Below are 71899 nucleotides of genomic sequence, written 5' to 3'. Positions count from 1 at the left end.
GAATTCGTTTAGTAAACGGATTCAACTAAATATATTTTAAACTTAAACCCTGATTTTCAAAAGAATGGCGCCATCACCATCTTCATCTTCAACCTCAAGCTCTCCAAATTTGAATTTCTGAACTTGCTCGTTTCTCAACCAAACGTGATGGTGTAAACATGAATTTTGTTCCAAATTTCCTCACGAATCCAGATATGTAACTAATATCTATTTATATTAACTACAACTATCTAATTTCTCAGAAAACACGAAGAACATATGAACCCTAAATTTAAAATTAAATGACAAACAAGATGAATAAATGAATGATGATAGAGGGTTTTCAATCCTCTGATGATGCTGAACAAGATAGAATCGAGCTTTATCACAAAGAGTGCTTAAATTAAAGAGGTGGAGTTCAAAAACTTACCTCTGAAAATGAAGGTCGTGAGGATGATGGAGAGCACCTGGGCTTGTGAGAATGATCCTAAAAGCTTCCTTGAGACTCAGTGATGCTAACTGGATGCTTATTGTGGCCTGAATCCTTCTGAATTGCTCTACTCGACTCCTTCGATTTGAGCTTCAAGTGAACATGGAGGATGATGAATCTTCAGTTACAGATGAGCTGCAACCATGTGAACAGCTTCACTATGCCCTAAGGAACGTGTCTGGATGCTTGGCTTTGCTTGAAACCTTCTGAATTGCTCTATGGACCTCCAACTGCAACGACTCCAAAGTGAAAGCAACAATGGTGTTCCTCCACCTACAGAAGTGATCCAGGTGCTTGGATCACCTCAAATGAGCCCCCTTGAGATGTTAGAATGCTTATTTTCCAAAGAGAAGCTCTGGTTTGAAGAAAACGATTCTTCTTGCCAAAGAACTTTGAAAAACCATAAGCATGAGAAGAGAAAGAGAAAGCAAGGAATAAAGTTGCTTTGGTGTGTTTGATACTGAGGTATTCACTTGTATTTATAGGCAAAAATGTTCAGAGCAATTGGAGATAGTAAGCTTGCTTAATGAGGGAGTTTTGGTTTCTTGGCCATGAAGAAATTCAAAGAATCTCCAAGATGCAATGATGGTGTTTTCGAGCTAATGTCCCCAACCATTGATCTTGTATGATCTGAGGGAACATTTATGGTGCAGAGGAGAGTTCTAATTGGCTTAGAGCAAGATTCCTTGATGATTCACCATTTGCCATAAATTCAAAAATGCAATCATTACATAATCACATGTTTTTGTTTTGGAATAATCTCTTCAAATATTTGTGTAATGATGCAAATGATATTCTCTTATCCTTGTAATGTTTCTGAGTTTTAGAGGTATCAATTAGTGTAAGCACTTGCACAAAATTGCCAATTTCAAACTTATGCATGACCTATAATTTTACTTCAAATGCCTAACTTTGATCAAGCATAACTCCTAGCTCAAAATGAATTTGGAGAAGGTTGAGCATAATTTGGAAAGACCTAAACATCTACTTCAAATCATTAGTTTAGTGTTTCTTCAGAATCATTTGGTAAAATTGTGAAAAATGAGCCTAAAGTTGGATGAAAACTAGGTTAAAACACTTAGAAAAATTTCTAAGTTTTTATGACCTAAAGCTTCAAAATTCCAAATCTCTTAAATGGTTGATCTTTTGAAAAAAGTTCCTATTTAAGATGTTGTTTTATTTTGCAAGATCTACAACTTTCATGTTGGAAGTTTTTTGAGTTGTGTAGGTGAAATTTTGAGTTCCCACAATGCCCTCAAAAACCCTAATTCCCGACTTTTTGCTCCTTGGTGAATCTCTTTGAATTTCTTTGGTCAAATGACTTTAATAACCATATATTGATGATATTGATCTTTAAAAGTCATGGTTTGACCAAAAATCATAAAAGTCAAGGGTGCTCCTATACAGTTGACTTTTTCCTGATAAAGTGAGATTTTGGATTTTTGTGTGGAATCAAGATCTTCTTCTCAAATGGGTGATGTAGATGGATTATATTGAGGTAGTAGAAGTCTTTGAACCATGTCTTAAGTTTTGGATCCATGTTCTGATTAAAAGTCAACTTCCTTGATGAATTAGGTCAAAAAACCCTAATTGTCGACCAGGTGAAATTGATGACTGTGAATCTTGAATTGGAGTGTAATGCCCAATGGATATTGTTATATGAGATATTTGAAGATGATTGATGCCTTTGAGTGATACCCTGGAGTTTTCTAGGGTTTCCCAAATGTGATCCCTGATTTTAGTCCTTGATGGGGCTCAAAACCCTAGACTGGGTATCAGATGAACAAGTGACTGCTCTGGGTATTTGTTCTGATCTGATGAAAAGCCTGAAGATATGACATCTCAGTGGGGTCAAAAATTAGGGTATGACACTAACCTTTATGATTCTAAACTGTTTTTCATTTTGAACTTGGTTACAGTAGTCAACAAACACAAAATGTGACTCATCCTTGTGTTTTAGAAACTTAACCCATGTCTATCTGCTATAGTCATCAATAATTATCGATCCATACTTCTTGCCTCTGATTCATGCAGTTTCACTAGACTAAATAAATAAATATGCAGAAGTTCTAATGGCCTAAAGGAAGAGACAACATTCTTTTATTTAAAAGAGGGTTTTAAAAACTTTCCCTTCTGACACACTTCATACAGAGCTCTGAGTTGTACTTCAGATTTGGAAGTTCTCTAACCAAATTGAGTTTGTTAAGCTTAAATATTTTCCTCAAGATAACATGTCCCAATCTTCTATGCCAAACCCATTGCTCATTGTTAACAGACAGAAGAAAAGTTACTTTCTGAGTTTTAAGATCAGAAAGATCAATTTTATAAATGTTATTCTTTCTCTTTCCAGTAAATAGGATTAATCCATCTTTTTTACTTACAACTTTGCAGGATTTTTGATTAAAGATTATGTCATAACCGTTGTCACTTAATTGACTTATGGACAACAAGTTATGTACTAATCCTTCAACTAATAAAACATTAGTTATGGAGGGAGAGTTGTCGTTACCAATGGTTTTTCATTTTTGCCGTGAAGGACATCTGCAACATACATTATTTTCTCCTTAGGTACCCATATCTTTTTGGGTCCTCTTTGGTTAAAGTTTTTAAAGTTCTCTTTGAACTTTGGTTTAGCATGAAAATTTTCAGAGTAAGATGTATATTTGATATCATGTGTGTGACCAAAGCTAAATTGTTTGTGCAGTGGTTTATATGTGATATTCATTTTATCAACAGGTTAAGGTTGGTATGTTTCTTTCCCTTCGGGAGTTTCATATCCAATTCCTCTTCTGTTGTTTCCACTTACACCATAGATCATTGAAGACATTTTGCTTTTGTTTATGCTCTTAGTAATAAATTTTTGAAAGCTAGAGTCATATTCCTTAAGAATATTTTTTGAACTAGAAGCAATATCTGAATCAGAAACTTTTTGAGCTTTATGAAATTCCTCTTTTAGTTTGACATAATTTTCTTTAAGATCAGAGTTTTCTGCTTTAAGTTGACTTTGAGTTGACTGTAATTTTTAAGAAGTTCTGACAAACTTTCTACAAGTTCAGCTCTAGTAAGTTCAGAGAATACCTCTTTAGATTCTGATTCAGTGTCAGAATCATCTGTTGTGGTAGCCATAAAAGCTAAGTTGGCATGTTCATCTTCTGAGCTGAATTCATTTTCAGAGGATTCTGAATCATCCCAGGTGCCCATTAAACCTTTCTTGTTTTCAAACTTTTTCTTTGGCCTTTCTTTTAGCAACTTAGGACAATCATTTCTGTAGTGTCCTGGTTATTTACATTCATAGCAGACGACACTTATTTTGCTTAACTTCTTACGTCTAGAGGATTCTGCTTTATCTTCTGATCTTTTGTAATTTCTGAACTTCTTTTGTCTGTGCTTTCACATCCGGTTGTTCCTTCTTGAGAGAAGAGATAACTCATCTTCTTCTGAAGTTGAGTCCTCAGACCTTTCTTCTTTAACCTGAAAAGCGTTAGTTTCATAATTTTTAGTAGATTTAAGAGCTAAAGACTTACCTGTCTTTTGGGGATCATGTTTGTCAAGTTCTATCTCGTGACTTCTTAGTGCATTAATGAGTTCTTCTAAAGATACATTGTTCAAATATTTTGAAACTTTGAGTGCAGAAACCATAGGTGCCCATCTTCTGGGTAAGCTTCTGATGATCTTATTAACATGGTCTACTTTGGTGTATCCTTTGTTCAGAACTCTTAGGCCAGCAGTCAGAGTTTGAAATCTTGAGAACATTGTTTCAATGGACTCATTTTCTTCCATTTTGAAAGCTTCGTACTTCTGGATGAGAGCCAAAGCTTTTGTCTCTTTTACTTGAGCATTGCATTCATGATTCATTTTGAGAGACTCAAACATATCATGTGCAGTAACTCTATTTGTGATTTTTTGTGGTGATTTTTGAAATCTGCCTTCTGTTGTTTGGTCATGATCTTTCTATCAATCTTATTTCCTTTTTAATCTACTGGATGCGTGTAGCCATCTAAGACCACATCCCATAAGTCAGCATCTTGACCTAGAAAGAAAATTTCTAGCCTATCTTTCCAATATTTAAAATCTTCTCCATCAAAGACCGGAGGTTTTGTGTAATTGTTGTTGCTTTAATCAATTGCCATAGTGTTTTCCTTCTGAATCTTTTTCTGACACGGTTAAGTGTTTGCACCCAGAACCAAGTGCTCTGATACCAATTGAAGGTTTGGAAAACACTTTAAGGGGGGTTGAATAAGTTTTCTTTTTCTTTTTCGTAACAACAATAAACAAAATACATTTATTTGTATCCTGGTTCGTTTGCAACTCAAACTATTCCAATCCACCCACCAAGGTGATTTCGCCTCTCTCAATCGAGGACTTAATCCACTATAATCAAAATTGATTACAAATGCACAACCAACTGTCGTGACTAACAATACAATGCACAAGCCAACTGCAAGTGACTAACACCTCTAAGACTAACTAGTCCTAGCCCTCTTGAGAAATTTGACCCAATTGGTCTCTCAAGAAATAATTACAAGTTAACTTCTAATAATAGTGATTCAGGTTGCTTCTAATAAGCTTTAATCACAACTGTGATTTTTCACTAAGTTTTTAGTACAAGGAGTATGAACTCAATATATTAAATTGAAAATATTTTTCTTCAGCATAAGAGTTCACATAAGTGTTCTTCTTTGTATATGAGCTCGTCATCTTTCTTTTCAAAGATTCTTCTATATATAGCTTCAAGAATTTGTCCGTTGTATTGATTTTGGAGAAGGCATTAAATGTTGCGTGTCTTCTTTTGTTTTTGTTGTGTGTTTGTCTTTTGATTTTGTTTCTCCAATGAACTGCATGTGCTTTTTGTTTCTTCAATCTTTCTTGAAAATTGTTCCATATGAGTGCTTCAACCGTCTGTTAATCATTATGTTTTTAACGATATTCTATCTTGTATTAGAACTTTGAATTGTGACTTTCTTCATAACTTCTATCAGAATTTGTTTACAGCGGTTGGTGCATTCAGAGGTTACTTCATTAGAACTTCAGCGACTTTTCCTTTCAGCGTTTGTTCAGCTTTACACAAAGTTCATGTTCTGATGGTACTTGTATTAGAACATCTTCTGAAATGAGAAACATATAATTAGAGTACCCCATTTACTTATACAAAATTTATTTAATTGTTATCATCAAAACACTAAGATATGATTAGAACTAAACTATGTTCTAACACACTAAACAAGCAAAGTAAATGAATTGTCATGAAAAAGAAAATCTTGTTCAAAGAAACATTATTACAAAGCCTCCATGACATTAAAATTAGAAAGATTGAATCAAAAGATTACTAATTCATTCCCCATTCTCCTCATTATCATTGACAATCTCTCCTCCAACAACCACCTTCTTTGGCTTCATTTTTGTCTGGGGAAACTGAATACTCAAACATAACATGTCCAACTAGTCAGAAGCAATCTTGAGGCTTTCATCAACAACATTGTCATGTTCTTTCTTCAGCATCACCAGCTTCCCCTTGTGGGACTCAAACTCCTCAGCACGGGCTTCCTTCTCTTTTTTCAGAGCTCCCTCATTTTCAATGACCTGGGAAGACAACATAATCAAAGAAGTCCTTGTTTCTTTTAGAGCCTTTTTTTTACCCTATACACACGCTTGTAGAGTTGTCACCTTAACATCATTTTATAAGAAGTGTCATAGGTATATCCACTGAAGGATAGAAAAACACTTAGAAAGGGGGGGGTTTGAATAAGTGTAGCTTTAAAAACTCTTAAGATAAAAACAATTTGCACAATGATTTTTATCCTGGTTCGTTGTTAACTAAACTACTCCAGTCCACCCCCTTAGAGTGATTTACCTCACCTGAGGATTTAATCCACTAATCAATCTTGATTACAATGGTTTTCCACTTAGATACCCTCTAAGTCTTCTAGAGTATTCTGATCACAACTTGATCACTCTAGGAAATTAATGCTTAGATACCCTCTAAGACTTCTAGAGTATTCTGATCACAACTTGATCACTCTAGGAAATCAATGCTTAGATACCCTCTAAGACTTCTAGAGAATCCGATCAAAACTTGATCTTCTCTAGTTCCTTTACAAATGAATGTAAACAAATTCTTACAAGAGTATTACAATGCTTCTTAATAAGTTATAATCACAACTGTGATATTTCTCTTAAGTTCTAAGCTTAATCTCACTAAGATATTACAACAGTAATGTGAGGTTGAAGATGAAGTTTGAGAGCTTTTCAAATTGACACCATTTCTGTATTTTGTGTAAAAGTGTTGTATTCAGCTTCTCATCAGAACTTCTATTTATAGGCGTTTTGAGAAGATGACCGTTGGGAGAATTTAATGCGTTGCGTGATCTGTACAACATTGCATTTAATGTTTCACTCTTTTGTCAACTACTTCGAGCCTTTCTTTTCCTACTTTAACTAACTTTGCCTTTAATAGCTTCTAACGTTCCTTTTGTCAGTCAGCGTAGCCTTCCATCTTGTACTTGCTTCTGATCTGATCTTTGTAGATACAACATTTGAATATCAGAGTCATTCAGCTTGGTGCAGAGCATCTTCTTGTCTTCTGACTTTGAAGTGCTTCTAGCGTGATACCATAAGAACTTCAGTGCTTCTGCTTCTGATCTCAAGTTCTTCTGATGCTTCAATAGACCATGTTCTGATTCATCTTGACCATCTTCTAATGTCTTGCGAGAGCATGTTCTGATGTTGCATACTGAACCTTCTGAGTCAGTGCTTCTTGCGCTGAATTTGTGGATACTCTTCATATATTTCCTGAAATGGAAAATGCATAGGATTAGAGTACCACATTGTCTTATACAAAATTCATATACATTGTTATCATCAAAACTAAGAATATTGATCAAAACAATTATTGTTCTAACATCCACCTCCTATGAAGACCAAGCAAGCTTTCCACTTCCTTCTAAAGCTCAAGCAGTCTTCCTTGAAGCTAAGTATATTCATTTGTGATGACTTCACACTTACCCTTACATTGCTCTATCTCTTTGGAAGGGTTGACCAAGGAAAATGCTTATCCATGACTAAAAACATCAAAAGTTATTAAGGAATCACCCTGAAACAAATGGCAAGAAATCATAGCCACTAGCTCTAACTTAGTTGTGTTAGAGAGGCTATGAATAAATGCAAGGTCTTGTTCAGAGATGCATTCATGTGTTTCCTAGGAAGTGCGAGGTACCCAGGATGGGAGAGTGGTGGGGAACTTGGAAGAAGCAAAAAAAGGTCTGGTGTTGGGGAAGGTGATCCTCATGGAGGCAGGACCATACAATTTATACCTTTTGTCTAGACCTTCTTCCGACCTTGATTGTTGTTATCCTTAACCGTAGAAGCAAATCATTCGTTGGACTTCTTGATCCATAATTTAGACAATGATAAGTTCCAAAATTATTTAAATATATATGACCTTAATAACTTATTTTACAAGTAAACAAATGAAAAACCCCTTATTTATTGATGAAAATTTTTAAAACACATGTTTGATAATTTTAACTATAAATTGATTAAAAACAGGTAAAGAGGATCAAGAAGCCATCAAAGCAAGACAAGAGACAGAGCTAAAGCACATTCCCAATAAAAGAAGGCTCGATAAGCCAAGATCATAGACACTCTTAGAGAGCAAAGGTGCAACCTTGATAATCTAAGAAACACAAGCACGCTTAACGAGCAAAGGTGGTTCATGACTTCAGGGTTAAGTTACTTCAAGGTGATGGAAGGGTTTGGTGGCTAAGGTAGTGCAGAAGGTGTTCTTAGCGAGTATATGTGTCAAGGCTAGTTGTACGTGAGCTAGCATTAATTAATATAGAAGAAATTAGGTATGTTAAGCAAGCATGGGTAGTGCGATTAGTGATCCTACCATTCACAACCCTATATATAGTAGGTGTCGAGCAATCATATATGGATATTGGAAGTCGCTGGAATCGAGGTGGTTCCTTAGAGAAACTAGGTTCTCGCCATAAATCACAAAAGGAGAGAGTATGAGAGGAAGATTGAGGGTGGAAGCGCTATCTAAGGAATCATCAATAGATGTTGTTTAACTTCTTTCTTCTATGACTTAATTGTAAAGCTACGATCAGTAAGCGTAGCTAATTTTATCTTTTGTTAGGGTTAAATGTAGTTGTCCTATTACTTTTGTGTTGATCCCGACCATGAAATTCTATGTAATTTTTCTTATGTTTTAATATTGATGGATTCTTCGTTCTTAATGTTTTTTTTGGATTAGCTACCTAAAATATGTTTTTATAGTATGACTTAATATTCGAAATGTGTTGATCATTCCTATATCCAAGTTTTTCATATATTGGATGCTAAAGTCTAGACATATATTTAGGTTTAATATTCACATTTATTGTTGAAACTTAATGCTGATGTATTGATTAATTAGCTAAGAGATCATCTATTAGGTAATATGGAAGATCTCATGTCGTTGACTCAGACAGAAGTTGCGATGAGAACTTCGAGAGGTAATATTAATAAATAATTACAATTGAATATTACTGGTCAAGGATACTACATAAGAATAGGTCAATGAAATTTAACCCCAATAAAGTTTTCTCACTGTTAAAACATTGAATGTTTAATTTTGTTTTCTATTATTTTACGTCTTAAGTATTCACAAAATAACCAGCCATTTGATAAACCAAACCTAAAGTAATATAAACTATTGAAGGGTCTTGGAAACACAAATAGTTCTTATGGAGGCGACAATTATACACTAACTTTTGTTCTACAACATACGACGACTGGTCCTACTCAAGGTAAGTCGGTTGCATCTGAGCAGCAACCAAATCCACAATGTCAACAAGAAATTTTTCCATTATAGCTTCCACCTAAGTTAGATTAGAAATAGGAGGAGTTTGAAGCACGTCAGTTACCCCAATGGATTTCTTCTTCCTAGAGCGATTCTTGATGAACGTCGTATTATCTACATGGAAGAACACAGAGAAGATCAGTAAGATAGTATAAGAACAACAAAAATAAAGGTAAGAATAAAAGTTATCTTCTTACCAAAGACTTCCATCCTAACCTGAGCGGTGGCTACATCCTCAACCTTCCGAGTATCAATAAACCGCCAACTTCTTATAGAAAATGATAAGTCATAAAGGTAGGATTCCTTATCATAACTCAAGAAATCCCATCAGGAAATCAAATATCCTTTCATCGAGTGCTTCTCTAAGGTCAAAGAGTCATAAGGAATAATATAAGTATTTGAATATCAACTGAAGTGGTTATGGAACCAACATTTCTAGATCAAATTCTTATAATTAGCAGGCTCCATATTAAGATGTTGTGTGGGGAAGATTTATGGACTCTACAAAACATTGAATAAGCTTTTGTGGTCAAGGGAGTGACCATAAAGTAATGATCCTTAAAAAAATTTCCAACTTTCAAGATAGATGTGGAATACTTTGTTTATTTGACGTAGCGAGACCATACCCGATCCTTGTTCCCATTTAACCAAAGTATAATAAATAGTGAAGATGTTGAAGAAGAGGTTCGCAGAAGGTTCCTGATCCTAATATTCATAGGCCTAAGCCATTAGATGTAGCTGAGAAGGGAAATTCTTAAATACCATAGTAACCCTTCCTCAAATTTGTAAGAGGCAAATCAAGTTTCCGCCTAGAGAACAAACACTTGTAGAAGGGAACATAACACTCTTAAAAAGAGCTGCATATCCTTTTGTCAACTTCAACATGGGAAACTGGCCATTTGGAAGATGGAATCACATTCGTGCACGCCTCTTCCATCCTGACAACAATGTCATAGTAGGAAACTGTTCTGGACCGACCCAATCAATATAATTGGGCCAATCCAGCCTTCGGCCCAAGACACTTTAGACCACGCGTGACAAGTGTTGCACCCCAAAATTTGCCCTCTTTATTTGAGCTATAAGTTAATAATGACGTTTATTTCGTCATTCAAAAATTGAAGAAAAATAATAAAGAGTTCTTGAAATGTTAAGAGGGTAAAGTGCGAAAAATGGTTAAAACGGTGAAAGTACGAGAAAATTCATAAATACTATTTGAAAGGTGATATGAGCTAAGTTCCCGCGTTGTCCCCACTGTTTCGACGAGATCTACAACTTTCGTGTTCAGTTTGGGAGCCAATTCTTTGAGGAAGGTCTTCAAATTGGCAAATTACTTGAGGTTTTGCAGTGAAAAATAGTGCTGAATGTAGGGTTTTGCGCCTCGGAAAATTCATATCTCCTAATCCGCTCGCCGGATTCGCTTGAAAATTTAACTGGAGCTCCGTGGCATCATTACCAAGATTTCATATGTTCGGACCGAAGGCCAAATATGCATAGAAAATTCCCAGAATTTTAAGGATCGTCGCGTTGTTTCGGTAAAAAGTGTGTTTTCGGGTATGTCGCGCCGAGTTCGAAAATTCGTAACTTCTTCGATTTTTATCGTATGAAGTCCATTCCGGCGGCATTCTCTCAGAAATTTTGTTAGCTCCGATTCTTTGTCACACATGCCTGTTCAGATTCTGAGCCGAAGATGGAGTTTTATCGAGTTCTTTGAGCGGTACTCACAAAATTTCGTATAGTCGCGCCAGATGAATCGACGTTTCTCGTCATTCAAACAGGCGTATTTTCTTCATCGCTTATCGGATTGAGGTGATTCTCACGGCGACGGGTCACAAATTTGGTCATCTTCATAATGGTATCGGTTTTGTTCCGGAATTCAGAGCCGAACCGAGTTTCCTTAAAAACGAGCCAAAATGAGACGCACCGAGGGCAATTTGGACATTTCGCGTTGACAATATATAAACATTTTGCTCTTCACAAATCAAAAGGAGGACTCTCATAATTTCAATTCACCAATTCTTCACAAACACATTCTCTCAATTCTCTCTCAATTCTCATAGATCAAAACCACATATCACATAAAACTTTCATCAAAAATTCATCAATCTTCATCAAGATCAAGAACATGGATTGAAGAATCAAGATCGAGGTTCGAATTCCTCTTCCTCTCTCCTTATAGAGTGTCGCGCCTCTCTCTCTCTCCCTCACTCCGAATTTCGTTTTCGTGTTCGCGTCGCGTTCGTGTCGTGTTCGCGTTCGTATCGTGTTCGTGTTCGCGCTTCGGTTAGATCTTCATTCGGTAAGCTTTCGGATCTTGAATTAAGTGCTTAATTGTTGATTATTATGTGAATTCGGATCTAGATCTACTTTTCGTTCTTGATTAATTGATGATTGATGATGATTGATCGATGAATTTGCGTATTTTTTGCTCGAATTGATCGTGTTCATGTGAATTGTGGCTAGATATAATGTTTGATGCATATAATTGATATCCGTTGATGATGAATTGTGTTACTCATGGTTGAATCCATTGATTTGTTAGTGATTTTGTGTGTATAATTGTTGTTGATAATTTGTGTTGCTTGCGGTGTACTCAATGTGTTCGTATAAATGCATGTGCCATTTTCTCGATTGATATTTGCTTTGTTTGACGCGTCGCACTTGGCATAATTGTTGACATATGGATTGTTTGATGTGGGAATGCATGTATACCATGATATTTGATGTTTGTTTGTGATTAATCTCGAATCGGTACGTTTTGGATTGAGTGCGAACGGCTCCAAGATTTCAAAGGTGTGCAAAATTCTGTTTTTATACACCAGGAACCGGGTTGTCCCAGGCGGGAACCGGTTCCCACTCCATCCAAAATGGTCATTCTCTGTGTTTTTGTACCAGGAACCGGGTTGTCCCAAGGTGGGAACCGGTTCCCAGCTTCATGAATTTTTTACTCTCTGGTTTTTTGTATGGGGAACCGGGTTGTCCCTAGGTGGGAACCGGTTCCCAGCTTGCTAATTTGGCCTTTCTCTGTGTTTTTGTACCAGGAACCGGGTTGTCCCTAGGTGGGAACTGGTTCCCAGTTTCTGCCTCTGGTTTTTTGTATGGGTAACCGGGTTGTCCCTAGGTGGGAACCGGTTCCTGAGTGCAATTTTTGTGTTTTTTCCTTTTAACTTCTATCTTGCATAACTTTTCACTCGTAGCTCCGATTTGCACGTTCTTTATATTGTCGGAAAGCTTATGAGACGTACTATTTTGCTAGATGCTTGGTTTTCATTAATTTGTAGATTGTCTATGTTTGATTTCTTTTTGACTTTTCATTGTTCATTTCATGTTTACCTTACTTGTCGATTTCCTTTTGGTTTATAGCAATAAGGCAATTCCGATTGCGATGTTTGTTATCTCTAACTTGTGTGTTAGTGTGCGAGGCTTTTGGATAGTCGCCGATCGATGCTCATTGCTTGAGTGTTCCGCTTTACTTGCGGACCACGATTTCATCCGTTCCCTTTGTGTTCTCATCCTGGAGAAACATGTCTATTACTCTATATCTGCTTGTGTGGTTTGCTTGTTCCTCTTGCAGGTGTATTGTGATTATGCTCGACGCGCATGTCGACCTTTGTGTGCTTTCATGGCTAATCGGTGTGCTGACCATTTGCTTTTGCTTTGCTAGCTCGCTTGCGGGATTCTACTTTCTTCGCTTTGCTTCACTTAGTTTACGGATCATCATCCGTTTGGTATTGATCCCGTTTCATTTTATTTCTCTCGCACTTTACCGCTTTCTCGCATCATCCTATAACATGAGAAGTAGGACCTAGACATTCATCTGGCCAAGCCCTCGAAAGAGGCTCTGTTTTTGTTGGTGTGTTTACATTTGTGCTTTGCGGCAGGGATTCACGGTATAATAAGTCCTATATGGCACTCCGTTAAGTCCTCATGGAAGGCATGCGGAAAGGGTTAGCAATCAACCCCCGCCTAGTCTCATCGAGTCTGTTCAGCATGCGCACGCTACGCGTTGCTAGCTTCTGAACCTGCACAAGATCTTGTTATCGAGTATGTCAGGAAAAGGGTTCATGTAGCCGGACCCCCGCCTTTCCTATAGCTCGCGTCGCTCGACGTTGATGCTCGGTGTACGCACGCACCGTTTTCCTTTACGATCCGTGACGGCTTGGTTGCTGAGAGGGGTCCGCCCTCTTGTCTATGGCCCGATAATTTTCGCGAGGTCTAATGCTTGGTTGACTTGGGTTGAGTTGCTCCCCTTGGCTATGGCGGGACCGCTTTTCTACCATTCGGTCAGTACCGTTGGTTTGTTTGCTTTACGAGTGGATGCTCGTTTGTGTGCCCATTGTTTGCTTCCCCTTTTCCCTTGTAGGTTGATAGGTTAGCTTAGACTTGTACCCTTTGTATGATAACATTAGGTAGCAAGCTTTCCCCCCTTAGCTTAGGTCTTCCTCATGCATTCTTTAAAACACAAACCACACTCTTTGATTTTCTTTTCTTAAGAACTTGTTATTTCCGCTCCATTCCCAGCATAAGTCTCCAAAGGTCGAGCAGCGGAGTGTGAATGTAACTCGTTCACCTAAAAAAACAAAACAAACAGAAATTAGTTAGCCGAGCTACGGTAGATCTGATTCTGCAAAACAGATACGTAGGCAGCGGGGTAGGGCCCGTGCGAGCACAATCCTTTCTTTTCCCTACATTCTGCATTCATTTTAGTCCAGATTAGCATAGATTTGTTACACACCCATAGATTTAGACACATGCGTGGATACCATCGAGTACGATGGGCGCGAGGGGTGCTAATACCTTCCCCTCGCGTAACCGACTCCCTTACCCTTTTTCTCTGGTCGTGAGACCGTTGTTTTGTTTTGTGGTTTGCTGGCATTCCCTTCCTTTTCAGGATAAATATGTTAGTGGCGACTCTGTTAATTTTCGCGGTAGCGACAGCTGGGGACGTCTCGACCTGTTGCTGGTCCGGACCTAGCGAGTCGATCCTAGCGCTTGTGTGTTTATCATTGGGTGTTTTTATTGCTTTGCATATTTGTCTGTTTGCATTGCATTCTATGTGCGATTTTACTTTTCTGCATCCTATTCTGGACTGTCTGGATTTTTATCTGTGGGTGGGTGTTTCAAGAGGTAAAAGGCCCAATACCCAGGCTATGAGTGATACCATAGGAACTAGGACTAGAGTGGCCGTGACGGACAGAAGGCGTATGCCTGATTGATCTGATCACGTATCCACGGGCAGAGCTTGGTGGAATGAGGCAATATCGTATGATAACGCCTACATTCGATCCTTTGTTGGCTTTTTTGACCTACCTTGGCCTAGATTCACCCGTGAGTGGGGAGGGAATCAATCATTGCTTAACAGGTACATTGTTGGTGACTTCAGTTCTTGCTCGAGGGTTACCGCTGTTCTTGTTCGAGGGTTATTGTTGGTTCCTGTTCGTGGGGTACTATGGTTCTCGTTCGAGTGATGATCTATGTTCTATGGATGTTGGTTCCGTGGGTTGACATTCTATGTACCGTATGGTATACCATCTGGGGGCCGAACCTTTGGCTCTGTATTACGTGTGTTACCGGCAGTCCAGAATGCCTGGTGGGCGGCAACAAGCCCCACCACTTTGCATCATAGCATATTTATTTCCAAAAGAAACGCAAAAAACAAAATGTATAATAATAAGCATTTGCATGTCATATTTTCAGGGATATTCAGGAGTTCACCCAAGTTGAAGATGGACATTCCTACTGATACTGTCAAAGAACGCACGAAGCATACCAGAGCTTACAATATTCCGGGTATTGATGTTTCGGGGTTGATTGGTTTGAGTTCTCGGTTGGAAGGGGAGGTTCTCCGTGACTTCAACCATGATTATGGCAATTTGCTCTCCATCCTCAATACATCTTTCGATCCAATGGCTTTGATCACCTTATTTCAGTTCTATGATCCGCACTTGAGATGTTTTACATTTCAAGACTATCAACTGGTGCCAACACTCGAGGAGTTTTCTTACATACTCAACATACGGATCACTGATGATGTACCTTTTGTTCGGGTTCCCGAAGTCGTGAGATTTGCAAAAGTAGCTGAAGCTCTTCACATGGGTATAAAAGAGGTGGAAAGAAATTGGAAGTCATCGGGCGGTGTTTCTGGTTTCTATCTTTGCTTTTTGATTAGTAAGGCTGAGGATGCGGCTAAGAAGGAGCACTGGGTTGATTTTAGTCGTTTGCTTGCTATCATGATCTATGGTATTGTCTTATTCCCATCAAGAGAAAACTTTATGAGTTTGGCGGCGATTTATGTCTTTATGAACAAAAACCCCGTTCCAACGTTGCTTGCGGATGCTCTTTTTTCGATCCATGCGAGAAGTAAGAAGGGAGGATATGTTGTTGGTTCTTGTCTTCCATTGTTGTATCGGTGGTTCATGTTGCATTTGCCGGTGAGAGGACCTTTTGTGCTCAAGAAGAGTTCCCTTAAGTGGTCAGATAGGATTGTTAACCTTACATCTTATGATATCAGGTGGAACTATTGTGTGGGGAAGGTTTGGAGCATCATCACTAGTTGTGGTCAATATCCCAACGTTCCTCTCATGGGAACTAGAGGTTGTATTAGTTACAATCCCACGCTCGCCTATCGTCAATTGGGATATGCAATGGAAAGGGCTCAGAATGATGTAGAAGCGTTTGAATCAGTGTACTTTGCTGATGGTAAAGATCCTCTGGAGCTAGAAAAGATAGCATATGCTTGGACTAAAGTTCACAAGAGAGATCAAAATACTTTGAGCAAGAAAGTTCCTATTGCCATGGGTCCTTACCGAAAGTGGGTTGAAGCAAGAGTGGAAAATCTATTGTTGCCATTTGCGAGGTCATGTCCATTGTATGAGCAACCTCCCACGGTTTTATCGGATACAGTTGCGGCTGAACTCTATATTCAAACCGAAGCGAACAACATCAAGCTGAAATCAAAGGACCGAGAGGTTGGCTTGGAGAGGTATTTTCAAGATTGCGAAAAGGCGGAGTTGGCTCGTAAGCTCAAACATGCGCAAGGTGAAGGTTCAAGCATGACACATGCTCAAAGGCGATCTCATGACTTGATGGAAGAAAGCTTATACCGAAAACAACAGGAATGTGCGAAGTTGCGAAGGTCCGAAAACAATAGCAAGAGAAGGATGCAGGATTCAGAAAAACAATTGATGGAAGAAAAAGCCAAGTCCGCTCTACTTGAAGAAGAGCTCGCAAGCCTCCGATCCCAACGGAGAGGAAATGGAGGAGCTCATCCGATTACCAGGCGATCCTAGTGTTGCCATGGAGTTGATTTGCTGTTTATTCTTGAGGTTTGGCACCCATGTCCAGGATTGTTGGATGGGGTCGCATTTTGTTATATTCTGGATTTCTTTTGTATGCCTTATGAGCACTTCGTGACGGTTATGTGCCATGGTTGTATGAACTCAAATTCCCAGTTATGTTTGAATGAAAAATGCTTAGTTTGATGAATTATTCTCGTGGGTGGATTGCCGTTCAAATATATTCCGTATCAAGGTTGCTATGTCCTATCTGAAAGTGGGATGAACTCTTGGATACCTGAAAGTTGACAAACATTTCATGCATATCATTCATATATCATACATGTCATATATTTGCAGGTTTTGCAGGTCTTATATCTTATGTCCCGCTGTTTTGTTACCAGAAGGAGTTCTAAGACGGCTAATCACCCGTATCCGACTAGGAGCAATCAGAGAAGACAGATGGAACAGATTCAGGAACAAATGGCTGAGATGAGAGCTCAATTGACAGAGCAGATGAATGCGCAGATGGCGCAGTTTATGGAAGCATTGACTAATGTGACTAAGGGGCAGGATGACTTGCGAGTTCTCGTCGAGAATTCCAGAAGGGTTGAGAATGGAGGACATTCGAGGCTGTTTGACGATGTGTCTGGTAGGATTGACGATCATCATGATCCGATTGAGTTTGATCGCTTGGGAGGGCACTATAATCCTTTCAATCAGAATCATGGGTTTCCACCTCCATCTCCGTCTCGTCTGTTGGGAAGGAGAGATAATCAGAACCGTGATAATTTGGATTTCAATGTTGAAAACTTTGATCAGGTATCGAGGCATAGTGCTGATGGTGCACCAGAGGAAGCCGAGAGGTATCGTCTGATTGAAGAACGTCTCAGAGCTGTTGAAGGCAAAGGGGTGTTAGGCATGGATATCAATGACTTGGGGTTGGTTCCGGGTGTGAGGATTCCACCGAAATTCAAAGTTCCATCTTTTGACAAATACAATGGGGCGACCTGTCCCATGACTCATGTCAAAGCATACTATCGCAAGATGTCAGTTTATTCAGAGGATGAGGGTTTTCTGATGCATTTCTTCCAGGATAGCTTGGCTGGAGCTTCCTTGGAGTGGTATGTTCAACTCGAACGCACTCATATTCATTCTTGGAGAGATCTTGTGGAGGCTTTCATTAAGCACTATCAGTACAATGTTGACATGGCGCCTAATCGAACTCAGTTGCAGAGTTTGGTTCAAGGATCTAAAGAATCTTTCAAAGAGTACGCTCAGAAATGGCATGAGTTAGCTGCAAGAGTTCAACCACCTATGACTGAACGTGAGATGATTGACATGTTCACCAGTACTTTGTCTGGACACTATTACTTGCCCTGCAGTGCTTCAGCCAACTTTTCTGAAATGGTGAGATATGGCGAACGTGTTGAGATGGGTCTAAAGATGGGGAAAATTCAGTTGGGAGCTTCTTCTAATACTCCTAGTGGTAAGAAACAAGCTGAGGGTTATGCTCTAAGGAAGGAAGGAAATGCGGATGCCATATATGGTAGAAGGGGTTCAGGGAGAAGCAATTCACAGGTGAATGCTGTCATGATCCCAGTATCGCAACAACATCAGCAAGGACATCATTCCAATACTGATCGCTATCCTCCCAGGACCAGGCCTCACAGAAAGATTGATCCGATTCCTATGACTTATGCTCAAGTGTTGCAACATTTGCTCAAGATTAAGAAGATTACTTTGAGAGATGCTCCGAGTGCTCCGGACACACAATCTCCGAATTACAATGCAAACGTACGATGTGCTTTCCACTCAGGTGCCGCTGGCCATGATACAGAGAGGTGCATTGCACTGAAGAACAAAGTCCAGGACTTGTTGGATCAAAAGATAATTCAATTCACTCCTACACCCAATATCGTCAATAATCCGATGCCTGCTCACGGAGGTTCGGGTGTGAATGCCGTTGGGAGTGAAGGGATAAGGGTTGTATCTGAAGTGAGTTGTTTGACCTTCCCTCTTGTGTCTGCAAAGCAACATCTGGTCAATAGTGGCATCTTCCCGGGTTGTGGTGTTGACTGTGAGAATTGCAAAAGGCAACCTGAAGGTTGTGCTGATTTGAAGAGTATGGTACAAAGGCTGATTGATGAGGGTCCTCTTCAGTTTTATCGAAGGTTGAGAGGCGCGAAGAGTAATGGCGGTGAAGTGTCTGTGATCTCAATTCCTTAAGAGTCGGTTGCTCCAATATGTATCCAAGTGCCTATTCAGATACCTTTCAGTATCCCGTATGAGGAACAACCAGCGGCGTTGATGATTACCGTGCCTGGGCCTATTCCATATGAGAGTGAGAAGGCCGTCCCTTGGCATTATGGTTCAGACGTGTATTACTATGGCACGAGGGAAGAGAGTGAGCCGTCTAAAGAGAAGCTTGTTGAGGCCTCAGTTGCAAACACTGATAACTTCGCCGGTACTGGTAGAATCACTCGCAGTGGTAGGGTGTTCTCTCCTCAGCCTATTCAAAACAATGCAGATGCTTTGGCTAAGGCCAAAGGAAAGCAAGTAGTGACTGATGTCCAGAATCCTCCAATTCAGAATGGGGCACCTGATATTGCTGTGTCTTCCCAGGATGTGGAGTAACTGTTGAGAATTATCAGGAAGTCAGATTATAAAGTGGTTGAGCAGTTGGGTCAGACCCAGTCAAAGATCTCCATCTTGCAACTACTGATGTGTTCAGAAGGTCATAGAGATGCTCTCTTGAGAATTCTGAATGGTGCTTACGTCCCACATGAAATATCCGTGAATCAGCTAGAGGCGGTAGCCAATAATATCTCCGCTGGGAACGGTTTGGGATTTACAGATTGTGATCTTCCGCCAGAAGGGAGAAACCATAACAAGGCTTTGCATATTTCGATTGAGTGTAAGGGGACGACCTTGTCCCGTGTTTTGGTTGATACTGGGTCTTCTTTAAATGTGCTGCCCAAATCAGCTCTCATGCGAATTGACTATGCCGGTGTTGAGTTAAGGCCAAGTGAGTTGGTAGTGCGCGCTTTTGACGGTTCAAGGAGGTCTGTGTTCGGGGAGGTAGATCTACCCATCCAAGTGGGTCCTCAGATCTTTACTACAACCTTTTATGTGATGGATATTCAACCCGCTTACTGTTGTTTGTTGGGACGACCGTGGATTCACAAGGCTGGCGCTGTGACATCCACTCTTCATCAGAAGTTGAAGTACCCTGTTGACGGTAAAGTGGTGACGGTTTGTGGTGAAGAAGATTATATCGTGAGTCACTTGTCCTCTTTCCGATATGTGGAGATCGAAGGTGAAATACATGAGACTCCGTTTCAAGCGTTTGAGGCTGTGAATGCTGTGAGAACTCCTCCTCATGAGATAACGAAGCCAGAAACGATTATGTCCTCTTTGAAAGATGCTCAGGTTGTTGTTGAGACTGGAAGGGTGGAAGGCTGGGGGCAAGTAATTGACGTGCGTCCCAAATTTGACAAGAATGGTCTCGGTTTCAATCCTGGAAAGCAGAATGCATCGCCCAAGTCTGGTGTACTCAGCCCGATCAAGTTTGTGAGTGGGGGTGTCATTCAAGATGGTCAGGTGAACGCCATTGTCAATGGTGAAGAGGTGGATAGTGATTGTGACTTTGATAGCTGGATTCGTCCAAGTATTCCTGGAGAGATGCCTTGCAACTGGACAATCGAAGATGTCATCCAAGTTACACAAGCTCAGGAGTAAATTTCTTTGTTTTTTCTTTTCTGATCATGCCATAATTCCTACGCTCTGCCCAAGGCGTAGTTAATCATTTGTAGGGCCATGCAGTTCGCATTTTCAAAGTTAATCATAAAATAAAAGGACGTTTTTGCATTCAAATGTTTTGCTCTTTGTCTTTCTTTTCAATCTTTTCCTTTAAATGGCAATGTTTTTGCACACACTTGCACATAGCTTAAAAATAAAACTGAAATAAAAACATCAATCATGCAGATGTTCCACCACCACGGATTCCATTGGTAACAGTTCCGCTATTGCTTATTATGATTTCGACAATCCGATCTACCAAGCCGAGGAGGAAGCTTATGAAGATTGTGATCTCCCCGATGAGTTGGCCAGATTATTGAAACAAGAAAAGAAAGCGATTCAGCCGCATCAGGAGGCAATTGAGATGGTAAATGTTGGCACTAAAGAGCAAGTCCGAGAAGTCAAGATAGGGGCTGCGCTTGGGATTAGTGTGAAGCAAAGGCTTATTTCTATGTTGAAAGAGTATGCAGATATCTTTGCTTGGTCCTATGAGGATATGCCTGGTCTCGATACAGATATTGTAGTACACCGTCTACCTCTCAAGGAAGATAGTCCTCCTGTCAAGCAGAAGCTCCGAAGGACTCGCCCAGATATGTCTGAGAAGATTAAGAGAGAGGTTGAGAAACAGTTTGATGCTGGCTTTCTACAAGTTGTGAATTACCCGCCGTGGGTCGCTAATATTGTTCCTGTACCTAAGAAGGACGGAAAGGTCAGGATGTGTGTGGATTACAGAGATCTTAATAGGGCGAGTCCAAAGGATGATTTTCCTCTTCCACACATTGATGTGTTGGTGGATAATACTGCTCCTTTCAAAGTGTTTTCCTTCATGGATGGCTTCTCTGGGTACAATCAGATCAAGATGGCACCAGAAGACATGGAGAAAACAACATTTATCACACCGTGGGGAACTTTCTGCTATAAAGTCATGCCTTTTGGGTTGAAAAACGCAGGGGCAACATATCAGCGTGCCATGGTGACTCTTTTTCACGACATGATTCACAAAGAGATTGAAGTGTATGTTGACGACATGATTGCAAAATCTCATACTGAAGAAGAGCACTTGGTTCATTTGCAGAAGTTGTTTGAAAGGCTTCGGGAATTCAGACTGAGGTTGAATCCAAACAAATGCACTTTCGGAGTGCGATCCGGAAAGTTGTTGGGCTTTGTTGTTAGTGGAAAACGTATCGAGGTCGATCCTGCAAAAATAAAAGCTATACAAGAGATGCCTGAGCCAAGAACAGAAAAAGAGGTTCGTGGTTTCTTAGGGAGGTTGAACTACATTGCTAGATTCATCTCTCATCTTACGGCCACTTGTGAACCAATATTCAAGTTGCTAAGAAAAGATCAGACGGCCAGGTGGAATAATGATTGTCAAAAAGCATTTGAAAAAGTGAAAGAGTATCTGCAAGAACCTCTGATACTAATGCCTCCAGTTCCAGGAAGGCCTTTGATTATGTACCTCACAGTTCTTGAAAATTCAATGGGATGTGTGTTGGGTCAACATGACGAGTCTGGCCGAAAAGAGCATGCAATATACTATCTTAGCAAAAAGTTTACCGACTGTGAATCCCGATACTCACTGCTCGAGAAAACTTGCTGTGCTTTGGTGTGGGCTGCTCGCCGGCTGAGGCAGTATATGTTGGTTCACACCACCTTGTTGGTTTCCAAGATGGATCCTATCAAGTATGTTTTTGAGAAGCCCGCTCTTTCCGGAAGAGTAGCCAGGTGGCAAATGATCTTGACTGAATATGATATCCAGTATACTACCCAGAAAGCCATCAAAGGTAGTGTGTTGGCGGATTATCTTGCGCACCAGCCTGTCGAAGATTATGAACCGATGAAGTTTGAATTCCCCGATGAGGATGTCCTGTACATCAGAGATTGTAACATTCCCGGACCAGAGGAAGGACCCGAACCAGGATCGCGATGGACGCTCGTGTTCGATGGTGCCTCTAATGCACTCGGAAATGGTGTTGGAGCTGTAATTACCTCTCCATCAGGTTTTCATATTCCGTTTACAGCCAGAATCTGTTTTGATTGCACTAATAATATGGCTGAGTATGAAGCTTGTATCTATGGTATCGAAGTTGCGATCGATTTGCGAATCAAATACTTGAAAGTTTATGGGGATTCCAATCTTGTCATTAGCCAGATCAATGGAGATTGGGAAACTCGCCATCAGAATCTGATTCCATACGGGGAGCATGTGATGAGACTCATTCCATACTTTGATGAGATCACATTCGAGCATATTTCTAGAGAAGAAAACAATCTTGCTGATGCTCTCGCTACTTTGGCACCCATGTTTAAAGTGAAATGGGCCAATGAGGCGCCTAACATTACCCTCAACAGGTTGGATGAGCCGGCGTTTTGCTTTGAGGCTGATGTTGAATTGGATGGTAATCCCTGGTATCATGATATCAAAAAGTTCCTCGAAACTCAAGAGTATCCTCCCGAAGCGTCGGTGACTGATAAGAAATTTCTGAGAAGGTTTGCAGCTAAGTTTTACCTCAACGGTGGGGTTTTGTACAAGAGGCATCATGACGGTGTGTTGCTCCGATGTGTTGTGAAGGAAGAAGCTTCGAAAATCATAGAGGAAATGCACGAAGGTGAGTTTGGTACCCATTCTAGTGGGCATACAATGGCTAAGAAGATCTTGAGGGCTGGTTACTATTGGTCCACTATGGAAACTGATTGTCATAACCATGTCGGAATTTGTCACAAGTGCCAGATCTATGCTGATAAAGTGCACGTGCCGCCTGTGCCTTTGAATGTCTTGACTTCTCCGTGGCCTTTTGCAATATGGGGCATTGATATGATTGGAGAGATTAAGCCTACTTCTTCCAATGGACATCGCTTCATTTTGGTTGCCATTGATTACTTCACCAAGTGGGTTGAAGCCGCATCCTATGCGAATGTTACCAAACAAGTGATTACTCGCTTTATCAAGCATAATATAATCTGTCGTTATGGGATTCCTGAGAAAATCATTACTGATAATGGATCGAATCTTAATAACAAGTTGATGAAGGAGCTTTGTGAGTCCTTCAAGATCAACTATCACAATTCTTCTCCGTATCGTCCAAAGATGAATGGCGCTGTCGAAGCGGCTAATAAGATATTAAGAAGATTGTGCAGAAGATGGTAGTGACTTACCGAGATTGGCACGAGATGCTACCTTTTGCCTTGCATGGCTATCGCACCTCTGTGCGTACATCGACTGGGGAAACTCCTTTCTCACTTGTTTATGGCATGGAAGTAGTACTGCCTGTTGAAGTTGAGATTCCTTCCCTGAGGGTTATGAAAGACGTCGAGTTGGACGAGTCAGAATGGGTGCAAAATCGGTTGGATCAGTTGAACCTCATTGATGAGAAGCGCTTAGCGGCTATTGGTCATGGTCAGGTGTACCAAAAGAAGATGAGGAAAGCTTTTGACAAGCGGGTGCGACCCCAAAGCTACAAACCAGGTGATCTGGTACTCAAAAGAATCATTCTCCCTCAAGGCGATACTCGAGGCAAATGGACTCCGACGTATGAAGGCCCCTTTGTTGTGCAGAAAGTATTCTCTGGCGGTGCCATGATGCTTGCAACAATGGATGGCGAGAACTTTCCGCACCCTGTGAACGCGGATGTAGTCAAAAAATACTTCGCATAGACCTGAAAGAAAAAAAAGAAAGAAAAAAGAAAAAGAAGGAAAAAGAAAAGAAAATGAATCAGGCAAAAGAATGAAAAAGAAACAAATATACCCGCTAAGTTGAAAACCCGAAAGGGCGGCTTAGGCAAAAAAGGGACAAAAGCGAATGACTACATCTCGCATGCCACCTTGGCAATCACTCTTCATACATGCTTAGGGCTCCCGACCGAGGGATAAGCAAGACCCCGTGTTCTTGAGTTTGCACCTGGCAGCTCAAATCCCTAAAGCATGCACAACATTCCCATCGTCGAGTTTAGGGCTCCCGACCGAGGGATAAGCAAGACTCCGTGATCTTGAGTTTGCATCGTTGGCAACTCAAATCCCTAAAGGCACTCACAAACCCCGTCGGGTCCACAAGTCCGGTGATGTCACCAATCAGTTGTTAGATCGGGCAGTGATCAATCCTAATGAGTACGGTCTTCCGAAGCAAGGAGATGAGAATGTCGGAGTTATAAAAGTGATAGCGGGATCGAAACCAATGGATATTCGTTTCACATTGCCATTTCTCTTGTACTCAATAAATGTGTAGTTACCTCTTACTAGGAACTACTTCTGAAAGGTGTTCGCTCTTCTATGAGCATTCCTTTTGCAATTAATAAAGATCCTTTTTATCTTAAACAACTGTTTTCTTTTACTGTTTTGTTTGCATAAAACGTCCTGAGTTTGTGTTAAACTTTGCATATGAAAACTGCATTGCTTTTACAATACATGATTAGAAATGATATAACCTTTGAATCTACTTTGAAGTCGTGTGTAACCAGGGTGGCAGGCCAAGATACCATGCTATATCCTGGGGCATTTTTCATTTGTTTGTCTCGCAGGTACGTCCTTGCAAGCGCTTCGCATCAGCACATTGGCGGACCTAATCATGAGAGTTTCTCTCTCCCCAGCCGAGTGCTTCCTAATAAGGGATTCTCATTCCCCAGCTGAGTACATCCAGAGGAGACTTTCTTTGTTCCAAGATTCTCATATCCTCAGCAAAGCACGTCTTGATACAATATTCGTGCTTCAGAAGCCTTATTCCCCAGTGGAGTGTCTTCTCCTTAGTTGAGTCATGATAGGATGGTATCTGATTCCCCATCAAGCTCTCAATGAGGTTCCTTGCCTGAATGCCTCATTTTCCCCAGTAGAGGGCTTTCTCTCCCCAACAGATTGACCTGTTTTCCCCAGGAGAGTTATCTCATTCCCCAGTGGAGTTGTCTTAACAAAAGGGTCTTATGTCAAGTTCCTTATCCCCAGCGGATCTCTCATATCCTCAGCAGCTCGCTTTGCAGAAGTATTCATCTTCCCCACTGAATTTCTTCCCTCAGCAGAGATTCACATGCATCCTCAGCAGGATCTGTTCTCATCTAGGACATCCCCAGCGGAATGCGTCATATACAAGCAAGTTGGTTACTCTTCATCAGAGTTATCTCCACGACTTGCTCTTATCTCCTCATCCCTAGTATGTCGAGAATTTGCTTCTCCATATGAAGTTGCATGGGTCTTCCCCAAGCAGTTAAGTGGGATGTTCATATCTTCAAGCAAGATTTATTCCCCAACCAGAGCTCGCATCCAAATTTGATCGTCTCCAGCAGATTTCTGATCCATCTTGGCCAGCTCGCAGTTTGTGACCCTTGGTCACCCATCTTGTCCTCTCCACAGAGTTCCACAACCTCTCCAGGACTTTCTTCAGCAATTCAGTGCTCCTCCGTTGTCTCCCCAAGCAACGTTCGAATCATGCATCATTTGCATTGCATTCTCAAAAGCGTATAGCGTCTTCCTTCTCGGAAACGTTATTCCATACACATTCATACATGCATCATGCATAAACCATATCATATCTGTTGTCTCTTTCTACAGGAAAGTTATCCAGATTCAAATGCTCCCTAGAGAGCAATATTCGCCTAGTCATTACAGGCGCTTATCCTGATATTTCGAATCAGAAGAGGATTGTTCTACTTATTTTCTGGCACAGCTCAGATCAGTTCAAAGACATTCCTATTCCCGATGCCCCCAGATCGGTGGAAGATATTTGTTCCCATTCCTGATAAATCAGACTTTCAGTTGAAGGAACCGCCTCCGGATCTCCCAAGATCTTCCGAAGGAGCAAGCCCTCTGATACATCAGATCAGTTGGAAATATCTACTCCCTGACGATTTAGTTCGTTCAGAAGAAGAAACTCGTTTGCCCAGTCCTGATACCTTACTATCAGTTGAGGACGTTTTCTTTACCCGGCGTACACAGTTCGGAAGAAACATCCGTTCCTATCCTAATATCCAGTTTCAGATTAGTTGAAGGAACCGCCTCCGGATCTCCCGTGATCTTACTAAGGAGCAAGCCACTGATATCATCAGATCAGATGGAGATGTTTGCCTGATCGACTTTGTCTTTCAGATGAAGATTGTCCTACTTATTTTCTGGCATCATGTCCAGATCAGTTTAAAGGCATTCTTTCCCCGGCGTACACAGTTCGGAAGAGATATTGTTCCTATCCTGATTTCCAGTTCAGTTGAAGGAACCGCCTCCGGATCCCCGTGGTCTTACGAAGGAGCTAGCCGCTAATTCCCAGATTAGTTGGAATATCTACCTGATGATTTAATTGCATCAGAAGAGATGTCTGCCAGATTCCCAGATCAGAGATACTTTTACCTGTTGATGTCCAGATCAACCGGCGTATCTCCTTCGATTCCCAGATCGACTTAAGACATCTATCCCGATGCATGTTCGGAGACATCTGCTACGCCTGATACTCAGATCAGTCGAGATGTTCCTTCTCTTGATGCCCAGATCATTTGAAGTGTTTTCCCCTGCCTGTGGGCGCCCGTTCCTCCTTTTTCACAAGTTGGAGCATATTTATTATCCAGATCAGTTGAAGTTTTTTCCCCCTGCTCGCGGGGTGGTACATTCCTTCTTATTACGAGATGGAATCTTCTATTGATCAAGAGCGCAAATTTTTGAGTTCATTCTGGTATTCAATCTCCTTCCACCTCAACGGTTCGAAACTTTCGTTTCTCACTCGCCAGGTTCAAGAAGTTTGAATAGGGGCAGCTTTTGCACCCCAAAATTTGCCCTCTTTATTTGAGCTATAAGTTAATAATGACGTTTATTTCGTCATTCAAAAATTGAAGAAAAATAATAAAGAGTTCTTGAGATGTTAAGAGGGTAAAGTGCGAAAAATGGTTAAAACGGTGAAAGTACGAGAAAATTCATAAATACTATTTGAAAGGTGATATGAGCTAAGTTCCCGCGTTGTCCCCACTGTTTCGACAAGATCTACAACTTTCATGTTCAGATCGGGAGCCAATTATTTGAGGAAGGTCTTCAAATTGGCAAATTACTTGAGGTTTTGCAGTGAAAAATAGTGCTGAATGTAGGGTTTTGCGCCTCGGAAAATTCATATCTCCTAATCCGCTCGCCGGATTCGCTTGAAAATTTAACTGGAGCTCCGTGGCATCATTACCAAGATTTCATATGTTCGGATCGAAGGCCAAATATGCATAGAAAATTCCCAGACTTTTAAGGATCGTCGCGTTGTTTCGGTAAAAAGTGTGTTTTCGGGTATGTCGCGCCGAGTTCGAAAATTCGTAACTTCTTCGATTTTTATCGTATGAAGTCCAATCCAGCGGCATTCTCTCAGAAATTTCGTTAGCTTCGATTCTTTGTCACACATGCCTGTTCAGATTCTGAGCCGAAGATGGAGTTTTATCGAGTTCTTTGAGCGGTACTCACAAAATTTCGTATAGTCGCGCCAGATGAATCGACGTTTCTCGTCATTCAAACAGGCGTATTTTCTTCATCACTTATCGGATTGAGGTGATTCTCGCGGCGACGGGTCATAAATTTGGTCATCTTCATAATGGTATCGGTTTTGTTCCGGAATTCAGAGCCGAACCGAGTTTCCGTAAAAACGAGCCAAAATGAGACGCACCGAGGGCAATTTGGACATTTCGCGTTGACAATATATAAACATTTTGCTCTTCACAAATCAAAAGGAGGACTCTCATCATTTCAATTCACCAATTCTTCACAAACACATTCTCTCAATTCTCTCTCAATTCTCATAGATCAAAACCACATATCACATAAAACTTTCATCAAAAATTCATCAATCTTCATCAAGATCAAGAACATGGATTGAAGAATCAAGATCGATGTTCGAATTCCTCTTCCTCTCTCCACATAGAGTGTCGCGCCTCTCTCTCTCCCTCACTCCGGATTTCGTTTTCGTGTTCGCGTCGCGTTCGTGTCGTGTTCGCGTTCGTATCGTGTTCGTGTTCGCGCTTCGGTTAGATCTTCATTCGGTAAGCTTTCGGATCTTGAATTAAGTGCTTAATTGTTGATTATTATGTGAATTCGGATCTAGATCTACTTTTCGTTCTTGATTAATTGATGATTGATGATGATTGATCGGTGAATTTGCGTATTTTTTGCTCGAATTGATCGTGTTCATGTGAATTGTGGCTAGATATAATGTTTGATGCATATAATTGATATCCGTTGATGATGAATTGTGTTACTCGTGGTTGAATCCGTTGATTTGTTAGTGATTTTGTGTGTATAATTGTTGTTGATAATTTGTGTTGCTTGCGGTGTACTCAATGTGTTCGTATAAATGCATGTGCCATTTTCTCGATTGATATTTGCTTTGTTTGACGCGTCGCACTTGGCATAATTGTTGACATATGGATTGTTTGATGTGGGAATGCATGTATACCATGATATTTGATGTTTGTTTGTGATTAATCTCGAATCGGTACGTTTTGGATTGAGTGCGAACGGCTCCAAGATTTCAAAGGTGTGCAAAATTCTGTTTTTATACGCCAGGAACCGGGTTGTCCCAGGCGGGAACCGGTTCCCACTCCATCCAAAATGGCCATTCTCTGTGTTTTTGTACCAGGAACCGGGTTGTCCCAAGGTGGGAACCGGTTCCCAGCTTCATGAATTTTTTACTCTCTGGTTTTTTGTATGGGGAACCGGGTTGTCCCTAGGTGGGAACCGGTTCCCAGCTTGCTAATTTGGCCTTTCTCTGTGTTTTTGTACCAGGAACCGGGTTGTCCCTAGGTGGGAACTGGTTCCCAGTTTCTGCCTCTGGTTTTTTGTATGGGTAACCGGGTTGTCCCTAGGTGGGAACCGGTTCCTGAGTGCAATTTTTGTGTTTTTTCCTTTTAACTTCTATCTTGCATAACTTTTCACTCGTAGCTCCGATTTGCACGTTCTTTATATTGTCGGAAAGCTTATGAGACGTACTATTTTGCTAGATGCTTGGTTTTCATTAATTTGTAGATTGTCTATGTTTGATTTCTTTTTGACTTTTCATTGTTCATTTCATGTTTACCTTACTTGTCGATTTCCTTTTGGTTTATAGCAATAACGCAATTCCGATTGCGATGTTTGTTATCTATAACTTGTGTGTTAGTGTGCGAGGCTTTTGGATAGTCGCCGATCGATGCTCATTGCTTGAGTGTTCCGCTTTACTTGCGGACCACGATTTCATCCGTTCCCTTTGTGTTCTCATCCTGGAGAAACATGTCTATTACTCTATATCTGCTTGTGTGGTTTACTTGTTCCTCTTGCAGGTGTATTGTGATTATGCTCGACGCGCATGTCGACCTTTGTGTGCTTTCATGGCTAATCGGTGTGCTGACCATTTGCTTTTGCTTTGCTAGCTCGCTTGCGGGATTCTACTTTCTTCGCTTTGCTTCACTTAGTTTACGGATCATCATCCGTTTGGTATTGATCCCGTTTCATTTTATTTCTCTCGCACTTTACCGCTTTCTCGCATCATCCTATAACATGAGAAGTAGGACCTAGACATTCATCTGGCCAAGCCCTCGAAAGAGGCTCTGTTTTTGTTGGTGTGTTTACATTTGTGCTTTGCGGCAGGGAGTCACGGTGTAATAAGTCCTATATGGCACTCCGTTAAGTCCTCATGGAAGGCATGCGGAAAGGGTTAGCAATCAACCCCCGCCTAGTCTCATCGAGTCTGTTCAGTATGCGCACGCTACGCGTCGCTCGCTTCTGAACCTGCACAAGATCTTGTTATCGAGTATGTCAGGAAAAGGGTTCATGTAGCCGGACCCCCGCCTTTCCTATAGCTCGCGTCGCTCGACGTTGATGCTCGGTGTACGCACGCACCGTTTTCCTTTACGATCCGTGACAGCTTGGTTGCTGAGAGGTGTTCGCCCTCTTGTCTATGGCCCGATCATTTTCGCGAGGTCTAATGCTTGGTTGACTTAGGTTGAGTTGCTCCCCTTGGCTATGGCGGGACCGCTTTTCTACCATTCGGTCAGTACCGTTGGTTTGTTTGCTTTACGAGTGGATGCTCGTTTGTGTGCCCATTGTTTGCTTCCCCTTTTCCCTTGTAGGTTGATAGCTTAGCTTAGACTTGTACCCTTTGTATGATAACATTAGGTAGCAAGCTTTCCCCCTTTAGCTTAGGTCTTCCTCATGCATTCTTTAAAACACAAACCACACTCTTTGATTTTCTTTTCTTAAGAACTTGTTATTTCCGCTCCATTCCCAGCATAAGTCTCCAAAGGTCGAGCAGCGGAGTGTGAATGTAACTCGTTCACCTAAAAAAAACAAAACAAACAGAAATTAGTTAGCCGAGCTACGGTAGCTCTGATTCTGCAAAACAGATACGTAGGCAGCGGGGTAGGGCCCGTGCGAGCATAATCCTTTCTTTTCCCTACATTCTGCATTCATTTTAGTCCAGATTAGCATAGATTTGTTACACACCCATAGATTTAGACACATGCGTGGATACCATCGAGTACGATGGGCGCGAGGGGTGCTAATACCTTCCCCTCGCATAACCGACTCCCTTACCCTTTTTCTCTGGTCGTGAGACCGTTGTTTTGTTTTTTGGTTTGCTGGCATTCCCTTCCTTTTCAGGATAAATATGTTAGTGGCGACTCTGTTAATTTTCGCGGTAGCGACAACAAGTTCTGCCCGATCACTTCGGGTAAACTCATAAGACAGCCGACCACGAGGGACCCTCGTGCCTGGTAAACAACCAGTTCGCGTGTCATCTAAATATCCGCCCCAGAAGGAGGAGTCTAATCCGCATAAGAACATCCTATAAATAGCCCTCTCCACACAGAGGGCAAGGTAATCTTTTCCACCCCCAAATTTTCTCACTATGTTGTACCGTGTGGAATACCTACTTACTTTGGCATAGGAGTGCCTTGCAGGTACAACCCCTTTTTTTCATCAATCATCCCGAACTTCAAGCCTTCATTGTTGTTGGCCATCTGATCCGCTCGATAAGATCAATGGCGCCGTCTATGGGAAAATCTAGCTCCCCCATTCCTTTTTCTTGCACCTTCTTGATCCATTTTTGCCTCCTGCAAGAACTCAGGGACCAAAGCTTTAATCAAATCATTACTCATGGCCGGCAATAACGAAGACTCCTCTTCATTAGACGCTTCAAAACTCATCAAAAATGAAATCTCCGTCGTTATACCTCCACCTAGGAGCACCGTACCTCGCGACGGTGCCTCAGCATCTCCCTCCCCAAGAGATCTCCGAGACGAGACATTCCAACGTCTCAAAGACACAGGCGGCAGAGACGACCACGAAGAAATTCTGGGCAACCCTTTTTCCTCCAAGGGTCAGACTCCCCCGGACCAGACCATGACCACCGTTCTGGCCGCTCTGGCTCAGACCAACGTGCTCATTAAGCAGCAAAACGATAGGATCGGGGCCCTTGAGCAGAAGCGCCGTTCAAAAACTCCCCCCGATCACAAACCTCATTCTCGGCGCGACGTAGTAACCAAGAAACGCCCTCGTTCCCCCTCCCCCAGGGAGAATGCGGGTCCTTCCTCCAAGAAAGGGTCAGGAGACCGTCACTCTCGGCGTCGATCACTATCCGCTCGGCCAAAAAGGAAGTCGAGATCGCCCCCAGCAAGGCACGACGACAACCGGAGGCGACGCAGGCGTAGCCACAGCCGATATTTCTCTCCGTCCACTAGCGACAAGGAAGAGGAGCGCCATGGTCCTTTATCCCACGCAATCTTAGAGGCTCCCATGCTGACCGGTCTTGAGAAGCCCCCTCCTTTGGGCACCTACGACGGGACCACAGATCCAGAAGAACATATATAGAACATCGACGGCCTTCTTGATTACAGAGGGGTGCCCGGGGCCATCAAATGCCGTTTGTTCCCTACCACCCTGCGCAAAGGAGCCATGACTTGGTATAAAAGTTTACCCGACAAATCCATCACTTCCTGGAAGGTGCTCGGAAAACTTTTCTCCAGGCACTTCACAGCCTCCCAGAGACACCCCAAATCTGAAGCCTCGTTGGAAGCCATCATCCAAGGAAAAGACGAGTCTTTGCGGGCTTATATTGAAAGATTCAACAAAGAAGTCGTGCAAGTGTCCACGACAGCCCATATGAAGAAATTCCTACTCGAGTGAGGTCTCCGACCACGCTCAGACTTCGCCAAGGCCGTCAAGATCGAAACACCCGCTACTCTGGACGAATTCTTCCTTAAAGCCCATGTGTACATACAGTATGAGGAGAAAGAAGCCGCTCACGCTGTCCGTAACTCCAGGCAAGAAGAGAGCAGTAAAAATGCCCGCCAAGATGATTCCCGCCAGGGAACAGACAAAAAGAAGGACGACAAAGGCCGGGACCCCAAGGATTACAAAACCCCAGTTGGCAAATTCCAAGAATCCACCCCGCAGAACGCTTCAAGGGAACGCTTCTTAAATGAATGCGCGAACGCCGAATTTCAGACGGGCAAGGTCTGTTTCCCAAAGACCATGCCAGCACGGCCAAACATGGATAAATCGAAGTTCTGCCGATTCCACAAAGGTCACGGGCACAACACTGAAGAATGCATCTATCTGAAGGACGCAATAGAGATATTAATACGGGAGGGACACCTGAAACAATACGCAAAGAAGCAAGAGGCTGCCAAAGAAGCTAAATCGATCACCGAGGAAAAGCCGTCGGAGGACACGCCCGCCATGCAAGTGGCCATGAGCGTCACCAGGCCTGAAGATTTTTACCTCCCTGATTGGGCCAAGTCAGCAACCACCCCGTCCCCTTACAGCTCTTGGGAAATGTTCCCGTCCGCCATGGTCATATCCGGCGGGGGATTCAGCAAGCTCACCGTCGGATCTGTAAAATGCAAATTCGACGAGCTGATCTCAGCCAGTGCAAACAAAGCCTCTATTCTCGACCACGCCAAAGGCAGCCCATCCTCCATATTCTTCTACAAAGAAGAGTTGCCCGGAGGAGCAACCAACGCAACCATTCCCCTTCTCATCCGGGCTCGGATGGCCAACTTTGATGTGCGGCGCATATTGGTCGTCCAAGGAAGTTCAGTGGACATCATGTACTCCCAACTATTCAAAACACTGCAACTTAATGACAGCCACCTCACCCCATACGTAGGATCAGACCTGCAAGGCTTCAACGACACGGTGACTAAGCCATGGGGTTTCGTGGAGCTCATAGTTTCAATCGGATCGGCGAAAACCACGAGGGCCGTTAAAGTCCAGTTCCTGGTCATCGACTGCCCATCGATATACCAGGGAATCCTTGAACGCCCAACCCTAGCCGAATTAATCGCGGTCCCCTCAACCGTGCACCTCAAGCTTAAATACTATACGACCAAAGGACAAGTCGCAATACTCAACGGTGATATTGAAGTGGCCAGGAGATGCTTCGAAGCCTCCGCCAAAGGCCTGAGCACGATAAAGACACCGGCCCAAGACAAAACAGCGACTAGCGCAGTCTCCGAGACCAACAAATTAATGTCCCGCATCGACACTGTCGACCTCGACAGTCGTTTTCAGGAAGAATCCGAGCAGAGCATAAACACAGGTACATCAGAAGGGATCCTCAGGCCAATTCCAGACGGAAACTTCGAACTCGTGGCCCTCCGAGAAGATCCAACCAAGGGAGTCAAGATCGGAGTGGACCTGCCGGACCTAGCCAAAAGACAACTCAAAGCTTGCCTCCGCGAAAACGCCGACCTATTCGCCTGGAGCACCGACGTGATGCCCGGGCTCGATCCAGAAGTAGCTTGCCATCACCTGACTATCGACCCCGCTTGCAAGGTCGTCGCTCAGAGAAGAAGAAAACAATCACCAGGGAAAACGGTTGTGGCCGAACTAGCTGTAAAAGACCTCCTAGAGGCCAAATTTATATCTGAGGCCAAGTATACCACTTGGCTCTCCAATGTCGTACTTGTTAAAAAATCAAATGGAAAATGGTGCATGTGCACTGACTACACCGATCTTAATAGGGCTTGCCCAAAAGATGCTTACCCTCTGCCCAATATAGATAAACTAGTCGATAATTTCGCCGGTTTTAAATTACTTTCATTTATGGACGCATACTCCGGGTACAATCAAATACCCATGGCTAAAATTGACAAGAAATACACGGCCTTCATGACCGAATCGGGTAACTACTATTACAACGTAATGCCCTTCGGTTCGAAAAATGTCGGCGCAACATACCAGCGCATGATGAACAAAGTGTTCCGAGCTGAAATAGGAGACATGCTCGAAGTCTATATGGACGATATGATCGTCAAATCCCAAAAAGAAACTGATCATGCCGCCCATCTCAAAAAGGTTTTCGAGCAAGCCCGAAAATGCAAGATGAGGTTCAACCCTGAGAAATGTACGTTCGGCGTTCGAGCAGGAAAATTCCTCGGTTTTTACTTAACGGAAAGAGGAATCGAAGCCAACCCGGATAAATGCAGGGATTTTTCGGATTTTCCCACCCCGAGCTCAAAAAAGTCAATCCAAACCCTGAACGGCATGCTCACGTCACTATCCAGGTTTGTGGCCAAATCCGCCCAACACGCCCTTCCCTTGTTTAGACTCTTGCGCAAGGAAACCATCTTCGAATGGACGGAAGAGTGTGAGCGCGCCTTCTCCCATCTCAAGCAAGCCCTTTCCAGCCCACCGGTCTTATCCCGGCCTGAGGCCGGAGAAATCCTATACCTCTATCTTGCCGTATCCACCAAGGCCGTCAGCGCGGCCCTAATACGAAAAACCCCAGAAGGCCAGAAACCCATTTACTTCACAAGCAAAGCACTCCAGGGCCCCGAGGTCAGATACCAACAAATCAAAAAGGTTGGAATCGCATTAATAACCGCAGCCCGGAGACTCAGGCACTATTTCCTAGCCTATACCATAGTCGTGCGAACCGAGCAACCCGTGAAACAATTGCTTGCACGCCCCGATATGGCCGGAAGGATGCTCCGTTGGTCATTAGAGCTTGCAGAGTTCGACATCAAGTATGAAGAAAGAAAATCCCTTAAGGCACGGGTCTTGGCAGATTTCATGGCCAAAATGGCCTTCCCCGAAACAACAAACAACAACGCCCGGAGATGGACCTTATACGTGGACGGAGCGTCAAGCTCAACTGGTACCGGAGCATGGATCATTCTAGAAAACGGGGAAGGAACCCTCATAGAAGTATCCCTCTCGCTCTCATTCCCAATGTCCAACAACCAAGCCGAGTATGAGGCCCTGCTTGCCGGACTGCGCCTCGCAAACTACTTAGAAGCCGAGGAAATTGAGGTATTCACTGACTCTCAACTGGTCGCATCCCATATCTCAGGCAAATATCAGGTCAAAAGCGAAGCCCTCGTTGAATATCTGGCCCTTATACGAGAAAGACTAACCCGATTCAGCAGCGCCAAAGTAAAACACATCCCAAGGGAACACAACTCCCGGGCAGACGTCCTATCGAAACTAGCTAGTACGAGGAAGAAAGGGGGCAACAAATCCGTAATCCAGGAAATATTGCCAAAACCCAACACTGAATCTTCATCCGTGCTAACACTCGTAAACGCGATAGGGGATGCGTCTTGCTGGATGACCCCCGTATATAATTACCTAACTAGCGACCTCCTGCCCACCGATCCCAAAGAGGCCTCCGTAATCGGAAGGAGAGCCTGCTCGTACGTCTTGGTCGAAAATCGCCTCTACCAACGAGGATTTTCCATACCCCTCCTCAAATGCATAGACGAGGGCACGGTTCCCCACATACTCCGAGAGATACACGAAGGAATCAACTCGCAACACTTAGGAGGGAGATCTCTCGCCCGGAAAGCCCTCTGAGTCGGATACTATTGGCCCACGATGCAAGACGACGCCAAGGAATACGTAAAGAAATGCGACAAGTGCCAGCGTTTTGGGGACATGCACCTTGCACCCCCCAACGAACTCAAGTCCTTGTCATCTCCATGGCCGTTCGCGTGGTGGGGCATGGATCTCCTCGGCCCGTTCATAACCGGGGGCAATCAGAATAAGTATCTAATAGTTGCGGTCGACTATTTCACTAAGTGGATCGAGGCCGAACCATTAGCCAAAATCACATCCCTAAACGTACTTCGCTTCTACAAAAGAAACATCCTCGCCCGGTTCGGGGTACCCTTGGCCATCATCACCGACAACGGCACCCAGTTCACCGATGGGCGTTTCCAAGAATTCGTCACAAAATTAGGAACCAAACAACATTTCGCATCAGTCGAGCATCCCCAAACAAACGGGAAAGCGGAGTCCGCTAACAGAGTAATTTTGAGGGGCCTCAAAAGAAGACTGGACGAAATAAAAAGGGGATGGATCGAAGAGCTACACAGCGTCCTTTGGGCCTATCGCACCACCCCACACTCCACCACCGGGGAGACCCCCTTCCGACTGACATACGGGACAGAGGCTGTGATCCCCGTCGAGATATACGTGCCCTCAAGACGCACCAAAGAGCCCCTCGAAACAGAGGGCAACATCGAGGCAATTAGAGAAGAGCTCGACCTGGTCGAAGAAATCCGAACCGGAGCCGCTCTACGCGAAGCCTCGCTCAAGCAAAAAATCACCCTAAGGCATGACGCAAAAGTCATTAAACGGGAATTCAAAGTAGACAACCTAGTGCTCAAAAGAAACCACAAAGATTCCCGAGAAGGCAAACTGGCCGCAAATTGGGAAGGCCCCTATCGCGTCCGAGCAAGGACAGAAAATGGGGCATACTACCTAGAGAATTTTCAAGGAGAAGAACTCGCTCGACCTTGGAACGCTGAAAAGTTCAAACAATACTACAGCTAAAAACACAGGTGCGGCCTGGTACACGCCGAGCACCTCTAACTGAAACAAAACGACAGAAGCCCTCTCTCTTAATCGAGCAGACACCTTGTCCTTCGGGGAACCCGAATACCGAGCATCCCCGTCGTAAACATGAAGCATGACGGAAGAACGCCCCGCTCGCGAGGGGACCGTTTACGCCATGAGCCCCGGATCTCAACACAACGAAATCCAAGACTCACCATATGCCATGCACATGTCCCCGGCACTCGACCACGGTTCCACATACTTGGCGATCAATACATTCTAAGTCGAGCAAACCTTCCAAATACGCAAAATGAACACAACAATAGTACTTTATTCATCGTTCATGAGAGTTACAAAACAAACATCAAATGAAAAGAAAACGCTTCACTCCTCCCGACGGGCAAACTCCTCCGAGTGAATATACTGATACCAATCCTCATCCCACTCGGTCTCGGAACCATTTGCGTCAACCACGACTCTCACACCAGACATCCGAGCCTGGGCGTCCGAACTCAGAGAACCTTGGGAAAGAGAAGCAGAGCCGGTCGAAGCCTTCATCTTCTCATTCACCCTCTTCACTCCACGAGAGTTTGAGGTTGAAGATACCTTTTTCCCTTTAGCACCACCCGTTCCTGAGAAAAAATGAAGAAAGAAAGGTCCATGAGACCTCCTTTTATAAAGGAAGAAAGGGAACAAAAAGCTTGGGAAACGAACAAGCATTTAATGAATAAAGACGTTGGGAACCAATAACACACCTCCCAAAAACTCAAAACGCATGCACACAAATTCCAAGGAAACCACCAAAAGCGTTAAAAACTATGTACTTTTAAATAAAGACGGGCAAAAAGCCCAAAGATGTGGCCAAATACGGCCATCAAGACCGAACTGGTAAATATACATACAAAATTAAAATGGGGGGCATACCCCCCAGAACATCATTACAAAATAAAGGCTCGCAGGCCTATCATTTGAACACTTATAACATAAAACCTTCAAGCACCTTCCTCCATGTGGACCTCCTCGGCTTCCTGAGTCGCTGGCCCCTCCCCGAAGACCGGAGAAACAATCTGATCACCCTCCACGCGATGATAAGGCCCGGTACCCTCGGTCACCAAATCCACCCTAGGATTTTTTAACTTGAGCTGGGTCACAGTAGAGTTATAGGTGTCCTCGGAAGCCGCTACACAATCGCTCCCCAAGACTCTGATATATTGGATCAGATCCGCCCGGGTTAAGAGAGCCCTCTCCTCTTCCGACTCATCCTCAGCAGGAGCTTGAGAACGGCGAAGAGAGGCCTTCCTTACCGAGGAGGACAACATCGCTCCATACAAAGTCTGGGAGAGCAAGGTGTATTGACCATGCACATCAGCCAGGGCATCCTCTTTCGCACTCAGACAAGCCTTCATGGATGCCAACTCTTCGCCCTGCTCCTTCAGCAGCTGCTCTCCGTCCATCAGAGCAGAGGTCTTCATCTCGACATCCTCCTCGAGCGTCACCAGGCCTGAAGATTTTTACCTCCCTGATTGGGCCAAGTCAGCAACCACCCCGTCCCCTCACAGCTCTTGGGAAATGTTCCCGTCCGCCATGGTCATATCCGGCGGGGGATTCAGCAAGCTCACCGTCGGATCTATAAAATGCAAATTCGACGAGCTGATCTCAGCCACTGCAAACAAAGCCTCTACTCTCGACCACGCCAAAGGCAGCCCATCCTCCATATCCTTCTACAAAGAAGAGTTGCCCGGAGGAGCACCCAACGCAACCATTCCCCTTCTCATCCGGGCTCGGATGGCCAACTTTGATGTGCGGCGCATATTGGTCGACCTAGGAAGTTCAGTGGACATCATGTACTCCCAACTGTTCAAAACACTGCAACTTAAGGACAGCCACCTCACCCCATACGTAGGATCAGACCTGCAAGGCTTCAACGGCACGGTGACTAAGCCATGGGGTTTCGTGGAGCTCATAGTTTCAATCGGATCGGCGAAAACCACGAGGGCCGTTAAAGTCCAGTTCCTGGTCATCGACTGCCCATCGATATACCAGGGAATCCTTGAACGCCCAACCCTAGCCGAATTAATCGCGGTCCCCTCAACCGTGCACCTCAAGCTTAAATACTATACGACCAAAGGACAAGTCGCAATGCTCAACGGTGATATTGAAGTGTCCAGGAGATGCTTCGAAGCCTCCGCCAAAGGCCTGAGCACGATAAAGACACCGGCCCAAGACAAAACAGCGACCAGCGCAGTCTCTGAGACCAACAAATCAATGTCCCGCATCGACACTGTCGACCTCGACAGTCGTTTTCAGGAAGAATCCGAGCAGAGCATAAACACAGGTACATCAGAAGGGATCCTCCGGCCAATTCAATACGGAAACTTCGAACTCGTGGCCCTCCGAGAAGATCCAACCAAGGGAGTCAAGATCGGAGTGGACCTGCCGGACCTGGCCAAAAGACAACTCAAAGCTTGCCTCCGCGAAAACGCCGACCTATTCGCCTGGAGCACCGCCGAGATGCCCGGGCTCGATCCAGAAGTAGCTTGCCATCACCTGACTATCGACCCCGCTTGCAAGGTCGTCGCTCAGAGAAGAAGAAAACAATCACCAGAGAAAACGGTTGCGGCCGAACTAGCTGTAAAGGACCTCCTAGAGGCCAAATTTATATCTGAGGCCAAGTATACCACTTGGCTCTCCAATGTCGTACTTGTTAAAAAATCAAATGGAAAATGGTGCATGTGCACTGACTACACCGATCTTAATAGGGCTTGCCCAAAAGATGCTTACCCTCTGCCCAATATAAATAAACTAGTCGATAATTTCGCCGGTTTTAAATTACTTTCATTTATGGACGCATACTCCGGGTACAATCAAATACCCATGGCTAAAATTGACAAGAAATACACGGCCTTCATGACCGAATCGGGTAACTACTATTACAACGTAATGCCCTTCGGTTCGAAAAACGCCGGCGCAACATACCAGCGCATGATGAACAAAGTGTTCCGAGCGGAAATAGGAGACATGCTCGAAGTCTATATGGACGATATGATCGTCGAATCCCAAAAAGAAACCGATCATGCCGCCCCTCTCAAAAAGGTTTTCGAGCAAGCCCGAAAATGCAAGATGAGGTTCAACCCTGAGAAATGTACGTTCGGCGTTCGAGCAGGAAAATTCCTCGGTTTTTACTTAACGGAAAGAGGAATCGAAGCCAACCCGGATAAATGCAGGGATTTTTCGGATTTTCCCACCCCGAGCTCAAAAAAGTCAATCCAAACCCTGAACGGCATGCTCACGTCACTATCCAGGTTTGTGGCCAAATCCGCCCAACACGCCCTTCCCCTGTTTAGACTCTTGCGCAAGGAAACCATATTCGAATGGACGGAAGAGTGTGAGCACGCCTTCTCCCATCTCAAGCAAGCCCTTTCCAGCCCACCGGTCTTATCCGGGCCTGAGGCCGGAGAAATCCTATACCTCTATCTCGCCGTATCCACCGAGGCCGTCAGCGCGGCCCTAATACGAGAAACCCCAGAAGGCCAGAAACCCATTTACTTCACAAGCAAAGCACTCCAGGGCCCCGAGGTCAGATACCAACAAATCAAAAAGGTTGGAATCGCATTAATAACCGCAGTCCGGAGACTCAGGCACTATTTCCTAGCCCATACCATAGTCGTGCGAACCGAGCAACCCGTGAAACAATTGCTTGCACGCCCCGATATGGCCGGAAGGATGCTCCGTTGGTCATTAGAGCTTGCAGAGTTCGACATCAAGTATGAAGAAAGAAAAGCCCTTAAGGCACAGGTCTTGGCAAATTTCATGGCCAAAATGGCCTTCCCCGAAACAACAAACAACAACGCCCGGAGATGGACCTTATACGTGGACGGAGCGTCAAGCTCAACTGGTACCGGAGCAGGGATCATTCTAGAAAATGGGGAAGGAACCCTCATAGAAGTATCCCTCTCGCTCTCATTCCCAATGTCCAACAACCAAGCCGAGTATGATGCCCTGCTTGCCGGACAGCGCCTCGCAAACTACTTAGAAGCCGAGGAAATTGAGGTATTCACTGACTCTCAACTGGTCGCATCCCATATCTCAGGCAAATATCAGGTCAAAAGCGAAGCCCTCGTTGAATATCTGGCCCTTATACGAGAAAGACTAACCCGATTCAGCAGCGCCAAAGTAAAACACATCCCAAGGGAACACAACTCCTGGGCAGACGTCCTATCGAAACTAGCTAGTACGAGGAAGAAAGGGGGCAACAAATCCGTAATCCAGGAAATATTGCCAAAACCCAGCACTGAATCTCCATCCGTGCTAACACTCGTAAACGCGATAGGGGATGCGTCTTGCTGGATGACCCCCGTATATAATTACCTAACTAGCGACCTCCTGCCCGCCGATCCCAAAGAGGCCTCCGTAATCGGAAGGAGAGCCTACTCGTACGTCTTGGTCGAAAATCGCCTCTACCAACGAGGATTTTCCATACCCCTCCTCAAATGCATAGACTAGGGCACGGTTCCCCACATACTCCGAGAGATACACAAAGGAATCAACTCGCAACACTTAGGAGGGAGATCTCTCACCCGGAAAGCCCTCTGAGCCGGATACTATTGGCCCACGATGCAAGACGACGCCAAGGAATACGTAAAGAAATGCGACAAGTGCCAGCGTTTTGGGACATGCACCTTGCACCCCCCAACGAACTCAAGTCCTTGTCATCTCCATGGCCGTTCGCGTGGTGGGGCATGGATCTCCTCGGCCCGTTCATAACCGGGGGCAATCAGAATAAGTATCTAATAGTCGCGGTCGACTATTTCACTAAGTGGATCGAGGCCGAACCATTAGCCAAAATCACATCCCTAAACGTACTTCGCTTTTACAAAAGAAACATCCTCGCCCGGTTCGGGGTACCCTTGGCCATCATCACCGACAACGGCACCCAGTTCACCGATGGGCGTTTCCAAGAATTCGTCATAAAATTAGGAACCAAACAACATTTCGCATCAGTCGAGCATCCCCAAACAAACGGGAAAGCGGAGTCCGCTAACAGAGTAATTTTGAGGGGCCTCAATAGAAGACTGGACGAAATAAAAAGGGGATGGATCGAAGAGCTACACAGCGTCATCTGGGCCTATCGCACCACCCCACACTCCACCACCGGGGAGACCCCCTTCCGACTGACATACGGGACAGAGACTGTGATCCCCGTCGACATATACGTGCCCTCAAGACGCACCGAAGAGCCCCTCGAAACGGAGGGCAACATCGAGGCAATTAGAGAAGAGCCCGACTTGGTCGAAGAAATCCGAACCGGAGCCGCTCTACGCGAAGCCTCGCTCAAGCAAAAAATCACCCTAAGGCATGACGCAAAAGTCATTAAACGGGAATTCAAAGTAGACAGCCTAGTGCTCAAAAGAAACCACAAAGATTCCCGAGAATGCAAACTGGCCGCAAATTGGGAAGGCCCCTATCGCGTCCGAGCAAGGACAGAAAATGGGGCATACTACCTAGAGAATTTTCAAGGAGAAGAACTCGCTTGACCTTGGAACGCTGAAAAGCTCAAACAATACTACAGCTAAAAACACAGGTGCGGCCTGGTACACGCCGAGCACCTCTAACTGAAACAAAACGACAGAAGCCCTCTCTCTTAATCGAGCAGACACCTTGTCCTTCGGGGAACCCGAATACCGAGCATCCTCGTCGTAAACATGTACCATGACGGAAGAACGCCCCGCTCGCGAGGGGACCGTTTACGCCATGAGCCCCGGAGCTCAACACAACAAAATCCAAGACTCACCATATGCCATGCACATGTCCCCGACACTCGACCACGGTTCCACATTCTTGGCGATCAATACATTCTAAGTCGAGCAAACCTTCCAAATACGCAAAATGAACACAACAATAGTACTTTATTCATCGTTCATGAGAGTTACAAAACAAACATCAAATGAAAAGAAAACGCTTCACTCCTCCCGACGGGCAAACTCCTCCGAGTGAAGATACTGATACCAATCCTCATCCCACTCGATCTCGGAACCATTTGCGTCAACCACGACTCTCACACCAGACATCCGAGCCTGGGCGTCCGAACTCAGAGAACCTTGGAAAAGAGAAGCAGAGCCGGTCGAAGCCTTCTTCTTCTCATTCACCCTCTTCACTCCACGAGAGCCCGAGGTTGAAGATACATTTTTCCCTTTAGCACCACCCATTCCTGAGAAAAAATGAAGAAAGAAAGGTCCATGAGACCTCCTTTTATAAAGGAAGAAAGGGAACAAAAAGCTTGGGAAACGAACAAGCATTTAATGAATAAAGACGTTGGGAACCAATAACACACCTCCCAAAAACTCAAAACGCATGCACACAAATTCCAAGGAAACCACCAAAAGCGTTAAAAACTAAGTACTTATAAATAAAGACGGGCAAAAAGCCCAAAGATGTGGCCAAATACGGCCATCAAGACCGCACTGGTAAATATACATACAAAATTAAAATGGGGGGCATACCCCCCAGAACATCATTACAAAATAAAGGCTCGCAGGCCTATCATTTGAACACTTATAACATAAAACCTTCAAGCACCTTCCTCCATGTGGACCTCCTCGGCTTCCTGAGTCGCTGGCCCCTCCCCGAAGACCGGAGAAACAATCTGATCACCCTCTGTAACGCCCCGAATTTAATTAATTAATTAATTAAATTATTTAAGAATTTAATCATTGGATTTAATCGAAGTTCGAGGATCAATCGGAATTGTCGGTATTATTTTAGGAAGCGTATTTGGATTATTAAGTTAAAGTTGGATTTTATTCGGTTAGTCGGAGAATTAATAAAGTTGATTTCGTTGAAGAAATAATATTCTTATTAATATTGGACTATTTGTATTTAATTCGAATTTTATCGACGAAGTCGGAATTATTTTATTAAGTTGGCATGGTAATTAATCGGATTAATTTGGTGAAATAAAGTTGAAGTGTTATTTTATTAATGAGCTTAAAAATAACTTTGGATTTAATTTGAGTTGTTGTGAAGTAAGGAGGAGGTATGTAACTTAGGCCCAACTATGTTGGATTTAGAATTGGAAGAAGGAAGAACTATCATAACACAAAGAGGAATAGGGTTTGGAGGAGAGGTGAAGAAGAGAGCCATGGCGGAAGAGAAAAGCCAGAGGAAGTCCAATTTTCGCAGCAAGTTTCTGCAGTGAGACACCTTAGTAAAACGGACGCTTCTCCCAATCCAACCGTTGGATCGTCGTGGTTCTTGGACACAACGTTCCAGACTCGTAGAGGTAACTTCTGACCGGAGCGATTTTCGTTTTGATGATTTTAAGTCCGTCTGACAAAGAGATTTCCGAACAGGTTTTTGTTGCGTCTCTGCACGTTGTTAGAAAAGATTTTCGGAGAAAAGATGGAAGCGGCAGCATAAGCTATGGCAACCGGGAGAGTAGACAAATCTCATATCCAAGGTAAGGGTGGGGTTCTAGCTCTATAAACAGGATTATGATGAATGATATGTGGGGGTTATGGTTGTATGATTGCCTCTGTTTCGTGTGTTGTGATTGTATTGTTGAATGTTGAAATTGATTGACGTCGGTGAATAAGGTTATAAAAGTTCAATCAATGGTGGTGGAAAATTAACCTAGGGTTTATAATTATTATTATTGAGGAATTAGTTGCAGAAAATTGCTAGATGTTGTCAGTAAAGTATTTTTTTGGCACTTTAGAGTTGTAGAGATTATTATAGAATTATTTAGAGTTCTTGGAAACTCTGTCGAGTTATAATTATTAATTATTATAAATTTTCACGAGTTAAGAGTATAGAATAAGTTAATAAAAATATTTTGTTAGAGTGTTGAATGAGTATGAAATTATTATGACGTTGTTGTATATTAGTTGTTTCGTGCATTATGTTGAATACGATGGGCTGCTATTTTCTTTGGGATTTATCAGTGATGTGTATGTTGCTATATTTTGTTGTTTTATGCGAAGTTGCAGGATGTTTCAGTGACGATATTTACCACTTATTATTGGTAAATGAATTGGTGATATAGGCTTATGCCTGGCGACGAGGATTTGTTGTTTATGTTGTATGTTGTGTGATGTGCATTATCGAGTTACATATTTTGGCGACGGCCTGGATTGGCAAATTAGCGACGAAGGCTTATGCCTTGATGCCTCTGTTTAACTGGCAATTGGCGATGGGGGCTGAAGCCCTGGGTACCACATGCATATGCACAGTTGTGTCTCATTTGAAGTGACATGAGTTGATTTTTGCGATGTGAAGTGATTTATAGTTTTATGACTGTGAAGTGATAATTTTGTATGATTTAATCCTAATATATTATTTATCATACGCTTGTTTATATTGTTGGATATCTCACCCCTTCTGAATGATGTTTCCCTACCATGGGAAATGGACAGGTACTCAAGATAGCGGTGGGAGTTTGAAGTGATTTTATGAAGTCTTTAGTTGCTGTTAGTTCGAGTTGGGTCTTGCTCTGATACGTAGCACTCGGGGGGATGAACGATTGTCTTTTAATTGTTGTTATAACTATAAGTTGTTAACTTTTAAGTGGAATTTATGAAGTAATATGATGTTGGTGAAGTTGTTTTAGTTTAATAAAAATATTATGCGAAGTGAAGTTGAATAATTGATATTATTATTATTAATAAAAGTTGTTTTTATTTTTTAAAAGAGTAAACAGGTTTTATCGGTTCATCCGAGTTATGTGCTATGTATCTATGATATATGTGATTAAGTTGTTTGTTGTTTTACGTTGAATGTGACATCCCAATTGTATGTTGAATTTCCGCACTCTGATTTTATTAAATATTCGTTGGGTAGATTTGGGGTGTTACAATTGGTATCAGAGCAGGTCGGTCTGTCCGGCCAGTGTTGTCTAATATTATTTATCCTTTTGTATGCGACAAGTGCGTGAAACACTGTCGGTACTTGTTTATTTTATAGTTGTTGGTTGCAGGAGTTGGCTCGAAGCTAAGTGGGGGAGAAGCGGTGCTTCTCGGATCTATTCAGTTGTAAGATGTTGGTGTGCTGCAGTTGGCTACAGTGCAAGTATTGTTTAAGTTGTGTTGTTTTCCGAGGTAACATGGATTTAAGATTTTAATTGTTTGACAAGTTGGAGCGTCTTGAATGAAGAAAGGATGTTTGTAGATCTTGGAAGCAAGAGAGATAGATGGAACTTATGTCCATCAACCTCAAATTCTGATTTTTGCAATTATGGAACAGTTGTCAGTAAAAGGGGCATAACTTTTTACTCGTGATTCTGATTGAAGCGATTCTGGACTTTTTGAAAAGCTTACGAAATTTCCTATAGTTTGCATATAAGATTAATCTTCAGGAAATTTGTGAAGAGGAAGAAAAGTGCATTTTAATATTTGGGTCTGATGCTGATTTTTGGAAAATTCTGCATACGGGAATTCTGGACCAGTCCCATTGCAAGGATGATAACTTTATACTCGTAAATCGGATTTAAGCGATTCTCGAAGTTCTGGAATCTACATGAAATTACCTTCATTTTGGAATATAATTTTGTGTTTGGGAGGTCTGTATTGAAAGAGATAAGTGTGTTTGAAGTTTGGTGATTCTTGCTGAAAATTTGGAAAAAGTTGTAGAAGTTGTTGGGAAGTTTTGAATTGTGAGTTAGGATCGGAAATGCGAGTCGGTGAGTACAATTGGGAAAAGAACACTATTAATGTTGGTAATGATGGTTTATATTCCAATATCGTTGTCGGCTGTCTATTGACAAATTGAGGACTTAATCACCCTTAATCTCTTGTTGATAGTGGACGAAAATTGTGTTGGATGGTATAGACATATCTTGCTATCTTGATGGTGAGTAAAGTGATGGATGCTATAAGGAGAATCTTGTTGATAAGAGTATTTTGTGATGTTGTATAGTCAAGTATAAGCGAGGTTGAGGATGGTTGTGTCGGATAGATTTTCGAGGACGAAAATATTCAAGTGGGGGAGAGTTGTAACGCCCCGAATTTAATTAATTAATTAATTAAATTATTTAAGAATTTAATCATTGGATTTAATCGAAGTTCGAGGATCAATCGGAATTGTCAGTATTATTTTAGGAAGCGTATTTGGATTATTAAGTTAAAGTTGGATTTTATTCGGTTAGTCGGAGAATTAATAAAGTTGATTTCGTTGAAGAAATAATATTCTTATTAATATTGGACTATTTGTATTTAATTCGAATTTTATCGACGAAGTCGGAATTATTTTATTAAGTTGGCATGGTAATTAATCGGATTAATTTGGTGAAATAAAGTTGAAGTGTTATTTTATTAATGAGCTTAAAAATAACTTTGGATTTAATTTGAGTTGTTGTGAAGTAAGGAGGAGGTATGTAACTTAGGCCCAACTATGTTGGATTTAGAATTGGAAGAAGGAAGAACTATCATAACACAAAGAGGAATAGGGTTTGGAGGAGAGGTGAAGAAGAGAGCCATGGCGGAAGAGAAAAGCCAGAGGAAGTCCAATTTTCGCAGCAAGTTTCTGCAGTGAGACACCTTAGTAAAACGGACGCTTCTCCCAATCCAACCGTTGGATCGTCGTGGTTCTTGGACACAACGTTCCAGACTCGTAGAGGTAACTTCTGACCGGAGCGATTTTCGTTTTGATGATTTTAAGTCCGTCTGACAAAGAGATTTCCGAACAGGTTTTTGTTGCGTCTCTGCACGTTGTTAGAAAAGATTTTCGGAGAAAAGATGGAAGCGGCAGCATAAGCTATGGCAACCGGGAGAGTAGACAAATCTCATATCCAAGGTAAGGGTGGGGTTCTAGCTCTATAAACAGGATTATGATGAATGATATGTGGGGGTTATGGTTGTATGATTGCCTCTGTTTCGTGTGTTGTGATTGTATTGTTGAATGTTGAAATTGATTGACGTCGGTGAATAAGGTTATAAAAGTTCAATCAATGGTGGTGGAAAATTAACCTAGGGTTTATAATTATTATTATTGAGGAATTAGTTGCAGAAAATTGCTAGATGTTGTCAGTAAAGTATTTTTTTGGCACTTTAGAGTTGTAGAGATTATTATAGAATTATTTAGAGTTCTTGGAAACTCTGTCGAGTTATAATTATTAATTATTATAAATTTTCACGAGTTAAGAGTATAGAATAAGTTAATAAAAATATTTTGTTAGAGTGTTGAATGAGTATGAAATTATTATGACGTTGTTGTATATTAGTTGTTTTGTGCATTATGTTGAATACGATGGGCTGCTATTTTCTTTGGGATTTATCAGTGATGTGTATGTTGCTATATTTTGTTGTTTTATGCGAAGTTGCAGGATGTTTCAGTGACGATATTTACCACTTATTATTGGTAAATGAATTGGTGATATAGGCTTATGCCTGGCGACGAGGATTTGTTGTTTATGTTGTATGTTGTGTGATGTGCATTATCGAGTTACATATTTTGGCGACGGCCTGGATTGGCAAATTAGCGACGAAGGCTTATGCCTTGATGCCTCTGTTTAACTGGCAATTGGCGATGGGGGCTGAAGCCCTGGGTACCACATGCATATGCACAGTTGTGTCTCATTTGAAGTGACATGAGTTGATTTTTGCGATGTGAAGTGATTTATAGTTTTATGACTGTGAAGTGATAATTTTGTATGATTTAATCCTAATATATTATTTATCATACGCTTGTTTATATTGTTGGATATCTCACCCCTTCTGAATGATGTTTCCCTACCATGGGAAATGGACAGGTACTCAAGATAGCGGTGGGAGTTTGAAGTGATTTTATGAAGTCTTTAGTTGCTGTTAGTTCGAGTTGGGTCTTGCTCTGATACGTAGCACTCGGGGGGATGAACGATTGTCTTTTAATTGTTGTTATAACTATAAGTTGTTAACTTTTAAGTGGAATTTATGAAGTAATATGATGTTGGTGAAGTTGTTTTAGTTTAATAAAAATATTATGCGAAGTGAAGTTGAATAATTGATATTATTATTATTAATAAAAGTTGTTTTTATTTTTTAAAAGAGTAAACAGGTTTTATCGGTTCATCCGAGTTATGTGCTATGTATCTATGATATATGTGATTAAGTTGTTTGTTGTTTTACGTTGAATGTGACATCCCAATTGTATGTTGAATTTCCGCACTCTGATTTTATTAAATATTCGTTGGGTAGATTTGGGGTGTTACACCCTCCACGCGATGATAAGGCCCGGTACCCTCGGTCACCAAATCCACCCCAGGATTCTTTAACTTGAGCTGGGTCACAGTAGAGTTATAGGTGTCCTCGGCAGCCGCTACACAATCGCTCCCCAAGACTCTGATATATTGGATCAGATCCGCCCGGGTTAAGAGAGCCCTCTCCTCTTCCGACTCATCCTCAGCAGGAGCTTGAGAACGGCGAAGAGAGGCCTCCCTTACCGAGGAGGACAGCATCGCTCCATACAGAGTCCGGGAGAGCAAGGTGTATTGACCTTGCACATCAGCCAGGGCATCCTCTTTCGCACTCAGACGAGCCTTCATGGATGCCAACTCTTCGCCCTGCTCCTTCAGCAGCTGCTCTCGGTCCATCAGAGCAGAGGTCTTCATCTTGACATCCTCATCGAGCAATCTCACTGCCTCCACAGACAAAGGGGCCGAGCGAGCATAGAGAGTAGCCATCTCTAAAACCCGAACCAAGGATGAAGCATCCTGCACAAGGAACCTCTGACAAACAGAGGGCTCCAAACCCTTGATATGAAGAGACTCAGCACGGGGAATGGTCAAAGAGGGCCCTCCCTCGAAGAACCGGGGCTGGAGAAAGCACGAAGGAATGGTAAAGATATCACCGACCTCCTCCTGAGTTAGATCCACGACCTCAATCCTCTGTCGCTTGCGGCGAACCAATGCATCTGGATCCGGCTGCGGACGAAGAGGAGAAGGAAGTACCGTGATAGGCCTCAAAGACTCGCCCTGATTAGAAGCCCTCAAAGGGGAACCAACAGCAGCAGCAGAAGAAGAGGAAGCACCCGAACCTGCGACCGGGTACCTCTGCACAACTGCCAACCTAGGACCAGCACTCTTCTTAACGATCCCCTTTATCTTGCTCGCTTGCCTGAGCATCCGGTCATGACGTGCACGATCCATTGAATCTGCAAAGTAAATGAAAACATGAGAAGTCAGCCCATCGAAAAATGACTACGAAAAAGAAAAAAGCTATAAAAACAATGGAGGCAAATCAAAAAACGGGGCAAGAAGGAAGGGGAAAATACCCAGGTAGGTAAAAGCCCCCTCATCAGTTCCCTCAGCCAAAAGTTCCTTTATGCTAATCACTCCCGGTTCCCTAATAAGTTGCCTGTCTTCGCCAACAACGGGTATCCCCGATCGATCCACTTTGGCGACCGGAGGAAGGCCTTGCACGAACTTCTGGAGAATATCATAATCTCCCCGAGCATCTTCATCCAAGTATGAAAGCTTAGTAATGTACTGGTCGGTACCTGTTAGCTGAAGATTTCGTTTGGGAAGAATATCTTTCGAAGTTTAAAATTCGAAGGAAGATGGTTACTGATGACCATCTTTGAGATCAAAAATGGCTACTGATGGCCATGTTCGAAAATGTTGGTTTAAGTTGGAATGAAGATAGTTCGTATTGAAGCTAAGTTCGAAAAGAATTATCTTTAGGGACTTAAACGTTTTACGAAATATGCATAGTACTGATGCTTAGCATATTTCCGTGGTATTCTTGATTCTGATTACTTTGCCACGCGTCGAAAGAGGATTCAGGCGGGATGATTTGAATTTCGAAGTAGTTTATGTAATCGCACGAAGACAGATGGCATCCCTGGATTTTCTGCAGGTAACGTGGCATTAGATTAGTGTAGGACCGTTAGGGTCGAAATTAGTATAAATAAGGGTTCTTAATGTTAGGATTCCGTGTGTTCATTTTGTATAAATCACTCACATATTGCTCAAGTATCAAGTCTTAAGAGAACGAGTTTCGCTGAGAAATGAACGTATGACACCACCATCAATTTAAATACATTTGTATTTTCCTTTATTCAAGTATCTTTCGATATTATTGCATTTCGTTTACTTCCTGCCATTTACATTCCTGCACTCTTTATTTTCGTTCTATTTAATTTCGAAGCATTTAAGTTTATGTACTTTAAGATTCTTGCACTTTATAGTTTTGTCTTATATTTTATCTTTATTTCATCTTTCGCTGATCTTGTATTTGCGTGTATAACAAGGTGATTGTTAATCTTTATTTCTTTGATTAAACATTTCTTATTTCGAGACTAGCCAACCATAGACATGATTCGAACTATCATGAATAACCACCTTTTTGACTATGTCCTAGGATCAATCTAGTCGATCCTGCGAGTAACCAAATCATATTTATTATAGTTTGGAAGAATAGCGGTTGTTTACCGGAAATCACCGTAAACAAATTAGCACGCCCAGTGGGACAGTGTCAAACAGATTGTTATTAATTGATTGCTTTGTTTTGTCTAGAAAATATCAAGACCTTGTATGAACCTTAGGAACGGTAAATTAACCAACAGTGCACAGCCGATTCCTAAACGAAGGTACAACAAGAAAATGGTCAATGCGGCCAGTGCAGGGGGAGATCAGGATCCCCCACAAGGGTCAGGAACAGTAGCGGAAAGTTCTTCACATGTTTCGACTTCTGCTCCAGAAACCCAGGCTATACCGGTTTCGACGGAATCTGATCCTATAGGTAATTCCCAGGCGATACTTGAAAATACTACAGGGACGACAGGAACACTCCCAGTTTCGAGTTCGACTTCTACCCCTTCATTAACAGGTGCAGGCGAGATACCACATTTCGCAACTAATACTACAAATCAGATGTTTACCCCAAGACCACCACCTGCCTCAGAGATGTGGAGATCCAATTTCCAATACGGAATGCCACCTTCATACATGACAGGATTAGGAGGAGCGAGGCCTACATACACTACAACTAACCCAACATCGTTTTCGCCTAATGTTGGTTCGATAGGTCGAAGCGGGCAAAATACGGGTTTCTCTGCCCAAGTACCCCCTTTTACCACAAATAGTCAAGCAGCATTTCGACAAGAAATGGATGCAAGTAACCATGATATGTTAGTAAATCTTGCCAAAGAATTGGGGTCTGTAATTCTGGAATCAGATATGTGATGTCGAAGAGGATGTCACGATACTACCTATCTGAGCAATTCTATAATGATAAACAAGAATTCGAAATAGACTAATAACAAATAACTCGAGTGATTTGTTAACCCAGTTCGATGCAAACACATCTACGTCTGGGGGCTACCAAGCCAGGGAGGAAGTCCACTATAAGTAGTATCAATTCAGAGTAATACACATCAAGACTACACCTTTCACTTAATATCTACCCAATGCAACTTCAATCTAAACTACTTAGATCAGAGATCCTACTCGCTCCCCCTCAATCACAGCAGTGATGAATAACACTCAACGAATATCAATAGAAGACACACTTCAAGGACACAACTTGATCTTGCTTAAAAGCTTCAATCAAGTACAATGGTACTCTTGCTTAAAAGCTTCAAGTACTCCTTAAAACTCATACAAAAAAAAACACCAAGACCAAGACAATCATCATGATGATTGTTTGGCTTACAAGAAAGCTAGACCTTGAAGACCCTAATTAGGAAAACCTCTTAAAACATCTATTCAACAACTGTGCACGGTCTGCAGCTTCTTCATAAAATATATAGCCCTCAAAACGCAGCAGCTGGGCCTTGGATCCAAATTAGTCTTTAACCTAATTAAACTAATTTCCACAAATCAAGGAACCAAAATAAAAGCAATCAAAGACGTCCTTGAGATATCCAATCAGATCATAATCTAATATTTCCAAGTAAAGCTCAGCCCAATATTTCCAAGTAACGCGCATATCTTAACAGATCACACCTACAGAATTAGTAACAGAAAAATATGAAGCAGCTTCGGATGTCATGACATCGGCCTTGACATCAGGTAAAGGCCTGAACAAATAAAGACTTCACTACAGTAGAATGCATGTCATGACATCAGTTTTAACATGATAAAATCACAATGAGTTTTACCAAAAATTACAGCCAATCAACAACATCTACAAACTCCCCCTTTGGCAAATTTTTGGCTAAAACAAGAATAAATGTAACCAAACAATATCAGAGCACAAGCAGCAGATCACAACACCAAGAATACAGAAAAATAAATTCTGTAGCAAGGGTAAACAACAACCAGCTTGTTTAACCACCAGAGAAACCAGAAAACAGCTATTTAAACATCTGTTACAGAATACCAATATCCATTGTCAAAGGGACCAGAAGACACCAAAATAAAACATCCACAGAAAACACCAAAATAAACATCCAAATTACTCCCCCTTTTTAGCCATAAAAGGAGCCAAACCAAAAACAAGAGTACAAAATGAGAAACACTAAGTCAACCACAAGAGAAACAGCATGAAAGATGTAGGGATAATCTTCAGATCCATCAGTTTCTTCATCACTAGAGCCACCAGTCTCTTCACCAGCATCACTACTCCCAGGCTCTCCAGCACCTTTACTATCCTCAGCCTCTTCATCATCACCACTATCACCACTATTGTCTTCATCATTACTTTCATCTGCAGACTGCTCAAGGCTTTGAATGAGCTTTTCAAGCTTCATCTTCCTATTGTCCAACTCTTTACAAGTCTCTTTCAGCTCAGCACTAAGAGAGGATTTTGAGACAGATTTGCTGGTTTGTGATGTCCCATCAGATGTTATGTCATCTGACCTTTGAAGCAGCTTATAGTGGAATGACAAGGCACTCTCCCTCTTGCACACAAAGTCTTTAGCTTTCAGTATCCCAGGGAACTGGTTAAGAATTATCCCACATATCAGGGATGGAAAGGCAATGGGCATCTTTGTAGCAGAGGTACCAGCATGCTTCATAATTTGATCAAATATGTAAGTCCCATAATCAAACTTAGTCTTGGTTCCCACTGCATATATGAATCTACCTAGTCTCACTGCAATGGTAGATGTATGATTGGTTGGCACCCAGTTAGCAGCACCAATTTTGTGTAGCAATGCATACCTGACAGTAAGAAGACTAGCAGGCAATTTACTCTTTATGGGCCACTTCTTAACCTTACCACCAGTGATAACTTTGCAGACCTCATTGTCAGTCACTTCAAGATCAGGTTGAGCCTCATCATCCCTACCTAGATAGAGATTGACAACAGTTGGGGAGAATTCTACACATTTTCTTCTAACATATACCTTATGAAAATCCTCAGCTTTCCCATCAGCACAATCTTGAGACAAATTAACTATAAACTCCTTCACAAGCATTTCATAGCATTTAGAAAAATGAGTAACAGTTTTAAGCAAACCTGCAGATTTGATGAGCTTCATGACCTCTTGACATTCCAGAGCATCATTTGCAAGTTCTCTTTCCAGAGCCAACCTTATTTGATAAACGAACTTCCACTGGATAGCATTTGAAGCATAGTGCAGATAAATGTTGTCCAAGGGAACATCACGAACCTTTGTGGAGGATTTTGTGACAGCAATCTTCTTCTTTGAAGGGATGTCAGGGACATCACTTAGGACATTGTCTTCGGAGTCAGAAACACTTCTTTCTTTTCTCTTCTTCACATCAACCTTGCTCCCAGTTCTTGAAGGTTCAGCAGAGACCTTCTTGATCTTTTCTTTGGTGGCATTCTTTAGAGGAGCAACTTTAGTCTTGGGAGGATGTTGATCATCAACCTGCTTTCCCCTTCGAGCCTTGACTCTGTTGGAAATGCTAGAGATGAGGTCATCATCAGCAATGTCAATAGGATCATCAAGATTATCCAGATCCACCACATCATTTGCATTGTCAGTAGGGCGAGTAGGCTTCTCTTTAGGAGAAGTAGCAGTGACCTCTTCAGCTTTCCCCGTTTCAAAAATCTCTGCATCTTTATCTTCAGATGCTTCAACTTCTTTATCATGAGAACTCTCAACAATGTTAGCTTCAGATGTTTCGACATCAACATGATCTTTGCTAGCATCAACTTGATCGTCTTTGCTGTTCTCAGGAGCAGGAGCTTGAGCTAAAGGAACAGATATTCCTTCTACCTTGTGACCTTCATTCAAGATTCTCGTGACAAGACCTGCGATCGCATTGTGAACATAAGCAGAGCCCTCTTTATCCCTAGCAGAAAACATTTCTGGAATAGACCCACCGGTTGATTTTCTTACATGCATCTTTCTTGGTATACTACCAACAGGATCAGTAGGCGGCACGGAGTTCAATGGCACAACATCTAGCGCAACATCCTGATCACCCACCATATTTGGTGCCCTAGAGTCGGATGCAGTTTCAGAGCGTGAAGTAGTCTTCTTTGAAGGAGAAATCTGAGACATGCTGAGAGTGAATGAAATGATGGAGGAGGGTTTGTGAGTGCAACGAATCAGTGAGGTAGAGTGAATGCCGAAAATAGGTTTTGTGGGAATGGGAACCGTTTGGAAAGAGTTAAAACGAGAGGGAAAATACACTTTGATATGTAATGATAACAAATATTTGGAGAGTAGAATATTGTTGGCCCCACACCCAGTTAATTGCTATAATCCCTCATAAAGGCAAATGCCAAGCTTACTTCTCAAATTTTCAAATTGATTAGCATCCAAAGCTTTTGTTAAAATATCAGCCAGTTGAAGGTTAGTAGCAACATGTTCCAAGGAAATTACTTTATCTTCAACAAGATCTCTTATGAAGTGATGCCTAATATCAATGTGCTTGGTCCTGCTATGCTGGATAGGATTCTTTGAGATATTAATGGCACTTAGGTTGTCACAATATAATGTCATGACATCTTGTGTGACATTATATTCTATTAACATTTGTTTCATCCAAACAAGCTGAGAACAACTGCTTCCTGCTGCAAAGTATTCTGCCTCTGCAGTAGATAGGGATACACAATTTTGTTTCTTGCTGAACCATGAGATGAGGTTATTCCCCAAGAAGAAACATCCTCCTGAAGTACTTTTTCTGTCATCAGCACTTCCAGCCCAGTCTGCATCACAATATCCAGTGAGAATTGGTTCACACCCATGAGAGTAGAGCATACCATACTCACAAGTACCATTCACATATTTCAGAATCCTCTTGACTTGATTTATGTGACTGATCTTGGGTTCTGCTTGATATCTAGCACACACCCCAACAGCAAAAGCAATATCAGGCCTACTAGCTGTGAGATACAGCAGGCTTCCTATCATGCTTCTATACAAGCTTTGATCAACATTTGTGCCCTTTTCATCTTTGGACAATTTTAAATGAGTAGGTGCAGGAGTTCTTTTGTGACTAGCATTCTCCATCCCAAATTTTTTGACAATGTTTTTGGCATACTTGCTCTGAGAGAGAAAAATTGAGTCTTCCATCTGTTTAACTTGCAGTCCAATAAAGTAAGTTAATTCTCCAACTAGACTCATTTCAAATTATGATTACATCTGGTCAACAAAATGTTTAATCATCGTGTCTGACATCCCACCAAACACAATATCATCCACATAGATTTGAGCAATCAGGATCTTTCCTCCTTCATCTTTAACAAAGAGAGTTTTATCTATCCCTCCTTTCCTGTAACCATTACTAGTAAGAAACTCAGTTAGTCTCTCATACCAAGCTCTAGGGGCTTGTTTCAGCCCATAAAGAGCTTTTCTTAGTTTGTACACATGATCAGGATGGTTTGGATCAGCAAAGCCTTTAGGTTGTTCCACATAGACTTCCTCACTCAAGTAACCATTTAAGAAAGCACTCTTCATATCCATCTGGTAAAGTTTGAATTTCAGAATACAAGCAACTCCTAACAACAATCTAATTGACTCAAGTCTAGCAACAGGGGCAAAAGTTTCATCAAAGTCAATTCCTTCAACTTGAGTGTATCCTTGAGCAACTAGCCTTGCTTTGTTTCTGATTATAATTCCCAGTTCATCGGACTTATTCTTGTAGACCCATTTAGTTCCAATGACATTTGTATCTTTAGGTCTTGGAACCAGCTCCCACACTTCATTCCTTTCAAACTGGCCTAGTTCTTCTTGCATAGCATTAATCCAAAACTCATCTGTCAATGCTTCCTTAACATTCTTGGGTTCAATTTTTGACACAAAGCAAGAGTTTGAAACCTGTTCTCTTGACCTTGTAGTAACTCCACTGTTGAGATCTCCTATAATAAGTTCACTAGGATGATTTTTTTGAACTCTTATAGAGGGACCTTTGGTAGGAGGTTCAGCTTCAGACTTTGTGATAGTAGGGCTGCAATCATTTTCTTTCTTAGATCCTTCAGCTGCCAATTCCCAGAATGTTCCGACATCATCTGTGACATCTGCTTGTTTGTGGTCATCATCAACCACAACATTTATGGATTCCATTATTATTCTGGTTCTTGAGTTGAACACTCTATAAGCTCTACTGTTTGTAGAGTAGCCCAGAAAAATTCCTTCATCACTCTTGGAATCCATCTTCCTTCTATGATCTCTATCAGCAAGAATGTAACACTTACTACCAAACACATGGAAGTATTTGACAGTGGGTTTTCTTCCCTTCCAGATCTCATATAAGGTGGTAGAGGTTCCTTTCCTTAAGGTAACTCTATTATGAACATAACAAGCAGTATTCATGGCTTCAACCCAGAAGTAGATAGGAAGTTTCTTAGCGTGAATCATAGCTCTGGCTGATTCTTGAATGGTTCTATTTTTTCTTTCAACAACCCCATTTTGCTGTGGAGTAATAGGGGATGAAAATTCATGATGTATTCCTTCAGAGGAGCAGAATTCAGCAAATTTTTTATTCTCAAATTCCTTTCCATGATCACTTCTAATTCTCACAACACCATTTTCTTTTTCCCTTTGAATTCTTTGACAGAGGTCTTTGAATACATCAAACACATCTGACTTTTCTCTGATGAAGTTTATCCAAGTGTATCTGGAGTAGTCATCCACAACCACATAAGCATATTTCTTTCCACCAAGACTTTCCATTTGCATTGGTCCCATCAAGTCAATATGAAGCAGTTCTAGAACTCTAGAAGTAGTCAGATGTCTAACCTTTGGATGTGACATCCTGGTTTGTTTTCCAACCTGACATTCACCACATATTCTTCCTTCATCTTTGTTCCATTCTTCCTCAGGTTTAAGAGTTTCCTTGCCATCTTCTCCAGTAGTGACAGGATGTTCCCATCCTTTGTTTACAGCCCTCCATGTTTTACTACCCACGGATTTCAGAAAAGCCACCATAAGAGGTTTCCAATAATCATAATTGGAACCATCCAGAATGGGTGGTCTGTTCACAAATCCACCACCTTCCTTGTCAATAGTACCAGAAAATACTGTCCCTAGATCTCACCCAGTAAACCAAAACAGGCAGGGTGCCTGCTCTGATGCCAATTGTAATTCTGGAATCAGATATGTGATGTCGAAGAGGATGTCACGACACTACCTATCTGAGCAATTCTATAATGATAAACAAGAATTCGAAATAGACTAATAACAAATAGCAATTCAGAGTAATACACATCAAGACTACACCTTTCACTTAATATCTACCCAATGCAACTTCAATCTAAACTACTTAGATCAGAGATCCTACTCGCTCCCCCTCAATCACAGCAGTGATGAATAACACTCAACGAATATCAATAGAAGACACACTTCAAGGACACAACTTGATCTTGCTTAAAAGCTTCAATCAAGTACAATGGTACTCTTGCTTAAAAGCTTCAATCAAGTACAATGGTACTCTTGCTTAAAAGCTTCAAGTACTCCTTAAAACTCATACAAAAAAAAACACCAAGACCAAGACAATCATCATGATGATTGTTTGGCTTACAAGAAAGCTAGACCTTGAAGACCCTAATTACGAAAACCTCTTAAAACATCTATTCAACAACTGTGCACGGTCTGCAGCTTCTTCATAAAATATATAGCCCTCAAAACGCAGCAGCTGGGCCTTGGATCCAGATTAGTCTTTAACCTAATTAAACTAATTTCCACAAATCAAAGAACCAAAATAAAAGCAATCAAAGACGTCCTTGAGAAATCCAATCAGATCATAATCTAATATTTCCAAGTAAAGCTCAGCCCAATATTTCCAAGTAACGCGCATATCTTAACAGATCACACCTACAGAATTAGTAACAGAAAAATATGAAGCAGCTTCGGATGTCATGACATCGGCCTTGACATCAGGTAAAGGCCTGAACAAATAAAGACTTCACTATAGTAGAATGCATGTCATGACATCAGTTTTGACATGATAAAATCACAATGAGTTTTACCAAAAATTACAGCCAATCAACAACATCTACAGGGTCCATTTTGAATCCGTTAGCAACAAACATTTCTAGGACTAACCACGATAATGCGGAAACCTTCCAAAAAATATCATCTCAAATTAATCGAATGGCAGATTTTCTAGGAGTTCCACAAAATAGACGAAGGAACAACCAATTAACTTATCAGGAGGGGCAGCCCATTCTAGAACAAGTTAGACCCCCAGTACCGCCACCTAGGCCAACATCAGTCGAACAAAATCGAGTCGAACAAAACCAAGTGATAGACTTAGAAGCTCGAAGTCAAACGACTAATGTTGGCCAACAAGCAGTTACCCAGCCACAACCTAATTTAGTGGTGGTAAGAAGAAACGAACATCCTGATGAAGTGGTACATAGGGTTAGGAGAGACAATTTGGCAACAGAGAACAACCTCATTGCCATGATAGAAAGAATAATGGCTAATAACGGCCTTAATACCGGGCTTCGACGCTCAAACTATACATCCCCAATAGCAGAATATATTATGCAAACGGAATTGCCAAGGGGTACCAAAGTACCAAAATTTACTAAGTTTTCAGGGGACACCAATGAATCTACCGTGGAGCACATAGCCAGATATCTGACGGAAGCAGGGGATCTAGCAGGGAACGAAGACTTAAGGATTAAATACTTCCCTAGTTCACTAACAAACAATGCTTTTGTTTGGTTCACTACGTTACCCCCAAATTCCATAGATGCATGAGCACACTTGGAGAGATTATTCCAAGAACAATTCTACATGGGTCAAACCAAGATAAGCTTGAAAGAATTGGCCAGCATCAAGAGGAAATTCACGGAGTCTATAGATGATTACTTAAACAGGTTCCGTTTGTTGAAATCAAGATGCTTCACGACTGTCCCAGAACATGAATTAGTTGAAATGGCTGCAGGTGGCCTAGATTATTCAATTCGAAAGAAACTGGATACTCAATACCTGAGAGATATGGCCCAATTCAGAGAGACAGGGTTCGACAGGTCGAACGGTTAAAAGCAGAAAAGGCCAGAGCAAGTAAGAGTTATAAGAAGGAGAGAGTAGCATACGTCGAAGCAGACGACAGTGATGGCGAACCTTTCGAAGATTCATACGACATGGAAGAGGTCGAAATAGATCTTGCTGAGTTAAAAGAAGCGCCACCTTATTCTTGCAAATTGCTTACCCCTTCTAATGGAAAGAATCCAGTAGAGAATGACAAAAGTGATAGATTTCCTAAGAAAACTTATACATTTGACGTCACTAAATGTGACGAAATATTTGACTTATTAGTAAAAGATGGCCAAATGATAGTACCTCCCAACTCAAAAATTCCTCCGTTGGAACACTGGAAGAAGCGAGGTTTTTGCAAATATTATGGTTTTTTAGGCCATAAAACTTCACAATGTTTTCTTTTTAGGGATCTAATTCAGAATGCTATCAAGGATGGACGTCTGAAATTCGCTGACAAAAACAAGAACCCTATGAAGGTTGACACAGACCCTTTGAATGTGGCTGACACTAACTTGTGTGAACCACTTGACGTCAACATGGTGGAAGTATCTGAAGTTGATGCTGCTGAATCGGAGATAATTGCAGGTGGAAAGCAGGCTACTGAAGGCCTAAATGCCAATTCGATCTTCAATACTGATGTTGAAGGATCCTTTGATGCTGAAATGAGTGAAGATCTGAAAGGAAAAACAAGTGAGGCCACTGAATACCTCACAGTAAAGCTTCAGTAGATACGAATTTCTGAGGTTCCTCCGACAGGTGTTAACATGGTCAATGTTAGACGCCCTTTATCTGAAATAGAAGAACTAGAAAAATGGCTGATAAGGGAGAAAGGAAACATTGAAATCCCGCCAAGGGGAAACAGTCTGAAGGATTATCTCTGGGATTGCCATGTGAAAAATGGTGGAAAAAGGCTGATGTGCCCAAGATGTTCAGTGATGAAAAATTGAAGGGTTCAAGCCAATTTCGAGAGGGCCCTGCGAGAAAGAATGGAGCAACCTTGGAGAGGAGGAAACTTGCTGCTGAAAGTATACCCAAGGTCTGAAGAAAGCTTGGTTGGTTTCTTGGTCAGGTGTCACAACGACAACTCTGAAGTTCCACTGTGCCCTAGATGGGGTGCAGTCTATGACGAACTGCTAGCAGGATCATTCGAAAGGGTGTATCTTTATATGGGTCGGGATACTCAGGGACTTCGTCCTAACTTGTATGGGTTCGACAACCAGACCCCATCAAGGAGGCCCGACAGCCCACACCCTAGAGCTCGAAGGGTCACATTCAAAGTTCCTGCAGACATACCCAGGGATACATGGATGCAAGCTGGTACCAGAACCAACAAATGGTGAAGTTGGGACCAAGGAGGAAGAACTGCAATGGCATATAGGAAGCAATTCCAGACTTCCAATCGAGAGATGTACAGGTTGGGAAACTACAAATGCAAAAATCCTATGTCCAGATCCCAATGGAGAAGGCACCAGAGGATGAAGAAAGCCCAAAGGGAATACAAACCAAGGGAGACTGGAGAATCAAGTAGCAATCAGATCCCAATGCAGGGGGCAAGGACAAGTAAACCTCCAGTGGAGCGTAAGTTGTTCGATTCTGAAAATGAGAAAGAAGAAGAAAAGATGCATTCCATCCCTTGGAAGGAAGACGATAGGCTGACGAATGACTTCGACTCAGACGGAGTATCGTCTATAAATCTCAATTGCAATGTTGTGTCAGTACTCCCTCGTGAGTATAACCAAGAAACAGAAGTCGAAGATTGTGAGGAAGCTGATGAGGAAGAAATGGCAAGACACAGACCTGTGTGTTATTATGTGCTGAACAATGGGGCAGTCGAAGAGCAGAACGCTTTCTTCGAAAGTCCTGATGAAGGTATGAGGAATCATTTGAAACCACTCTACATAAGAGCCAAGATTGAGAATGTTGGCATTAACAAAGTCTTAGTGGATGGGGGAGCAGCAGTGAACCTAATGCCCCAATATATGCTGAAGAGAATTGGTATGTTCGATACTGATATAAGACCACATAATATGGTTCTGTCCAACTATGAAGGCAAGATAGGGCAAACTTTAGGAGTAATTCAAGTGAATTTAACTGTGGGTTCCGTCACTAGGCCAACGATGTTCATGGTGATACCAGCAAAAGCTAATTACAATCTTTTGCTTGGAAGAGAGTGGATCCATGGAGTGGCGGCTGTGCCTTCGACGATGCATCAAAGACTAACCATTTGGAGAGAAGATGGCATAGTAGAGAACATCAAAGGAGATCAAAGTTACTACATGGCTGAAGTCAATCAGGTCAATAAAACTAGTTTCGACAGGAATCTGGCGAACATAGAACCTTGTCATGCTGCTGAAGACATATACACTCCAAATAGAAATGCTTTGTACTATTTGTCTTTACATCCTAATGGATTCCAATGGAATAGAGAGATAATGGATGGTCCAGAAGATATCCCACCAACGGATCATTCACCAACAATACGGCCAACAAGCTGGGACGACGACGTTGATCATGTCTGAAGCATCTTTTTTCGAAAATATTTCGGCTTATATATCCGAGAATAAAAGAAACACGGCTCTCGAAGCCGAGTTATCACACATGACAATCAGTACGGTTCAAGGAGAAGCAGAAACGAGGGATTCCGGAATACATCCTACCCCCCAATCCCTCGAAGATCCAGTTCAAGCCAAAGAAATCTCAGGAGAAGAGATAAGTCAAAGACTGGATGCAATCTACGAAGAAAAGCCTTTGGGATTCGAGAAAGACCCAATGGGGGCAAATATCAAAATGTTAGCCCAAGATCCACTCGAAGAAGTAAATCTCGGAGATGGAGATCAGAAGAGGGTAACATACATCAGTGCGAAACTAGCGCCAACATTGAAGGCAAAAGTCATCACGTTGTTGAAAGAGAACAAAGATTGCTTCGCATGGGATTACGACGAGATGCCTGGTTTGGGGCGAGATTTGGTCGAATTAAAGCTGCCCATAAAGGAAGGAAAAAAGCCCATCAAGCAAACTCCTAGGAGGTTCACACCAAAAATTCATTCGAAGATCAAAGCCGAGGTCGAGAGACTTCTACGATGCAAGTTCATCAGAACTACGAGGTATGTCGAATGGATTGCTAATATTGTGCCGGTTATTAAAAAGAACGGTTCATTAAGAGTATGTATAGATTTTCGTGATCTTAATGCAGCAACGCCTAAAGACGAATATCCAATGCCTGTGGCAGAAATGTTAGTAGATTCAGCCGCAGGCTTCGAGTATCTAAGCATGTTGGATGGATATTCTGGGTATAACCAAATTTTCATCGTAGAAGAAGATGTGTCTAAAATAGCTTTTCGCTGCCCAGGGGCCATAGGGACCTATGAATGGGTTGTAATGCCTTTTGGTCTAAAAAATGTTGGGGCAACTTATCAAAGAGCAATGAATTCTATATTCCATGATTTTATAGAGACTTTCATGCAAGTATACATAGATGACATTGTGGTGAAATCTGTTTCGGATAACAGTCATCTTGACCATCTGAGCCAATCGTTCGAAAGAATGGGAAAACATGGCTTGAAGATGAACCCCCTTAAATGTGCTTTCTTTGTGCAGGCTGGAGATTTCCTAGGTTTTCTGGTTCACAAAAAGGGAATAGAAATTAATCAAAATAAAACAAAGGCTATTATGGAAACGAAGCCTCCATCCACGAAGAAAGAATTACAGTCTTTACTGGGGAAGATAAACTTCTTGAGAAGATTCATTTCCAACTTGAGTGGACGCACGCAAGCATTCTCTCCCCTACTTCGAATGAAGCAAGGAAAGTTCGAATGGAGTGCTGAACATCAAGAAGCTTTCGAGAAGATAAAGCAATACTTGATGCATCCACCAATCTTATCTCCCCCAAATGGGAAGAAACACATGCGCCTGTATATTTTAGCGTTAGATAATATAATAGGTAGCATGTTAGCTCAAGAAGATAATAATGGCATCGAAAAAGCCATTTATTACTTAAGTAGGGTACTCAATGATGCAGAGACTAGGTATAGTGCAATAGAAAAACTCTGCCTTTGTCTATATTTCTCTTGTATCAAACTAAAGTATTATATAAAGCCAGTTGATGTTTATGTTTCGTCTCATTGTGATGTGATTAAACACATGCTATCAAAGCCTATATTGCATAGTCGAATTGGCAAATGGGCGTTGTCCCTTACTGAGTACTCTTTGATATTTCAACCCCTTAAAGCAATGAAAGGTCAAATCGTATCGGATTTCATTGTTGACCATGCAGTGGTTGAAAGCCCTCAACAATACGTAGAATTGAAGCCTTGGAAGCTATACTTCGACGGTTCAACCCATAAAGAAGGAACTGGCGTTGGAATACTAATAATTTCTTCTGATGGAATTCCAACAAAGCTCAAGTATAAGATCGAAGGTCCCTTATGCTCCAACAACGAAGCTGAATATGAAGCATTGATTGCTGGACTTGAGGCTTTGTTAGAATTGGGAGCAACCAGAGTCGAAATTAAAGGAGACTCTGAACTAGTGATTAAGCAGTTGAAGAAATAATACAAGTGTATCAAAGAAACTTTGATCATGTATTTTGTCATAGCAAATAGGCTGCTCAAAAAATTCGAGTACGTAGATCTAAATCACGTTTCTAGGTTGAAAAATCAAGAAGCGGATGATTTGGCACAGTTAGCTTCAGGATACAGGGTATCAAAAGAAAAACTAGAAGAATTGATCGAAGTAAGAGGCGGGGCGATGGCTACCAGGCTCTCCCCAAGTGACTTGGAGAACTCACAATTAGGTTTTGCCAACAGACAAGAGTTTGAAGTTTTGAATGTAGACTCCTTGGCAGACACAGACTGGAGAAGTCCAATTGTGAATTATATGAAAGATCCTTCGACAGACACGGATAGAAAGGTAAAATATCGAGCCTTATCATACTTCTTAATGGGAAATGAATTGTTTAAGAAAACCCCCGAAGGAGTTTTACTAAAGTGTCTGGGCGAAGCGGAAGCGTATTTGGCTCTTTCAAATGTGCATAGTGGTGCATGTGGTGCACACCAAGCAGGGCACAAAATGAAATGGCTTTTATTTCATTATGGAATGTATTGGCCCTCTATGTTGAAAGATTGCATAGAGTTTGCAAAAGGTTGTCAAGAATGTCAAGAGCATGCAGGTATTCAACATGCCCCTGCAAATGAGTTAAGTTCAATAATAAAACCATGGCCTTTCAGAGGTTGGGCATTAGACTTAATTGGAGAAATTCACCCCAAGTCTTCTAGAGGTCAAAGGTACATTTTGGTAGGAATAGACTACTTCACAAAATGGGTCGAAGCGATACCACTTGCGAATGTGGATCAGGAGGCTATAATTGAGTTTATTCAAAAACACATCATATACAGATTCGGAATCCCAGAAAGTATAGCCACAGATCAAGGATCAGTGTTCACTGGGCGAAAGATGCAAGACTTCGCCAAAGAAATGGGGTTCAAATTATTTACCTCTACACCTTACTATGCTCAGGAAAATGGACAAGTCGAAGCAGCAAATAAAATAATAATTGGTCTCATAAAGAAACATGTAGGGAAAAAACCCAAGAACTGGCATAAGACTTTGGACCAAGCGCTTTGGGCTTGTCGAACATCGCCAAAAGAAGCTACAAACACAACGCCTTTCCAATTGACATTTGGACATGATGCAGTACTCCCAGTCGAAATATACTTGCAATCAGTCAGAATCCAAAGGCAAGCAGAAATTCCTCCAAACACTTACTGGGAATCGATGATGAATGAATTAGTAGATTTGGACGAAGACAGACTTCGAGCATTGGAGATGATAAAAAGACAAAAAGAAAGAGTGTCCAGAGCATACAATAAAAAGGTGAAAGGTAAAACGTTTATTAGTAATGACTTAGTTTGGAAAGCTATTTTACCTATAGATTGAAAGAATCAAGCACTTGGTAAATGGTCCCCACATTGGGAGGGACCCTTTTGAATCTTGAAAGTGTTTTCAAATAACGCTTATGAAATAGAAGAATTGGCAGAAGATCGTAGGATTTTAAGGGTAAATGGGAAGTATCTGAAAAGATACAAACCAAGCATGCATGAAGTAAAGATTCTTGCAAAAACGTAGATATTCGAAGTACGTAACGTAGGCCAAAATGGTGGAACTAACACCAAAATGGCTGTATGTTCAAACAAACATGCATGGTAAGTACAGTGAGAAGACTAAAGAAACGTCAAAATATTTTTTCATTAATACCAAAGGAATACATGCGTTACAGAGAAGTTGGTTCCCAAAAAACATTGAAGATTACAAAATGCAAAACATAAAGCCTAAAACAACCCAACTCCTAGTTGATCCTTTGATCTAAACCCTCTAGAGATAGCAGGGGCAAGCTTTCCGCCTCGAACATGTCCAAAGATCCAGAGCTGCGCATCCTTCTCACTATCCCTTTTTTAAGGAACAAGTAAGATAAGAGTCTTCCATATGGAAGGCATGTTACTGCGCCTTGTCGAGCAACAGCCATGGAAACTGCTTCAACAAGTCCTTTAAAGATCATTAGAGGAAAGTTAATCTTCTTCCCACGGAGGGCACAGAGTATAAACTCCAAATCCTCCACCATGATGCTATTTTCATCATGGTTTCATGGAAGAAAGTTGCCCACGAGGAGTTAGTGCCAAACCCTGATGACCTTGGCGCTGAAAGGATCATTATCCATAAGAGTCCTCAACATAAGATGAGTGGTCATGTTGAAGGTATTGTCGTCAAAAGTATCCCCAGAATTGTTGCATCTCAGCAGGTTGGAGATGGTGGAAGGAGTGATAGTGATATGGGCCCTTCGAACCTCAGAGACGATAGTGGTTCTGCCTTCCGGATCTATGCGCAGAGACGCGAAGATCCAAAAGTCCGCTAACATATTGGGATAAACAGATCCCTCCAGCATTTCATAGTAAGACTCAAGATCTTGGTTAGCAAAGAGAGCGCTAAGACTTATGAAGTTTTCATCAAGCTCTTCTTCAGAAAGTTTGAATTCTTTCTTGATGCAAGCCCTGATGTTAGCATGAGTTAGGGGTAGTGCCATTTGGAGAAGAAGAGTTGGAAAAGGTTTGTCTAGTTCTGTGTTTGAGAGAATGCAAGAAAGAACGAAGTTTTAGGGCAAAGAGTTTGAAGCAAGTGTGAAGGAAGAAGTGGAATGCCAACCCTTTATATAGAATAAGTTGGAAGTAGAGGAACAGTTTGTTTTAATGATTGATTGGACTGCGTTTGGTATTCCAAAGAGAAGTTATGGCTTCCGCCGTTTCCCGCCCTTGGAAGTTGAAATATAATCATGATGAGAACTGATGCACGCACGTCTCAAATATACGTTTTGGAAAAGGTGACGTTAGCTTTCAATGATGGTTACGGCTAAGGGTAGTAGAAACGTCAAGTCTAGGCTCAAAGGGCTGCGAAGGATAATCATGTCACGTGGTTACATTTATTAAAATTACTGTGACAGTGGAAAAAGTATATTTTGGCAAGTTTTAGAGAATTGCTAAGATATTACTTATGATAATTGGAAAATAAAATATGTGGGGAGATTGAAAGATAAAGTTGCACATACATATATATATATTCTTGGAGAAATTTGATTACAGAACAAGATAAGTACGCAGCACAAAAAAGAGTACAAGGTTCGAAGCAACTAATTAAAATCTTTGGGAAGGTTATCTTTTATCTTCGAGTACTGGATCTCCCATAAGGACATATGACGTTCGATCAATGCCTGCTGTCTTTTCAGTTCTCCGATCTCTGGCACTAGCTCTTGTGCCGTCTCGAAGTGTCGAATCCCTGACTGCGCCACTTCAGTTAATTCATCTTGATTGGTTTTTTGGATTTCTACCTGACGAGACTGGGCACCCTTTATCTTCCCTTTGAGTTGCTCAATTTCTTTCTTCCAGACTGTGATATTTGTCTCACACTCTTCATATTCCCGTTGGTTCTTCGAACGCTCAAGCTTAAGGGTTTCAACCTTCTTCGTTGCATCGTTAGCAGCTTCCTATGAAGAACTGTGAGAAGTCATTTTTGCTGTGAGTTGTCCGTTAATATCCCGTTTTCGAAGGAGAATAGATTGGAGTTGCTCAATCAAAGAACTCAATAAGACAATTACTTCTGAGATTTCCACAGGAACAAGAAGTAAATCCACTTTCTTCAGAAGGTTGTTTAGACCATAATATTTGGTGGAATCCTTGCTGAGAGCTTCGACGAGGTTGGTTTCAAAGAACTTCTCTCTTATCTGACGAAAGAGTTTAGGAATATCATCCTTGTCACCAGCACCTGCCAAGATAGTCGAAGAAGTCCCAAGAGACGAAGCGCTATCAATACTCATCATGGTCTTGAGGAAGCTCACAGGATCAGTCTTCTTGAGTTGCTCTAATTCTGAGGGAGTAGGCACCGCAGGATCTTGCTTCGAAGTAGTCACAGGATTGACCGTAGTTCCAAGGTTCGAAATTTCATTAGAACCAGGTGTAGCCAGTTTGGAAGTTTCTTCTGCAACGTCCTGTTCAGATATAGTGTCTTCGCTGCCAGTTGGTTGTCCAACTACGTTACCACTATTCGAACATTGCGGATTTTCCTCCATAGTTTCATCTTGATGAGTAGGTGGAGACTCATCATTTGAATGGCTTTCTTTAGCAGACGCAATCGGAATGATGGTTGCAAGAGGTTGACTGTCTTCGAGAACGGGAGAAAGCACATGAGATTCGTGTTGAGAAACACCTGTGATGGACAGTCAGGATCGATTAAAACGAAAAGGCAGAAAATTCATCTGTCATTCGAAAGAGCAGACATTTACCTCGAAGTTTATCAAGGTCAATGTGTAAGCTTGAGGCTTTGAGATCAGAAGTAGCGGTACCAGCATCATCCTACAATTACAAGGTAAAAATGTGAGCTTAATCATTAGAATTAGAATGTAAAGAAATGATTAAATGATGAAACCCAAAATACCTTGGTCATAATGTTGTCTGGACTGGAGTTATGACTCTCCATAATGGGGATAGTGCTAGCGGCCTTCAAGGGTGAGTCCTCGGAAGACACCTTGTCACTCGAAGAGGTGAGCTTCGAAGTCCCAGATTCCTTTCCTTTGGCTGAAGGGGTAACATCTTTTTGCTTTTTCTTTATCGTTTGTCTGGCGCAAGGAGGAGATTTATCTTCATCGTCTGAGTCGGCTGTTGGAGGAGTTTTTCGTTTCGAATGTGCTGGAGGCTTCGAGCTCTGAAGTGCATATTAAAACCAAGTGAGTGACATTCATTAAATTTTACAGGTTAAAATATAAGGTATCCATGTACCGTAGGTTTTTTGCTAGTGGTGACAGAATCACTCCCACTCGCCCTGGTATTCCTCGAAGTCCCAGAACCCTTTTGTACAGGGGCCTCCTTGATTTGTCTCTTTCGAGCAACAGCTGCGAACAAAATATCAATCAGTATTTCAATGAAAAAAGGGGGAATTAGTCGAAGGATTATCTAAACCCCAACCTTCAGGCATTGGAGTCAAAACGCGAACATGCTCAATATCTATATGAAGATGTCCTTTGAAAGTATCCAAGGTATGCTTAGTCGAGACCACTCGTTCAGCGCGTTTTTTAGTTTGTTCCTGAAGAATTTTCATAGGATTTCCACACACAAACCAGTCTGGAAAAGGAGGACTTAAAGCCACACCAAAATCAGCACTTGGCAGTGGAGGAAATTTTGGAGGATTAAGTTTGAAAGCCACTTCATAACACAGTTCTGGTCGAACAGACGGGGGCAGTTTCAACTTATCCAGTTTAGCAGAAAACTTTTCACGTAAAGTAACCGCAGCCTCGCGAACGGTCCGACTAAGGTCATCAGGCCTATAGATAGTTTCAAAGAACTTTTGAAATGCTTGAATTTCTTTAATATGAGTCGAAGTACCTTTCTGGAAATTCTCCTGCACATCAGCAAAAGCTGCAGTTAGTTCTCGAGTAAGGCTGTCAGCATCGAAGATTTGCGTAGAATAATATTCTGTCCACCATTGATGAAAATCTATAGTGGAATAAAAAGCATGCTCGAAGGAAATGGGAGACAAAGTGGTGATGCCAACATATCGGGAGATTTTTTATTCATATTTATCTTCTGTCAGATGCGAAGTGTGTAGACACATGTGATTCCTTTTGTCATACAAACACTTCGGTTTGAGTTGAACCAGCCCAAATTGTCTTGAAACCAGATTCGGTTGATAGCAGAGGAGACAGCAATGACTTTTTTGAGATCGAAGTCGGTGATATAACAGCTTTGGGGTGAGGAAAGCCTCCCAGATGGTCATAGATTCAGCTTGTTGATCAGGAGAAGTGGCTGGAAATTCTCGAGTAAACCATTCGGGACCCACCTTACGTTGTACGAATGGAGCCATCGATGGAGTGAATTGATAACGTTCAGCGAACATCATCATGAATGCCAGGAAAGTTTCACGAAGTTTGCCACTTTCCTCCTTTGGAGTTAGGTAAGCCAACCTGGTTCCTTCTACTGTTCGATCCTTTATAGTTTCACTTTCTTCATCAACGACATTTTTATATGGGAGGTGAGCCTCGAAAGTGGCATTAAGCCATAGTTGCAACAGCCAGAAAGGACCAGCGAAAAGAAGAGACCCTGTTTTGTAGTTCTTAACAAGGTCTGTTGCCTCACCAAGATTCTCATAAAGAAATCCTAGGATTAACTGGCCTAGGTTTAACTTTATCCCAGCATTTAGCTGGTTAGCCATGCAAAGATATCTTTTTGCTACTTGTATAGACCTAGAGCAAAAGACACATCTCGAGAGCCAAAGTGCTAGAAACGCTATGTGTTCTTCGTCAGAAACGTTTGGGTCCGTTTCATTATGGTATTGTTGAACGAAGGCAGTATAGGTGACTGTGGCTTCGTTAAAATTAATGGTGTCAGTGTCCATGAAATTAGGGTCGAAGGTTTCCCCAGTTGGTCGAAGCCCTGTAATGGCAGCTACATCGAAGAGGGTAGGGGTAACCATCCCGCATGGAAGGTGAAAAGTATTGTGAGAAGCATCCCAGAAGTAAACTGACGCTACTAGCATGGTTTGGTTATATTCTAAACCTGTTTTGGATAATTGGATTAAATCGTAAATCCCTAGCTGTTTCCAGAAAGGCGTTTTTTGCTTTTCTACCTTCGTTAGCCAAGCGTAATACAAGTCAGGATCCTTTGCTAACGGGATTGACCTAAAGACTTTCACAAAATTGGTTACATAGTTTAACCTAATTTTTTCTAAGGCCAAAGGAGTTTCAATTGAGGTCTCTGTTGGATTATCAGGGTTTGCTGAGACTGGGTGGCCTTCATCGTCTATCCTATTCTTGCTAACTAAAGGCCTAGTCTTATAATAAGCAGGAAAGAATTTGTTCAAAGCGGAGTTATTTTCTCCTGGTAAAGGACCCATGAAGGCATGAGTTTTTCCAGA

At 42.1% G+C, this 71899-nt stretch overlaps 5 protein-coding genes across 5 annotated transcripts; 4 read left to right on the top strand and 1 right to left on the bottom strand.

The window, feature by feature from the left end:
- The first annotated feature begins 15034 nt into the window (after positions 1-15034).
- Positions 15035-16597, top strand: LOC131597219 (uncharacterized). Its single transcript, XM_058869929.1, has one exon. It carries the CDS (start codon positions 15035-15037, stop codon positions 16595-16597), a length of 1563 nt encoding a protein of 520 aa, XP_058725912.1.
- A 525-nt stretch (positions 16598-17122) lies between these two features.
- On the top strand, positions 17123-19219 carry LOC131597218 (uncharacterized). Its single transcript, XM_058869928.1, has 5 exons — positions 17123-17336; positions 17436-17560; positions 17678-17992; positions 18044-18789; positions 18862-19219. Exons 1-5 carry the CDS (start codon positions 17123-17125, stop codon positions 19217-19219), a joined length of 1758 nt encoding a protein of 585 aa, XP_058725911.1.
- Positions 19220-32245: 13026 nt separating this feature from the next.
- On the top strand, positions 32246-36151 carry LOC131597217 (uncharacterized). The gene is made up of 3 exons (XM_058869927.1): positions 32246-32434; positions 32573-34230; positions 34318-36151. The coding sequence occupies exons 1-3, from the start codon at positions 32246-32248 to the stop codon at positions 36149-36151; spliced, it is 3681 nt and encodes a 1226-aa protein (XP_058725910.1).
- Positions 36152-38719: 2568 nt separating this feature from the next.
- LOC131597216 (uncharacterized) lies at positions 38720-41638 on the top strand. Its single transcript, XM_058869926.1, has 2 exons — positions 38720-39807; positions 39895-41638. The coding sequence occupies exons 1-2, from the start codon at positions 38720-38722 to the stop codon at positions 41636-41638; spliced, it is 2832 nt and encodes a 943-aa protein (XP_058725909.1).
- An 11874-nt stretch (positions 41639-53512) lies between these two features.
- LOC131597215 (uncharacterized) lies at positions 53513-55519 on the bottom strand. Its single transcript, XM_058869925.1, has one exon. The coding sequence runs from the start codon at positions 55517-55519 to the stop codon at positions 53513-53515; it is 2007 nt and encodes a 668-aa protein (XP_058725908.1).
- Between the last annotated feature and the right edge of the window lie 16380 nt (positions 55520-71899).

This window comes from Vicia villosa, linkage group LG4 (assembly GCF_029867415.1).
Source record: "Vicia villosa cultivar HV-30 ecotype Madison, WI linkage group LG4, Vvil1.0, whole genome shotgun sequence".
Taxonomy (NCBI): domain Eukaryota; kingdom Viridiplantae; phylum Streptophyta; class Magnoliopsida; order Fabales; family Fabaceae; genus Vicia; species Vicia villosa.
This window is presented reverse-complemented; position numbering and strand designations above follow the sequence as displayed.

Coding starts and splice junctions, on each gene's coding strand:
- LOC131597219 (XM_058869929.1), top strand. CDS start 15,035: ATGGACATTCCTACTGATACTGTCAAAGAACGCACGAAGCATACCAGA.
- LOC131597216 (XM_058869926.1), top strand. CDS start 38,720: ATGGTCATATCCGGCGGGGGATTCAGCAAGCTCACCGTCGGATCTATA. Junction 39,808..39,894: donor AAATTTATATCTGAGGCCAA/GTATACCACTTG, acceptor CGATCTTAATAG/GGCTTGCCCAAAAGATGCTT.
- LOC131597217 (XM_058869927.1), top strand. CDS start 32,246: ATGACTTGGTATAAAAGTTTACCCGACAAATCCATCACTTCCTGGAAG. Junction 32,435..32,572: donor TCAACAAAGAAGTCGTGCAA/GTGTCCACGACA, acceptor GTGTACATACAG/TATGAGGAGAAAGAAGCCGC. Junction 34,231..34,317: donor AAATTTATATCTGAGGCCAA/GTATACCACTTG, acceptor CGATCTTAATAG/GGCTTGCCCAAAAGATGCTT.
- LOC131597215 (XM_058869925.1), bottom strand. CDS start 55,519: ATGTCTCAGATTTCTCCTTCAAAGAAGACTACTTCACGCTCTGAAACT.
- LOC131597218 (XM_058869928.1), top strand. CDS start 17,123: ATGGAAGCATTGACTAATGTGACTAAGGGGCAGGATGACTTGCGAGTT. Junction 17,337..17,435: donor TCCACCTCCATCTCCGTCTC/GTCTGTTGGGAA, acceptor ATGGTGCACCAG/AGGAAGCCGAGAGGTATCGT. Junction 17,561..17,677: donor GGATTCCACCGAAATTCAAA/GTTCCATCTTTT, acceptor CATTTCTTCCAG/GATAGCTTGGCTGGAGCTTC.